This window comes from Photinus pyralis, unplaced genomic scaffold (genome assembly GCF_008802855.1).
Source record: "Photinus pyralis isolate 1611_PpyrPB1 unplaced genomic scaffold, Ppyr1.3 Ppyr1.4_LG5, whole genome shotgun sequence".
Taxonomy (NCBI): domain Eukaryota; kingdom Metazoa; phylum Arthropoda; class Insecta; order Coleoptera; family Lampyridae; genus Photinus; species Photinus pyralis.
Window position 1 is genome coordinate 6282961 of NW_022170596.1, and position 66138 is coordinate 6349098.

A 66138-nucleotide genomic window follows, 5' to 3' on the forward strand; every position below is an offset into this window, starting at 1 on the left:
GAAATGTTTACGGTTTAACCTTAATGAATGCAATCCGCGACCAACGATTACTCCTTCTTCATAAATTATTTATTACTTGCACATCGAGAAAGTGCTGGTTTCACAACGAAATTGCTTACCCGAACTTTACACCCAAACGACCGCTAATTATTTACTTTTTAAACTAACTCTGCATTAAAATCTCGCCCACTAGCTTTAAGTTTTTACAGCCGCTACTCGTCTTCTTTTTTCTTTGCGCATCACAATTTATATTAAGCCAAAACCGGAACCAACGGAATTTCTGCGACGCGCGTCCTCTTAATTTATATCAATAGTCCGGGCGCAAGCTTAACCGAAACTTTCGATTGGGTATTCGTAGACTCTAAGATCATATTGAATGTTAAGTGGTTTGCTTTCTCACCTCATAGTGGCCAAGTTCCTACTACACAAGGTATTTAAGATACAACATTAATCGAACAAATTTATGTTAGCCTTTATTAGATTTTGTATCAATCTTTCTTGTTTTCTGTGTGCAAACTGAAATCCATCAGACACACATTTTACCTCGCTTTTTTCTCAAGGTAGTCAAAGTATGATTTTTCCATCAAATTCCAATGTTCGAGAAATTCGAGAAACTCAATTTAATGTGGTACACTACTACAGACTTCGTATTGGTGTCATTCGATCAGAAATTAAAAATTATTTCATGTTTGTATTCTCGTTAAGGCATGTTCCATAAGGGCTATTAAAATCGAAAAAACAAATTTGAAAGTGTACTCTTCGCCTCTTGCTCACAAGCGGTTTAACGAATTTTTTCGATCGAGCGAAATCAAGGATGGCTGAAACGTAATGGCTTTGTTAACAAATCTGAAATCAATTAGTTCGATGCCTACTAATTTCTTTTTGAACTTTCTGTTTCGTGTTTGCTTATAACATAATCAAATTATAACTTTGAGAAGGTAAAACTAAATGTGATAAGTGCAAAGTTAGCGAAGCCGGAATTGTTGTTCCCTGTTAGTTATCAATCTAACCGAAAGGGACATTCATTTGTGACTTTGAGCGAGTGAATTTTTTAAAAGTTAAGCACGTCAAGACTGCCACGAGTTTTTCAACTTTTTTTTCGAACTTTTAGTACAACGTGTTCACATACATCTAAATTAATTGCGGTCCAATAACAAAACCGACAATGTGTTCGTCCTTACGTAATCACAAAAGCGTGGCTTCTTCCAAAAAGGAATCGCTAACTACTAAATACCGACCGCTTGAAAGTCAAAGCACGTTTCTTGTTTAATTGAAAGGGTCGTGGAATGCATAGTTACCTCGTCACAAAACGACTTTCAATTGTTGTACAAGTAAAGCCCTGTCATACGGGGCATATAATAATCCTCTACTAATGGGAAGCGTTGTAGTGCCGCTTTACATTTTGAATTTGTTGAATTTTATTTTGCTTTTTTTGTAAATTTTACAGACATAATGTGTATTTATTTCCTTTTGGCATTGCAATTTAAAAATGTGAAGCTCCTGCCAACAGGTAATCGTGATAGTAAATCTGTCATTTTAATTAGTTCGGTAATTTAGTCCGATTTGTGAAAGAAGGGATGATAAAGATTTTCCGAAACTTGTTTCTGGTCTACTTTTAAGAATTCGATTAATGCCACTCTGGTTCCCATGAGCATTCAGGAAAAACCAAGATGATATGGTAGGATTTTCCTTAGTTTGGGCGCTCGTCATCGCTGTATTATGACGTCATCACTAAGTATGTTTACATAACATCATGCAATCAATGGAAGAGAATACGTATGTAGGCAGTCATACAAATAGTGCTGCATTGCAAATAGGATACCCATTACATCAACGACTTCTATAATTGATTTATTTACTAAGAAATGTTTCGGTAGTTATTTGTATCAGGTCGTCTATGTCGTTCTAACAAGGTGGACATGCATTTGCACGCAAAGGAAAAATTACAAAAAATCATTTAAATTGTCTTTTCGTAATAACAACGCCCGCAGTATTTAGCAGCAGAAGTCAAGAAGCGACTGCAATCTTGACTTATCCCATCCATACTCACGAGCAGAGCCACTGTTACTTTCATATCAAAACGACGGACGTTTCGCGGTACTTTCGAATCCGGGTAGCAGTCGATGTTAAAACTGGCTGTTTTTATACTATACGCAAATGGGAAAGGAAATGGAATAATTTGGTACGTAAGAAAAGACGAGAGCATATAAAATCTATTACGCACACAACCAGGCGATGTCAGGGAAACCTTCTTTGGGAAAAAAAACCCTATCAGCCCAAATACACGAACTAAATTAACAAAGACAATAAAACATATTGTGTACAATAAAAATTCGGTTGCGAATTTCAACATTCTAGGAACATCCTATTTTTTCCCAAAAACGTCAACGTTCGTTACTCTCGGTGGGTGTTGAACGTTGCAAGGGTGATCAACTTTCGCCTAACTTGGTGGAAGATCTTCCTGTCTTCGGCCTGGCAAAAATCAAACCAGCCTTTTTTCCCGAAGACGCGTTCCTTTCGGATCTCTCCATGAATTTTAAAACACCGCAGGCGCCGTTTATTTTGTTGACTTAAAATCTTGAACATGAGAATAAACCGGAAAAAATTAACCTGAGTCATCAGTTCCAAAAATATCATCGTCCAAGTTACTTATTAGTGGGGTTACATGTTCTTGGTCAAACTTCACTCCCCTGTGCCCCCAATCTAAAATAATTTTGTTGGTATGCTCTATACAGTGTGTCGGTTATAATTTTCCAAAATCCCCAAATATTTTCAATGGGATTAAAAACACAATGTTAGGCGAGAGGGAGGCAACTGTATTACCTCATTTTTTTAATGTCATCTCCGCAGCAGTATCCGTTTTCAAGATTTATTTCTGAAACACATGCTGGATGAAATTTAAGGAACCAAACCTTGCAAAAATCTTCAGCAACTCCAATGATGCATCATTTGGAATTTCAACATTCCAAAAAATAAAAATTGAATTAAATTAAGTTAAATTAAATTTAAAAATAAATAAATAAAATAAAAATATAATAAATCTAAAAAAAATAATAAAATAATAAGATAAATCAAAGTAAAATAGAATAAAAAAAGAAAGATAAAATAAAAAAAAGATAAAATAAAATAATATCAGTATGTTTATGCTGTATATAGTAGTTCGAATCAAGTGTACAGCATAAGCATACTTCATTTAACTTTTTGGTCCATAGGTTGATTAATTTTCCACTTTCACGTGAAAATTACATTAACAAATTGCGAGCCATCAATGAAATTGCTATTTACAATGGTTTTTCCGAAGAATTAATTATGAACTTAATTATGAAACATAGATTATGAAAGCAGAGCAAAAATGTAACAACGTTAGGGGATTGTATTAGTAAATTGCAGTCGTAGTTCAATTACTCAATTGTCCCTCATACACTAGAGGTTCAACAATCTTTTCCAAATTAAATTTACAAACTGTTACAAACTTCAGATGGTAGTATACAAAAACCCTTAGGCAATCCTAATGACCGCGTAGATATGATGGAGGGAATATACAAAATAAGTTAATAATAATAATAATAATATACAACCGAAGCCCAACAACCTTAACAGCACTACAGGCTCACAAAATACTGTAATGTCTCCACCAATAACCCAAGCAACCACACAAATACAACCTCAAGAACAAAGAAACACCATAAATACAAGTAAGGCAACATGCACCACAAAGACAGGTCCACCCAATAAAATTACATGTCCTAGCACAGTTAAAAATCACAAAACTCCTTCTTCACAGAAACACACCACGTTATCACAACCCACTCGTATTCAACCCAAACGCAAAGCCAAAGAAACACTTACACAATAAACTCTATTTAATAAAACTACAGGAATTATTATAATGATATTTTTGTTTTGTTTTCTTCTTTCCTGATAGCGTTGACTATTGTGGCCATTAATAGCTATGTTGAACCCTACATAACTTCACCAGACACAGACACTAATCGTTACTTGATTTTAATCCGTGCGATTAGTTAACCAGGCTAGACCTGAGTTCTCACAAGAAACACCGACCATAATAATAGGCATTTATTGAGCTAAACATGATATTAACTACATATTCCAATGAATAAAAAAAAATAAAATAAAGCATGTTAGCTCAAAGGGGCGAAAGTTCAGACTGGTGGGCACCCAAGAGGGTACGATACTGTCTGTTCTACCACTTAACCCCATTCCATCGAGCTTTTAATACTCGACCACAAATGGCAGAATTGCATAATTTGGGTTTGTGCCAAACTTTAAGTGACTCAACAAGTAAGTTGTAAAAATTGTAGCCAAAAAGATCCCTAAATCCACATAGCTCATAGATCAAAAGATCGTTGTGATAAATTTACTGCTGCCGCACATATGTTTGAAAATAGTCATATACTTAATCAGGTAAATGGAAAAATGAATTAGATTGTTATGAAAGTTTAAAGATTCGTAGAAACAAACGCTCCCAAATGAATAATGTTGAAGGAGGTCCTTCAGACCTATGAGAGCTCGTAAACTCTCACGTGTAATTAGTATAAATCGAGTCCCATTTGTATTTTACTGTTCAGTTGTTCTTGTGGATAGTAGCCTTGCGGTCGACACGCGTTCGAGATTTTAATATATTATTGTGGTTTATTGGTGTTTTTATTTTACTTTTGCAAGTTCAACAGCCATACGTAGTTACAGTGCTTTCAAAATCAAATAAAACAAATCAAAATAAAATTAGACCAGTTCGTTCATTAGCGACACACAAATATGTTTATCAAGAACTTTCACATAGGCGGACATGTCCTATAGCCGGAAAAAAACTTATTGAACCATTACTGTCAGGTTATGGGAGCTTTCACTGTATTTTTTTTTAAATTTTATTTTACTTATTTGATTATTTTATCTTAATTAAATTAGATAATTATTTTATTGCATTTATTTCTTTCTTATGTTTTATTTTTTATTTTATAAAAGTGGCAGCGGTAATTGTACATAATTTTGCTCCTACATTTTTTCGATATCATAGTAAAGGAGTTATAATCTGAGGGGTCTTAGATGCGACAACCGATAGATACATTGTCATTTACCATGCTCAGAGAGTATGCGCGATATATCGTGTAAAAAGGTATGCAACGAATTTCGGTAAGAAATCAGCGCACAAATGGCATTGAAATTAAACAATATAAATAGCGAAATAAGGATCACAATTTAATTAAAAGAAAAATAAATAAATTTACAAATGATGGTAACTAAATCACACCGGGGGGCGAATCTGGATGCGGCAGGCAGGCGGCAATCTGGATGTGATTGCGGAACGAACGGACTCGAGCGCCACCAAGGAATGCGGCCCTGCCCCTGGTCAAGGTCGGTGGTAGGGGCGGTTGCCACGGATACACTCACTCAAGGAAAGCGGAGGCTCTAGAATTCGGCGAGCGGTTACGATCAGGGATGTAACTAAAATAGACGGCACAGGGACACTGTAGCGATTACCCTAACGGGAACGCAAGCAACAAAGCATAAATGAATTAGCGGTAGCTACGGGAAATCAAATTCCGGCTGGCCCGTGGGGCGCAGTTCTGTGAAGCTGGACTGCTGTAAGAAGGGTCCCTGGTTCGAATCCGGGTTGGGACATGAAAATTTGTAAATGTATAATGGGTTGAGTTCGTAGAGGATCCTGAGCTGAAACTCCGTTCACTCAAAAATAAAGGCAAAAATAAAAAAAAAGAGAATAAAAACAAAATAAAAAAATTACAAATTAATTAGAGCGTTTTTTTTTTCAGACCACTCACGACTTAATCGGATGCTGTGTACTTCAATTCTTTTAACTAGCAATGGTTAATTATATCCAGATCCAGATTCAGATGATACTGAACATAGCGTATCTTATAAGTTTTCTTGAGGGTCGTCACCTGTTGATCAAAATTGACGTTTTCGGTCAGTACTTTCTTGTTTATGTTCCAAGAGGGTGCAAGTGACTAATGTTACGACATTATGAAAAGTTCACTGTGGTTGTACGAAAAGAAAAATATTGTACACGATCTTTGTTGAATAGTTCATATTCACACGTTTAGAAAAATAAAATTGGCACAAAATAAAAATTTATTTACGCTCTCTCTCTCTATGTTTGCGCGCCATTAATATTTTATTTAAACTCAATTTAAAAAGAATTTTATGCTCCATATGAGCGGACACGTAGGTAGTATCTTGGTAAGACAACGTCGAATCCCCCTAGAATAGCTCGAGCATACAGCTTTCGCTACACGTTCGTCTAAAATACCCTGACACTTTATCTTAAAAAGTCAACTACACCATCAATCTACAATAAGAAGAGCAAAGGCCTTTTTCATTTCACCCCGCTTCGCTATCGCTGTCAGCTTTGAAATGAAATAGCGGGCGTCTCTGGTAAACAAATAATGGCTTCATAAGTCCTTTATGTTATTAACATTTTCCAGATTCAATTTGTATTAAATACAACAATTTTTTCTGTCGAATGTTTTATTTTAAAGGAAATGAGATGGTTAATGTAAATTAAATTCGACATAATTTATTTGGTTAATGTACTCCACTGCACTTAAGGTTTCCTGGTAAGTTCGACTAGGCCTACACTTTCTTAAAGGATTCTTCCGATGAATTCAAACAACCTCGTATTAAGAGCCAGTTAAATGTCTCAGCAACCACGGAAGACGCTGACAATTGTGTTCGCGTCAGGTCGACCGACCTAATGAGTAAACCTAAGAGATCGATGCAGTACTAGGTTTGATGAGAATAATAATAAATGAAGTAAACGGAAGTTAACTGGAATAACTAGGGAAACATTAATAATCTGGCGAGCAATAAATTTCTTTTCTGGATTAATCTCGGCAATCAATTTAAGATCGGTTAGTGATCTCAGGGAAGTGTTTGGTAGGGAACACAGATACAAGAATAAATTCTGGCCTGGCGTACACTCGAAGATATCCCTATGGTCTGGAGTTCTGGACTGCCTACAGGATTACACACCGGGTCCCGATTACATACATACATGGTGGTCGCCCCACCGACAAGATATCCAAATCGTCAGTTTAAAAGTTTTATACCTCCCTTGTAAGTATGCACAAGATATCGTATAGCAACGACAATTAATGTGTTAAGAACGTTTCGATAATAGGATTTGGGCAACAAATTAGTTTTGCATTGTAAATTACTTCCTTTTAAACTTGTTAATTAGTTTGTCTTTGATTTTCGAACTTCAAGGAGTATTGTTTGTTTAATACTTAATCGCCTAATGAAAGAGCTTAATTGATTGTTATATTCGTATATTTGCAAAATGTCAAAGTCCACGAACCGTACTCTTTAATCAATGCATTAATCTGTAATGTGAAACCGAACATTAACGATTTATTTATGGCGTTGTATTAGGTAAAAGTGAACGCGCTCGTGTAGCCGGATTAATTTTGTCACAAATTTTAGAAACAAAAATATCAACTTATACCTAATGGGGAAAGTTTTTCATTTTGTATGTATCAATGTGGCAATGTATCTACTTGTTACAACACATGGGTTGAAAACGTACTAAACAAAATTACCTTTCTACTATAATGATGAATTTTTTACAACACCAAATTAAAAACTTAGCGCTCCGAGTTGAGCTAACTTGACTGTCCACAATAATTACAAATTTAAGATGAACTGATTGACGATACTGATACAATAAAAATCCTCGAAGCCCTTTCTCTTACATTTTTCTTACTTAACTACCCTAACTAACTTACCCCTATTTAACTCTCAATATCAATAAGACATAGCAATTTTATAAAAAAAAAACTCGGGACTGATTTATAGGGATTTTCTGAGTTAAACTCGGACAATGCAATTTCAAAAATTTCATCTAAATAAGTTCAAACATAATTACATTGCGATATAATTTTGCTCCATTCACCCAATTTACAATAATCGATTACTTTCAAAAAAATTTAATACAATTTCCTAAAGAGAGTCGATCGTTATTTGAATACAAATCAAAAGGATTTCGTTGCCTTAATTATCGCGTTTTCTAGAATCGATGGTTTCCCTATGTTACAAATTTAGTACTGCTCCCCTCGAAAGGATGGTGCCGTGAAGAAAGACAATATAAAATGCGATCTGGATTTTCTAAATTTGTACGACTACCTCTTCGCATGCAAATGATCGAGCAATGAACTTTCTATTTATATCATCTGCTATCAAACAACTTTTTTTTTATTGATGGAAACGTCACTCTGATTTATACGCCGAACAAGTCCGCTCGCACCTTTATAATTTTCCGATAGTTCTGAATACGAATTTGCACCTACACTTATTTTACGAAAACAGTTTATGTCATGTTTCTTTTATGGTAATCTCTAGGTCACAAAACAGTCGGATAATTTACCTGTCCACAAAACTTCTGTGTTCTGTATCTTTCTCGTTGATTTATTTTACAATACTTCCTGAACTTTAATTCAATTCGCAACACTTTCTTACTAAGAATTCGTGCGGATATTCGAATTCGATTATTTATATAACAAACGAACCATTGGAACTCATGACGCCGTAAAGTGTAGCGTCGACATTATAACAAAATACGATTTTGAATTTGCTGGAATACGTAACCGTAAAATTAGTATATGTCTCCGTCCTTGAAAAATATTATCTAAACTTCAAATGCAAAAAAGATTGATTTATCGCCGGTATTACATACGACGGCTAAATGTCTCCCGGTCATAGATACATATCGGCTACATTACTGTTCGGACGGTAGAAACTTTTAACTTTTAGTAAGAAGAGAACCTCAACAAAAGGCCTCGCTGCGCATAACATCGGATTTCTTTTTCAACTCGACGAAACTTTTTCCGTAATCATAAAACACGCGTTAAACTTCTGACACAACTTTGGTTAACTTGCATGCATTATAAAAATGACGAATTGCGCCTTTAAGAAAACAAATAGGGGCGACTGAACGAGAATTTAGCTTAAAAAGAAGTACACGGTCTTCAACCGTGGCGAAACCAGCTTCGTTTTTAACTTGATTCCAGTATTTAAAGGGCCACAATTTCCACTACATAACAATCTCAAAATTTCAAAATTTCAAAAACCTCGCCAATTACCAATACCTTTCATAATGCCAGTTTCGAAGGAACACGTTAAAAACGTCTCCACTTTTAAACAAAAGACACGTACTTGTTCGTAAAATCTTAGTTATCAGCGCCAGATGTGTATTTCCTTGAAATTAGTTAACCTTCACCTGACAAACACTCTTTATCGCAAAAGCTTTTATAAAGTACACCAACTTGACTTGACCAGATGTGCCTAAATGAAAGCATTTTATCTACATTGAACAATTCAAAAGTGATAAAATTAAAACAAATAATTCGGAAAGGAAAAACCAACACTGAAATACAACTTCACATAAAACGAACTAACTGAGTTCGTATCCCACAACTTACCATTTTTACGATACAATACTTAATAAATTGAAATATTTTTATGTACAGGGTGTCCTGTCATTAGGAGAAATTCCTGCAGGTACATCATTGTAGATACATGTCAAAAGATAGCTGGGAAAATTTATTAAAATGTTTATAATAAGGATAACTTGTTTTTAAAAAATTCGAGATTTTTATTAGAAGTAGAGAGGTTCGACCCATTTTTTATGCAAAACCCATTGAACACTTTAATTTACAACAAACCAATGAGCTTTTAGAAGCTACTCTAACTGGAAAAAGTGAAACATCTGAATGCGATGGTGGATTGAGTATCACAAATGGAGGACACCTTATTTATGGTTTTTTAAAATGAAAGAGAAGAATTTAGGCAGTTATTAGAAGCAACATCCGCGTAACCTGGCCATTAGAAAAAAAAACAATTTTAAATCAACAAATCAGAACAATATTGCTGTGTAAACAATGTCAGTTGGGACGGTTAGTTTGGTTCTGAGACATTTGGAATGAATTCGCGTGCCTAATTGTTTAATTAATGTCATTAAAATTTGTCTCTAATTTATGTGGTGGGTCTATTTACGTTTGAACACAAAACGATTGCGCATCGGGCGTGTAGTCAAGGTCGTATTTGTTTATTTTCTTTATAAATGATACACTATTTCTTGTAATTGTTCGATTAAGACATTGTTGTACCCCATTTTTATTTGTTATCAAGGTGCTCATTAATGCGAATGTGACAGTTTCGATGTGATTTATGGAGCTTTTCGTTCATTTGAGTGAGATAAGGGTAATTGTTTTGAGATACCGTGACAAGTTTAATCTTAAAAAAATTTATATTAGATAAGGAAAATTCTAAGAATTTAAATACGAGAGACGGCTTTTGTTGAATTCCAAGGCCGAACTGCTGCCCGTCAGAAACAGTATTATTTTCGTCGTATAAAATTTTGGGCCCAAGTTACAGTTCGTTTATAGAAATCTTTCATCTAGTTTCGAGTGCCTTTATTTAGAAGGAGAAGTCAAGTTGCCCAGCTCGTGACCGATTACGTTTTACGTTATGGAGAAATAAAAAAAGTCATCGAGTTTGGATTATTTATTGTTGTGGTTTTCGTGCTCAAGGAAGTCGTTCATTGGGAGTCAATTGGTTGGGAGCGTCGGACGGCAATTTCAAGTTTTTGATAAGGGCTACGGTAACGAAGAATAAGGATAACTTTATCTACAACTGCATTGGGGAAAAGAAGTAGTAAGACAAAGTTTTAGGTGTGTCACGGTTCATAAGGCATTTTTGGTTTTTGTTAGTTTGATTAGCGATTTGTGTGTACGAACCTTATTCGGATATTTGGTCTCGAAGAAAAACTAAGTAATTTTAAGTTGTATTTGACAATTGATTGTACTGTTTGTGACGATATTTTTTTTTATTAATTCGAAAATCCATTTTTAAATCAATATTTTATGTTGGTTGCATTCCTTTACGTTTGACCGTTTGTACAGACAAGTGACGACACCTGCCGCTTTTGTGGAAATATCTGATTATTTTTAGTATAGATGTCCTGTATCGAAATTGTATTCTTCACTAGATGGCGTAGGCTTATTCTTTTCGCATTTTTTTTAACCACCTTTCTTTGTTTCCGATTCCGCGTAAGTAGAACCATTTCGTCTGTTGAAGTAACACGTCGCCATTGTTTCTGTTCGTTTGAACATTCCAGAAATGGGTTATTAATGGTTGTTCGTGCTGTTCTCTGAAGATTTTACTATATTTTGTCTTGCTGCTTCAGTGAAAACGTTTATACGGATTTATTCACAAAACGCCCTAAATAGCTAGGGGCTTCTTCCTTTGGACCCCTATCTACCTACTATTGTATTTGGATTAGTTTTATTGGAATATTATTTGGAATCTACGCTGGAATTAATTTGTCCACAACGTGGTCTAATAAACGATAACGACCCCGACGCCTTGCCGACCATTTTGGATCTTCATCACGTGATCGGTTAAGCAGATTTCTACCTGACCCACCGACATTTTCAAACCACATTTGACGACGTATCTTTATTTCGGATTTATAACCGCAAGTATTGACGCCCTTATTATCTACCATTGCTAGACGTTTGACTACCGAATTTATTTATCAACGATTGATTACCAAATTTTCGACGCTGGATATTTTTGGCCCGAATTACCTCGAAATACTTCAAAATTACTACATAACCTCCGACCTAACCTTAAATTATTTACGACCCCCTTTGTTTGTATTTAATTGACTTCATATTTACCTTGTTTACTGTGTTGTTTTGATATTATTTAAATTGTGCCTTGTGTGAAAATTGAATTATTTAGATTACTCGTGTAAATATTTTGCTGTTCATTTATGCTAACTGTTGTGAGTTGAAGAAGCTTTAGATCGACCCCAAAATTTTGTTTTTTCTGTAATGTAACTGATTTTTTTGTATTCGCTGAAGACGATTACAATTTCTTTGTGTGTGTATTATCAGCTATTTAGCTTCGAACGTTAAACCTTTTTGGGCACGTATTCGCCTAGTGCATCAATTAACCCTTATAGTATTTTTGTGTGTTTAACCTGATTTCAGGATTGGCGTAGCGCACTCCTTCGAGCTCGAATGGTTGCGACCCGAGTTTCAAGGTAAGTTTATTCTCCGTTTTCCCCGTGCATTAACGTTTGTGACTCATTTAGCGACCGATACCTTGTCGAAGTTGTAATTAAAATTTTTGTGTCATTTAACATTTTGATTCCGTGTTGTCTTGCGGAAACCCTTTTGGCCTTTTAACGACACCTTTTCGATCTCGAGTTTGTTTTGCCTAATTAAAGCTTTGTTTTATAAGATTTTATATTTGGGTTAGATTCGAATTTATATATTATTTTACCAGAATTGTGAGAATAAGATCTAGGTATTACAGTGTTCAAATTTGTAGTACTGTTGATCCATTTCATCATTTATTTTGACTCATTAAATTAATCCCCGATCGTGACATTTTTGTGTATTATTTGTATCCCTATTTCTTGTATTTCTTTTTCAGCTTACAAGGTTCTCTTAGTCTACATTGTCCCCTGATAGTAAGTATCTCTCATTCATTTTTCTACAAGACTAAGTGGCGCCTATATTTTGCTATATATTTTGCTTATATTTTTGCCTACCCTGATTTATGCTTATACTTTCTGATTACTCACCCTCCTTTTTATTACTAGCTTTTGAAATCGAACACCTCAGAACCCCACCCACACCCACCTCTACCTTGACCGAGCTTACCGTGTGCTTATCTAAGGTAATTTTGTTGCGTGTGCCAATCGTGCATGTAACATGTTGTTGTGAATAACCATGTCCATTTTCACAGGAATGTAATGATTGATTTATTTTTAGTATTTTATGTGTATGTAGAATAAAGTTTGTTTTTGTAATATCACTCAAGTTGTGTGTTCATTCGAACCCTTTTCTTCTTAACGACAAACAGAAAAGTTTCATGTTCAATTACAATTCATTTTATTGGTTCTCGCACAAAGTTCATTTTAAGTGTTAGCCAAAATTTGGTTACATGACGGTCTGGAATTAAAGGATTTTGATCTTACTCATTGTCTGCTGTGAATCAAAAGGTCGAAATTCACCAACTTTTCTGTATCGGGTTGAGGATCTGTACCGGGCAATATACTAATTTATGGAGTCCTTAATAATGTTTTGTCAGTGACAATATCGAATAATAATTCACATTGTGAAACTACGAACACATACGTATAAATAAATACTTGCCGCTTTATTTGATACAAATCGGGTGTGTTGTTTTTTAATATAAACTTCTAAAGTCAGCGGACTATACTCATAGTAGTTGTAAACTTCCAAACGTTCGGCTGATAGTTCCTCTCCAGTAGTGGTTCTGCATCATTTGCCAATATCACCCATGAAATATTTTCCATTAAATTTCCAATAAGATGCGTGCACATTTTTCACACCTATCAGAAAGCCATAAAACGCCAGCATCCTTAAATTTATCACATCGCTGTTTGTTAGCTACGTCTGGTGCTGGCGAGTAATAAAATAAAGGTAGCAGTTTTTCGATTCTCTTCAAATTAGATGCGCCCTTTTAGCATTAAATAAGAGCAATTATAAATGTTTCTCGGCGAGCTTTGACTCGCTCGTTCACTGACGATTGTCGGAATTAATTTTACGCGCGCCTGTTTTACGTGCATATAATTTGAAAGGCCCCAAAGAACGCGCTTTGGAGTCGGTATACAACAAAATAACCAAACCGCTTCAGTTGAAAGGAAATGAGGCCGGTATGATTACATACATTTAAATTCCGAGTTCGGGAATAAATTTGATCGAGTTTCTTAGACCAGAAAATCAATTGGCGTTGTGTGGTCCGGAATTTAAATGCGCTTCACAAGCGAAATTTTATTGTATCCTTTCCGCATTGCAAAAATGCGATAAGCCTAGGTTTTGGGGAATAATTAATGGCTTAATGTGTCTCTTCGGGCTGCTTCAAGACAATCGCATACTGTGAACTGAGTTTGTGTTTTGCATGCTAAAGCTCAACTTTGCACGGCGCACAGCCCCAACCCAGGCGAGCTTTCGCATCACGCAAACTTCCAGTCAATTCACACCGCCCGTGGTATTCGCTTCTTCCTACAGAGTCGCGCTACGATCGTCGTCCATGTGTTTCACTAAATCGCTCCTGAGTGTCTGATGTAAACAGGAACCTAAAACGAAAACAAATGCAACATCCCGGATCGTGGTATTTGCCTTGGGGTGTTCCCCTGCAAAAGATGGTAGCGGTGCCGATCCACCCCGGCGGTCCTCTTCATTTGCAGCATCCTGCCGTGCACGTGCAACCGATGCTGGCCGGCCTTCCCGCTCCCTTAGCCACGATACGAAGCTATGTCACTCAGCCTACGATAAGGCAACCGCAAAGAAAGGTACAAATACTTCCTCGATTTACATTTCTTTTGCGTAAACGTTCATGCCGATAACGAAAAAGAAATTTACTCGGGATTTGTTAAAGCCTCGAGAGATTGTTAAACATTTGAATAAATTTAGTATGAGCTTTTGAATTTACGTTAACCGCTGTTCTAGATTTTCTCTTTAACGTTTTCGACTACGTCTGTTTGCGGTTTTATAAGTAGACGTCTTTCCATTTTACTTTATTTATCATCTTTGTAAAGAAACTCGCTTCGCAATTAAGTGATTACCCTACGCATGAAGCGTGTCACTTTTCTTTGAGCACTATTACGTTTCGCGTTAAATTTCATTGTAGGTAAAATTTTGTTTTATAAAAGGGAAAGATAATCCTAAGTAATTACACTTGAAGGTTCTTCTTTCCTGCAAAAAACATGGAATGGGAGTTTCGCGTCTTGGAAACACTCTCTTTACTCGAGATCGAAAAATTCTCTGCGGTTTTTCTAAACGGTAGGATGAGCTTTATTACTGCCTGAATTACGTTAGCCTCTCGGAGCAGATTTGTGTTTCCTAATCCTAGTAGAAACAGTTAATGCCAGCACTTAGGTAGTAGAAGTTCATTCAACATTAGCAGAAGCGTTATAACAATTTTCTTTGTGTTGCATAATTCAGTAGACATTTACCATACTAGATCGTGAGCCACCCCACACCTGTGGAATTGGCCAAGCTCCATTTTAAAAGAGAAAAGTTCTTTGTTTGAATATGTACTTAATGCAAATGTTGGCACATAAATGCAGTGAAAGAAGCGAAGTTACGATTTATATTGTTGAGTTTTCAGTAATTCATATTCTCCCCAATACAAATTAGTTCAAACAAGTTCAAATAAACGTAAACATGTAGCGTACCGACACTCTCATGGGAGGCGGTGAAGTGAATATGAATGCAACGATCTAAATTCTCAGGTCTGTAAAATGACTTGCTTGCTTTGGAAAGATAGGACCCGAAGGGATGTTTAGACGTACGTAACGAAAGCATTTATGTTTGGATTAAATTTTTGAATTTTTTCCGCACAAATAAGTAAATTAGAATGTGTTTTCCCAAAGAAAAGAATTTATGTGGATGATTGCGGTCAACGAAATTATGTCATTTTTATTTATTCATTTTCAATGGCCTTTTCTGTTCCTTAATAACTCGAGGTGTCAAGATTAGGGATTACAGTTTGAATTACATCCTTCTTAGTAGAGCGATAGGATTACATTTCTTACTAAGCGTGATATAACTCACTAAGGAAAAGGATCAGAAGATGTGCGGAACGTGAAAGAATCTAACTAGTTTTTGATTTGAGGGGCTCATTTAAATTTTAAACGTGCCCAAATTGAGCAGCAATTCGCCATTTTGTTTTTGGGTCAAATTAGCGTCGTAATTACAGCCGCGAAGACAATTTTGAAGGAACGTTTTTATAGTGGTAATAAATAATCTGAGACAATCTGTTGTTGAAAGAAGATCCGAAGAAATTCTAGGGTGTGAAACAGGAAGATCGATTTAATCGCCGGCCCGTGTGGCGCAGTTCAGTTAAAGCTGGACTGTGGTGCTAAGGGTCCCCGGTTCGAATCCGGGTTCGGAAATGGATATTTGGAAATATATAGTGGGTTGGGTTGGCAGAACAGCCTTGGCTGAAACCGTGCCCACTCAAGGCAAAATAAAAATAAATAAATAAACATTCGAAAAGAACCTTTTATGTTCGTGTACTCAACTATAGCTCAAAGACGTTTTGTTTTTTAACAAGAACCCATGATCCTCCTGAACGCTCTTTTTATTAACATAAAGTAAAGTAAAATTTTATTTTTGTGCCCAGGATTTGTCTCAGTTCGTTTTACTGAAATCTTTGACTTTATTTACTCAAAGAAATGGATTTAATTTTATATATTATGATTGTTTAAATAACCACGATGTTTTTAGATAGACCTAAACATTTTTCGAAAATTCTTACCCTAATCTTGGTATCTGAGGATATTTGAACATATTGCTGTGTTTATTTCGTCTGGCAGGATGAAGTTTTCGGGCATCTTAATTAAGATGGACAAGGGCGGTCTCCTTTTTATATAATTAACATTCATAATTAAGTTTTATTATTTGTCGTTTGTCTATGTAACGGCACGGAGATTATTGTCATACGAGAAAGCGGTCAACGTTGTTTTTGTTTACCTTTGTATTTTATTTAACGTAGAAATTTTCGAGAATGTTTGTTAAAAGAGATGAATTTTTATTTTTCCTAGTATTTTAGTTAATTAATGTCTGATAAGAAATTGTTTAATAAAATTATTCGACCTCTATTGTTTTGGTCTATTAACGTAAGATGAGGGGATATTTTCTGTTGTCAACTGTACGATTGGTTGATATAATTTTGATTTTGAGAAGAGAGTTTTCGCTTTAAATAGGACGTGAACAGGAATAGCGTCGCTTTTTTGCCACGTTTAAGGCCATAGTGCGGCCAATTTAATTCAGCTTTTTGCCAAGTTGAGAGCTTTCTTTGAAGATTTTTAAAATCGGCTTTATGCCAAGTCGTGGGCCCGAGTGCGGTCAATTTAAAATTCGCTTTACGCAGAATTACGCTGTATTACGTATCGTTGGAGTTTGAAGTCAGTTTTTTGCTACGTGCCGCATCGAACTACGTTTCGTTGAGTGAAGTCCGAACGTATTGTATAATTAAGGTTTTAACTTAATTCGAAATTTATTGCTATTTTATTTTTAGAGCTCTAAGTAGCATATTGTAGGTACGAGCTACATAAAACTATTAAATACTGACTAGGACAACACTCCTAAGAGCGGTAGAATAAAATCTAATTAGTGCGTAATTAAGTGTCATTTATTATGTTAATTAATTATTGCTCTTTTACGCTTTTATTTATTGTATGTTTCACGCATCGCCTTAAGTTTGAATGTTGCTTATAAGAGCCCAAATTTGAAATTCAATTATAGCGCTTGGGCCCAAAATTCTCCAAAATTTTGATCTATATTCAAATTGGGTTTTAAGAACAGACAAACGCATTGCACCTATGGAAACAAAGTAACTTTGTTTATTGTAATTTCATTTTAGGTCATTACTTTGAACCGTTTTGTCTAGCGGCTTACTTACAAACGGATTGTAGTAGGTCTGCACGAGATGTTTTTTGTTTTACATGGAATTACGTTTGCGATTATCATTTTGCCTGTATGACATCGTTGCGTTTGTATTATGATCACAAAGGATAATTCGTCTTTTTGTACTCGAATAAATTGTAAAACAGCTGCGAACAGTTCAAGCATGAAGTAACAAATTCTAACATTTTTGGGTTACATAGTATATTTGAATTCGTACCAAAATTGGTTTCTGCCCAATCATCTTTTAGATTTGGAACGGTCTCTGCCAATATTCAGGTAGACAACGAAGTAACAGGAAGAAAAAGAGAATGCAGAGAGATAGATTTACACTTGTAAATATAAATCCGTTAAAGCGTATTCGATGAAGTAAGCTAAGAAAATAGTATAATACAATACGAATCCCTCTTCAGGTAGACATTAAGTCAAGTAAAGGCATATTAAACTTTACAAATGAACACCAGGAGAGTTTGCCCTTCTCTAAAGGAACAAGCAACGCGCACGCAAAAGACCAAGGAAAAATGAAGAGAGTGGGAAAAATACAGAAAGATATATTCAGGTGACCTCTGGCGGCAGAATACGAAACTATGAAATAACATCGATAAAATTTATCTAACCACAACAAGCTTGCGCTAGAAATACACATATGGTGCAACGGGTAGTAAACGGGATATAAATTTAAAACTGAACTGAACTGACGCTTCGTCGCGCGGTAAAGTTTGTATTGTTTCGTGACCGTGCTTTGTATATGTCGCGTACGTCGTCGGCCATCATCCAGCCAAAATCGGCACTAAGTGTACCGAGAAGAAAATTGTGAATTGTGAACAGGTAACAAAACAAGGTAACTGTACAGTAGGTGATTCATCTTTGTTCAAAGCAACATGGAAAGTGACATGGCCTGGGAAGGACGTTTAAATTATGAAATATGTGGAAATTACTCTCATATCGCACATACTTTCAAAACTAAAAAGATTTTTGTTAGTAGGGTCCCACCCCTGAGATTTGTAACGTCTCCCTTGTGCGGGAAATGCAATCCTACAGTCAAGATTCGAGATCAACCACAGATTTCGATATCGTAACCATTTTGGTCTCATCACGCTCTTAGTTTGCATACAAGTTCATCAATTCGATAATTTTCACAAATTTTATGGAATGACCAAATATATAAATTTAGCTTTTGGCCAAGAGTATGTTTTCAAAACCTAACCATGAATTGAGCAAACATTTACACCAAAAATGAGAACGGTTTCAAACAATAAATAACGGCATTTTTCATACACATGATCCAGCATTGAGGTTAAATCACGTTAGTTTAAAAAACATTGAAAATTGATTGAAAATTATTTTAAAAAAATACAATATATTCTACAACATAATTACACGATCCTCTTTTGCCAGTTTTTTTAAATTATTTTCACATTAAACAAATTCATAAAAGCATACGTTATGGGATGTTGGGGAAAATGTATCTAAGCAGCAAATAAAATTGAAAAAAGGCGATCCTTTCAATTTCTTTTTAAATATTTATCATTTTCATATTGCAAAATAAAGAAATCTGCTTTGAACTTAAAGCTCAATTATTTTTTTAACGTTGAAACGATTTTACTTTCAGACGTGAATGGAAATTTGCTTACCTACCTTATTTTCGGTACGTATTGTTAAGATAACAACATTTTTCCGACAAAGGCGGCCAATTTGTTTATGATAATTTTATTTTCCCGAATTACCTGCGTGCTATTGAAACATAAAGAGGGGAACAATATCAGAAAACCGATTAGTTATTTTCCTTTCCGACTCTTGTTTGACGTTAGGTTATTACCTGGGGGTATATTGTGAATAACGGTACTCGATGTAATAATCATCTTTCTTTGGCCAGAGTAAATTCGTCTTACTTAATTAGGATGGAAAATATACGAAAAGCAGACCGGTGCGCCTGTTAATATTACTTTTAGACGAGGTTGCGACTTCTTCGTTGTCTATTTTCGCTTCTCTAGTTCCTAAAGCATGTTAGTTTCAGGTTGAATAAACCGATACAACGAAATATCGAAGGATCCTCAGTATTACAATAACTTTTAACGATAATTTATTTTAATGTTACAAAATACATCAAATTCATGTCTGGCCATTGAGATAATGCTCTTAATCTTGTTTTGATCAAAATCCATGTGGTCGCCAAAAATAGATCAAATTCATGTTTTGATCATTGAGATAATGCTCTTGGTTTTTTTCCCAACGTTCTTGGTGCATAAATAACAATTTTGACATGTTTTGATCAAAATTCATGTGGTCGCCAAAAATAGATCAAATTCATGTTTTGGTCATTGAGATGATGCTCCTAGTCTTTTTCCCAACGATGTTGGTGCATAAATAACGATTTTGACATGTTTTGATCAAAATCCATGTGGTCGCCAGAAATGCATGAAATTTATGTCTTGAGCATTGAGATAATGCCCCTAGTCTTTTTCTCGACGATCTTGGTGCATAAATAACGATTTTGATTATTTTGATCAAAACCCATATGGCAATCATTTAACATTTTTGAATCACACACATGCGGTTATCAAATGTGCACGTGATGTACTCTTGCTGCATCAAGATAATGCGTTTGAAACCTTTTAAAACTCTCAATTCATGTATAAAGTGTAATTTTTGCTACATTTTGCTCTAAAACTTTCGACCTATACCACAGAGAAGAGTTATATTAAAGTATTACACATCTAAGAGTCATAGGGAATAATCTAGCGGAAGTCCCAACCCGATACATGACCTAGGGAATGAAATATGTTGATTTCTATTATATTTAGCCCGTAGTTTTTCCTGTTCCCGATTCACTCGAAGTCCTATAACTTTTGTTCCTATTGAACCACCTTCCTGAAAATAGCGTCCGTCCTTAATGTCCAAAGAACCCGTACACCAAATTTCAACTCAATCGGCCACTTTTAAAAAGAGTTAGAGCGCACACGGACGGACGGACGGACGGACGGACGAACGACAATACAAAACTATAAAGGATCTGAGGATCCTTAATAAACCGATACAACAAAATATCGAAGGATCCTCAGTATTACAATCACTTTTAACGACAATTTATTTTAATCTTACAAAATATATTTTATAGTTAATTAACAAAAATGCATCAAATTCATTTCTTGGGCATTGAGATAATGCTCCTAGTCTTTTTTCTTATCTACTAGGTCGTAATTTAGACTCGATTAAACAGACATTTACAGATGAAACAAATTTATTAGACAAAATCAATCAATAATAAAGCTGGTACTAAGGGTAGCCGACAAATGCCACGCACAAGTGATAGATTGAAATAAATTAAATTCTATTTCTACTCTATTTAACGGGTATTTGGACAACCTTATAGAAAGGCATCACTTAAGCGATAACGAAACTTCTTATCGTACTGACCGGAGATACATTGAAGTTGTACAAGTAGTTGATTAAGTAATAAGTATTCAGTCACAGTTACGAATTTGAAGATGCGCTAGAAATAAATTTTGAGACAAATTCGTTTAACGTTTATTTTAAAGTTAAAACATTACAATATTATTGATCACTGACATGTGCATAATCTAAAGACCTAAAGCATTATTATAGATGCTGCAATTCATGCATCTTACAAACTTTATATTTCAAGTGTTACATTTTTCCAATAATATCTTGCTCCAATAGAACTCCGTTTTCTGGAAGAAATTTACTTCTTGTGTTTATTCTCCTGTTGAAATAAACCAAGTAATTATATTGAACGTTCTCTCGGATTAAGTCAATTGAATTTCACTCCAATGTCACTATAAACCAACAGACTGAAGTAATGCGAATAAATAAAAGCTCGAAGAAGCTGTTGACAAAGTGAAGTTTAATGTGATCAAATGTAACTTCGGTTTGTATTTGGTTTTAATGAAAAACACGTATTATTACATCCCGCGATTTTCTTTAGCTGAATCCTAATTTGGTAAACGAATTGCAGCTCTAATGAACTCGGGTTGTAATCTAATCGCCTTCATCGAACGATAGATTTTTTATTCCCGTTTGACTATTAAATTATGCACTATATGCCCGCCTTGTTGTTTGTTCAACTTTCACACGCGATCTAGCGATTATCGACGACTACCATTTGATCTGCCTAATGCAATTAGTAATTTTGCTAAATAAAGTGATATAAATCAAATTGGGCCAGCACGAAACATTTAGCGAATTACTTTCGTAAGAAACTGTTGAAGTATCTGCAATGCAGAAGTCGAATATACATTTAAAAAAATAGGAAAACGATATTATAGCGTTTCGATGGTTTCCCATCACGAACTGCGCAAATTGCAACTGTCACATTATTATATTTTTTTGTGTTTCTATGAATTTGGCAGCGAGAAAACCACGTTCATAGATACAAGAACTTTCTTATATGGCACAAATAATAAACTATCCTTTATTTTTATTTAAGAAATACAAAATTATACAAACAAACAAATAATATATGCAAATTGAAGTGATTCTTTAATTCGTTTATGTTAGCGAAGCCGAATTCCAATTGCAGATCAGATTCACGAAGCTTATCATAAATGAGAGTAGGTTTTGCCAATCCTTTTGAAAATGCATCTGATCAACCGACTCGATACATACACCTTAATATCAAGTCTAAAATTATTGCTTGAATTGTGGAAAAGCTAACTACATTGTTCGAACATGCCCAAATTATTTTTATTCGGGAAACTAAAATAGATTGTGATCCACGACCGTATTTATAAATCTTTTTTTGATTATGCGTCGGGTTTGAGCTAACGCAGCGCCAAGTCTGTCTACTGTTATACGTTTCCATTGATTTGAAGAGTTATACACGTATCTGAATACCGCTGAATGTGGTAACAAAAAAAGACGCTTACCCATTACCATACGTATCGACACATCCTTAATCAAATTCGCGACGCACAATACTTTATCACGATATAAAATCTGTTTACTGACAGGTGCTCTTTGCTGAATCCTTTCGAAAGTGTGCAGCTTTGACCGTACATGGTAAAGGTTTGTATAGGTTTCGTAGGCTGCCTTTTGGTTTAACCAATGTACCCGTCATTGATAATGCAATAGGTGCCGATCTGTAACATTCCGCAATGGTGCGTTAGACGACATTATAACTGTTTCCTCTGAATTTAACCAACATCTTGAAACCCTAGAAAATGTTTTTCTTTACCACCGCCTTTTAAATGTAATAGGGAAGGGCCGCTTGTCGCACCTTCCATTTACAAATGGCTCCCTTTTTCACATTGACCACCGATTTAGTATCTTCATTTTTTATATAGCTTTAAAAATCCTGCACAAATTCTTACAAACTTAAATAAATATACAGGGTGTTTCATTTAACAAAAAAATTCGAGTTATTTCCATCCAAAGCAGAAATTTAAAAAAATTGTCATTATGCTTTTTTACTCTAGTTTGAAAAAATCGCGGCGATAGATAACCGAGATATTCGACCGTTCCGGACCCTATGGCGCGCTCTGTAATATAAAAATACTCACAACTAATGGAAGTGAATAAAGTCAATCAGTGTCAGGATTGTAGTTTCAATACGGTTGCATTCCATTAGGTATAGTGTAGATACATATTTTAGCAACTAAAATGAGTTGTCGGTTTCCCAATGACAAGGAACATTAGTACACGAATGTCGAGACGTAAGCGTTAACATCGGTAAATAATTAAGATGCGAGGTTTTGCCCTTCCAACCCGTCCGTTTTGATGATCCTCTTCTACTGTATACGTGTAAATGGGTTCGTAAATAAGCATTTATGTATTCTGTCACAAACAATGGAAACCGACTTGTTCGATGGTACTAACATTTTAGCAAACGTCCATTACTAAGGGCATTACACATAAGCTCGGGGTTCTCGTTTTAATGTGCGAGTGATAAAAATTGCGAGAAGCGGTTAATTACGAAATATATTGTAGCGCCTGATGACACGTTTCCCGATGTCGTTAGGCATTCGCGTTTATAGCTATCAAACTTTCGGGATACAAGTTACGCGTTATGTGGAAGTTGGTGACAATTTGCGGAAAATGAGACAGGGGTCGTGGTTTACGCATCACGCTTTACACCTCTGCGTATTTAATCACGTTTCAAATTGTTATCATCTCCCGGGATGAATACGAATCACGTAGTCAGAGATTTCTAGGAAACGATTGTTAATTACTGTGATCAGAATTTCGAGTGGAAATTAGTGTTTATCCATCTTTCTAGACATAAGAATCGATGTTACAACCATTACTGTTTGTATAAGCAAGAATTGAGTATGAGTATAGACATTTTTCTTTTTCGTGGACCATCAAAGTCGGTTACGATGGATCACACACGTTGAATCCATATGTTATTATTGACCGAGCGTTGTTTTTCGGACTAGTACGGAAAAGTAGAGGCCTTGAACTTCAATCAAGCAAAGAATTACTATGAATCCACTCGTACATCGTAAATTATGCCAGCAACTACATGTAAATTGTAATCATTTTGTATATTTACTACTTACAAGTTTTTAATCAAGATTACCTTTTAAAACAATGAGATTAGGTCATTTCAATTGAATTGTAATAAAAGTCAATTTCAGGATCAAATCAAACAAAGTTTGGGAAGTAACCTTGTTTTATGGTGTAAGGTCGTGGTCTGGGCCTTCCCCCACGAAAAAGTCAGGGGCCTTAGTTAAGGGGGTTTCTCGGTGATTATGGAGGGACCTTGTTTTATGGTGCAAGGTCGTGGTATGGGATTTCCGCGGCGAAAAACCCTGGTCACGTGTTAGGCCGTTATGCGCCATTCCGGATGGACTGTTGCTTTTCTGTAAAAAAATTCTAGTTTAATTTTATACAGTTCTCTCAAATACAAAACGAATAATAGAAAAAGGTAATTGATAGAGAGAGACAGATTCTAAGTTAGAATTGGATGATGATTTCTCTACCATTTCTTGACAACTCGTATAATTTAGAGGTTTCAATGAAATAAAATTGGCAGATTTTATTTTCGGTTTTTAATTTCATTAGCATTTTGATTGCTTTTAATCGGTAAAAATAATTTGCAGGCGTTCTTTGATTTATCGATTATTTGACGTATTCGCGAATTGAATTGAATTAATTTAATTATTTTTTTTTTTTTAATTGAACCTTGATTTTGTTCAATTAGAAGAGAGAAATGCCATAAGTATTGAAAACCTAGGTTGTTTTGAAAAATGATAAATTATGCATTTAAAATGTTGCAAAGAAGAAAAGTCAAGCAAAACAAAAGAGGTTCTTTACAACAAATATTCACCCACGAAAGGATGCACAGATATCATTACAATCGTGTAAACTTTAGGAGATGATGAGAGCCTGATAAAACTGATAATAATACGTTTGGTAATGTTAACGCATTCTGAGGACGACTCATTGAAGAATAACAGGAAATAGAAAGTATTTCTTTTTACGGAGGAACGTGATTCTGTAATGGCATCGCAATCGGAAACAAGTTAACCTTGGCCAAAGTAAAATGGGTTTTTACTCTAGCTAATGTGGGATTTTAGCGGCGAAAAACTAGGTTTTAAGCTCGGTTTTAAGTTTAGGAAGATATTTGAAATACTTTTCAGAAGTTGTAAAAATTTTCGAGTATCATTTTATATTTTGATAAAATAGATTAATTAAGATTTTAAAAGATTTTAATTATTTTTTTTATCGCGCCGCTGAAATCCCACGTTAGCTAGGACAACTGACAAGAATCCATTTTACCACATGTGAAGCACTCATTTTTCATACTAGAGTTTATGAATACACAGTACATATATGACAAATAATTGGGTGCTTCTTTACTAAGAAACCGTAGCTGCCATATTTATTTATTCCTTCTCGGAGTGAGAAATCTAGCGCCGTCTTAGCCGCTGATAATGAAACTAGTTGCCGTATATAATTGATCAGTTTTATCATTGTTCCCGTAGGGCGTAGACTGTAGAGATAGGTATGTAAATTATTTTTGTAGTATCCGACAGCCCTCGGCACGGAGAGGCAAGGAAAAAATAAATATTTTTGAATTTAAAAATTTTATTTAAACGAAATATTTAAAATTGTGTAACAAAGAAGAAAATAATAATTAACTATAACAAAAAAATTTCGTCGAACTTAATTAATTAACTTAATTGAGTTAATTTTAAGCCCAATTACAGATTTTTATGTTTATCGCAGGCCGCACTATTATAGTTATTTATGTATTAAGGGCATAATAGTGATGTTTATATTCTCGAGAGCCTATGGCCCGAGAGCTTTTTAGTCGCCCGAGAGTATAAACATCAGCTTATGCCCGTGGTACATACAAAATTTTATGTTTTACAAATTATGTTTGATTAAGTATGCGTGGTTCGAATTTGTTAATGTGATTGAAACCATCCAAAAGTCAAACGTAATTTTAAATAATGTAATTCATCGTGAATGAGCAAGAAGTTCCAGAAACTATACGAAATAAGGTCAATATTGTGATTTAGTAGGTATTGACAATTAATAATTGACGTTTCTAATTTTCAATGACCTGCAAATATTTGTTTGTTTTGTCATTAAGTAAGAATGAGTTACTATGGTGATAATTAATGCCCTAGGGCATAAAGTGGTACTTTATGACCGTGTATCACAGATATAAAATGTGCTATGATAGGTTAGTAAGACATAAAATAAAGAAGTTTTAATTTTCATAGTATTATCTGTACAGTGGCTAAATATTTTTTGTAAACCTCAGTTCAGAAATAACTAAATTAATTCAATTAAATCGGCGAAATTGCAAAAATAATCCATCAATCAGATCATTTTCACCTATTAAAGCCAAACCGCAATTAAAACGCTAATTAATTTAAAATCTTTCTGTCTTTCTATCGTTTTTTATAGTTCGTTTTGTGTACTTTTAATATGCCTGGACTGTATAAAATTAACCTCGAAAATGTTTACAAAAAAACGGCCGAGCACGTGACACGAATTTTTTCGCCGGGGAAATCCCAGAGCATGACTTTGCACCATAAAACAAGGTCACTCCTTAGTTAATTCACTAGGGGAAAAAGGCGGGAGAGGTACTTAGTTATTTCAAAAACAAAAATGGCGTGGGGCGTTCAATTGTTTTTGCAATAACCTGCTTTAACTTCTTTTGAAAATCTCGTTCCTAACCTCAAATATTGGGAAAATGGGATTAATTAATTAATTAATAGAAATGCTTAAATTGTATCTTATTTGACGTATTTCCGGTATTTGTCGATGGCGCGAAAGATTGGAAAACCACCCTACACTATCGTATTTCACATAAAGAATGAGTCACATTCGGTTTTATTCCTTATCGCTGATATCTAATCATTTACCGACTTGACGCCCTGATAACGTCATCGCTACTACGTTGCAAAAAAGTTTAAAGACATAATAGTGCTAATATTTTAATTGTTTAGTAAACAATTTTCTACGAGCGTCTTAAGACCTTCTGCAGGGGCACCTCTAAAAAGCATTATGCGGGTCACTCTGTAATTGGGCGTAAGCCTGTTGAGGGCCTAGAACAAGAGGGACAATAAATAAATAAATAAATGATCCTTTTTTCCATCTTTCTTAGCACTTGATCTTGAAATTGAAAGGACTTGATCCACACGATCTCCATTTGAGGCGATTGCTAAAGTTTACATTGTAATGATTTAGTTTGTTTTATTTTATGTAGACAAGTAATTTATTAGAATTTTAACATTGCAAATGATTATGTTTTCTTATATGGGTATAAAATTACGAGCCAAAAGACAACGGTGTCGCGGATACTGTCGATATGGTACTTCATAGTACTCAATCGTTTTGTTAATTCCAATGTAAAATTCTCGCACATCTCCTTTGATAGTACCTATTACGAGCATGTTACACGTTTATTATTCAGAAGAAAAGAATTTTACGGTGGTCGTTTAATTAGCAAGACTACCCCCCGGGCAACGTTAGAATGATTATTTGAAAACATGAATCGGAGCGCGCAACTGTGATTGATAAATTATCTTTAATTAATTAATTGTGATTATTGTTTAGTGATCCATTAAATTGATCCACAACTGCTTTTAAATAAGTCACATATTTGGCATGTTACCAACTTTATGCATGTTCAGTTCTGCGGCAGTCATTTTAGATCACTCGGTACTCGCATTTGCGACGGTCTAACATTCAAAATAGTTGGTTACGTTAATGAATCTTTTACAGCAATCTAGATACAAAGTTTATACTGGTCTTTTACTCTGCATATAGTAATAAACGAATGTATACAGTTAATCGTTTCGTCACCTTAACTAAGATTGTTAATACCCCGACATAAAAGACGTGAAATATAAATTTCAGTGTAAAATCCCACACATTGTGGGAAAAGAACGTAATATTGTTCATGAATGTGCAATAAAACTCCATATAAAATGTTTATTAATGCGATAATATATGTATTTTATGTTTTTATGCATATTATTAGCATTGAAGTGATTGGCTATTAGCCACACAACGCGGTTCTTGATGTATATAAAACACGGTGTAATAAAAATTGTATGCACCCCTATGAGTCTTCAATATTTATTTATAACTCTGAAATTGCAGGATTGCTTTTCAAGACTGTGTTCAACGTCCTCGACCAAAGAAGATTTCCTACTTTTCTTACAAGATACCTTTATAAATAAGCGTTCCACTTTCTTCTGTGGGATACAAAGTTTCGTCGTACTTTAATAAAACACTTATTACGTACACAAACTATTATCAATTATTTCCTTTTCTAAACCCATTTCCCTTAGATACAGATATTCCTTTTACCCAAAAATAAAATGTTCGACTTCCTAAGGATAACTATACAGAGCAACACCTGCGCCTTTATCATTTTACAATGTCTCATCAATCTAAATAAAAACTATAATTTCGCATTGTTTACGAATAATGGTACAGATTCACTTTAAATTAAAGACGAACCATCCATAGCTTAATCCTCGGCTTAATCAGTTTTTCTGCTAAAAATAAAATAATTACACAAACTAAATCATGCGTCTGAAAACACTACAGATATCAACTGGTGTACCTGCATCCTTAATGCCGAGGTTTCGCGATAAAGCATGAACTTAATAAATCCTTTCATTGAAGATGTTATAAAATAAAGCCTAAACATAAAAAGAAAAGGTTCGTAATAAGACGCCCGATGCATTCTATGCTTATTTATTACCCTACTACACTAAATTAGGGAGATGCTTTTGTTCCTCCATACCTGTTATAAAGTAGCAAATAACGCAACAACGCACTTCGTAGTGGTTCCTGCTAACAAAATGTTTCTGTCCGTCGGTTTTCTTTTTGCAAAATCAATTACTAATAATTCAGTTGCCAGTGGTTCTACACATGACGTCTGTTTAGAATATTATAGTGAAAATTTACAATATCCTGTAAACAGCTTTCCTGTTTGTAATTGGAGTATTAACACATAATCAAGCTTTAACATGAAGTGAATAGGAATGTGATTGCATAGTTGTACACCTAATATACGCATTTAACTCGAATTGAAAAGGTGCTACGAAGTTTCTCACTGAATTACAGTCTATGCAATCAACACGTTTACAAATTGCAATTGGCTTCACACTTCAGTACATTGTTAATAAGTAGGTTCAGCGAGACGGTGACAATAGATCGCAATTAACTGTGTTATTTTGTTGCAGGTAACGTTGCATCACCTCGAAAAATAACGACATTCTGGAGCGGGGCCGTAAGTTTTGACTTGCCACGTATATCATTTGGCTTTATATTTTACTTGATATTTATGAGATGATTGATCTACTACTTGCTCAAGTAAAATGTGGGTACAGTGCAAGCTTCTCGCAAATGAAATGGACAAAAATATACAAATAGACCTTATGTCCACGTACCGTTGCGAGTGATATGAAAAATATACAAGCCAAAACCTGGAGCAGTTTCAAGGTCGCTCGCCATCAGCGTGACCTTGGACAATAGGTCAAGGTGAATGTCAAGGTAAAACTCAACAGACACTTGCCTGCGCTCTCTCATTTTCGAGGTCATGCATGGTCCACGACCCCATTTTTGAGGTGTCATTTAATTTTCATGGTCGACTACCTTATTTTTTGATGCCATACTTTATTTTCAAGGTCATCTAAAGTCAACAACCGCATTTTTAAGGGGTCGTTTGATTTTCATTGTCGACTACCCTATTTCTTGTGATGTCATACTGCATTTTCAAGGTCATCCAAGGTGTCATTTAACTTTCATGGTTAATACCCCTTTTTTTGAGGTGTCATTTTAAGGTCATCGAAGGTTAATCAACCCATTTTTTTTGGTGTTATATTTTTGCAACGCCATCTGTTGCCTTTGTACGTGTCATTTATTTCCCAAGGTTATGCAAGGTCAATGGCCCCCTTTTTGTGATATTTCATTTTTCAGGTCATCCAAGTACACAAGTTGACATTGAGAAGTAGACCTCGGTGAAGGTCAAAGGCTTCATCTTCAGTCATGCCTTTGCTTGCTAGGCCTTTCATGTTGAAAATACACTCTTGGCCTGTTCCTGTTTTCTAAAACAAAACACCTTGTGCAATCGTGAATCTTTCTCGTGACCATTTTCAAATTTCCCCATTTATTCAGTCCTAACCGAGGCCCTATCTCTTCTTGTAAGAAACTCTGCAAATAAAAACTTACGAAATTAGCGCAAATTCTTCTATCCTCTTTTCTACTCGTCGCCGGAAAAGATACGTATCGTTTGTGCAACATTGTTCATTTTCATCACAAGGTTCATGTTCAGTGTGCGACATTGTGTCCTTTGTCGATATCTCCATAAGAGAGTACAAAATTTTTAAAATGATCTCGTCCGTATCATAATCATCATCCATACACAATACGTTGTAGAACATTATATCTTTAAGTGTCTCAGAATTTCTTAACAGAATCGATTTTAATTGTGCTCTTATATAGCTCCGTGTACAGTAAGATAAGAACAGTAAACCCCGAATCGATAAAATGCCAACGCTTATAAATAGCTTGCCCCGTCTGATTCGAGTTTTTTTCAATTCAATATTGGGATAAGAATGAACTAGGTATCAAACGTTTCCGACAAACCTAGTAATTCATAAGATAACTTTTTATTAAAAATCCATCATTCTCCTGTCTTCTTTGCGTAAAAATGCTAATGCTCACATAAAATCCTTGTTTATTTGGGTTGTGAAGAAAAATGAGTTATAAAGGGTACTGGACCTTTCGGAAAAGTTCGTATCATTCGCGTGTAAAGTGGTACTATAACAATGAGACGTGTAATAAATGACCTTATATTTATGTATCGTGTAGTAACCGCGCTATAAATCCATAAAAGTTTATAATCTACTGCTGAAGGGTTAAAAGGATGACATTTTTTAATTAATTGTCGTGTATTTTATTTTACAGTTGTGACAAATGTGCGCGTCGCGTTTCTAAGGCACCCTGTTCATTTTCGATTATAATTTTTTCAACTTTGTTGTATTTATATTATCTATAATTTAAAAATGCTTTTAAGTTTAAATTGCGACCTCGTTTTGCGTGCTCTGTGAAGGTTTTAGTGTATTTCACTTTTATCACTACGTCACACGCAATGCATCAGATATCAAAGCTACTCCCTTAACACGAGGCAATTTGTGTTGAAGTTGTTTACTTCACAATTTTAATTTATTCCTTTGCAGTATTTTTCACCCCCGTCGTAAACACATTAGGTGGATGTCCGTCGCAGAACGATATGACGTAGGCTCTTGTGTATATTTCTGGAGGCACTACGGCTATTGATCCTCAGGTCAAAAAAGAAGGAAAATACATAACATTCGTGAACAATTTCTCACAGAAATACCTTACAGTGTAACTAGGGAGATGCCCAAAACGCATTCAAGACAAAAGGAATAGTCCGTCCTGGATATGACCGAGATGACATACTTATTTCACATTTCTACACGGTTTTTCTGCAATTACAAGTATTTGAACGCAAGTCTAACTAACCTCACAATGAAAACTGCTACTTATTTTCAATGAGTGATTTATTATCGATTAGTACCACAATAATTACGATAGGGGGCCAGTTAAAACCCTTTCATTTTAGAGTAAGGAAGGAAAACTTCGTAAAAAAAGGAGTGCAAGTTAGTCGATTCCAGTTAGGAGAGGTGCAAGATTGTTAACACTAATTGACTAGTATGCGGTTTAGAAGATTTTGCTAATTATATTCAGTGCGAACCACTACCTGTTGGAATACTGCACTACAAGGGAAATTCTTTTCAATTAAGATTAATTAATTGAAATAGAGATAATATTTGCAAGTAGCTATAACCCTATATAATCTGAGTGTGGCCTGCTATGAATAAATCCAACAGTCACCAAAGGTCAAGGACGGACTTATTAAATTAAAGTTAGGAGTTATAGATTTGTGTATGTGCTTTATTAATAATGAAAATTAAGCCGCGCGAAACTATACGTTCGGCTGTTCCCATCGTATAATTGACTCATATTTTAATTTTATCACTTCATGAATATGCCTTGAAGTGTTCTACACTGGTCTTAGTTTCGTTTTAAATTGTTTGTACGGCTGCCTGTAAGGTCAAATAGTAACTTATATGTAGGTCCTGTAAAAAAAACAGACCTAGGCTGAACTACGCCTATTATAATAAAGACATTATTATTCTGTTAGTGGGGCCAATAGAGCCTCCAGCTTGGTTCAATGAACGACTGTCTTTTCAACCCCTAATACCAGTCCGCGTTCTCGTAGTTAGTGGCCCCTGAGTACTGTCATGTATCTGAATTAAGGAATAAACCCCGATAATTCTTATTATGTCTATAATTTACCTTGCGTAACGATTTATATTCTCTATTACAAAGTATTATAATTATTGTTTACTGTGTAATACTTGTTGAAAGATCCCCGTAACATTTAAAGTAATTTAGTAAATGACTCTATTGTTGGAATTTAATAACGCAATTTTGTCACGCATACGGTAGTGCTTTGATTCGTGCGTGTCGATTTTCATCTTCCTTCCTTCATACGCCGTATCAAAGTACACGTCGTTTAAATAAGTTAGAACGCATGGAATTTTAATTGCCATCGTCCATATATATTGATCTCTGGCAATTGGATTCGTACTTTGGGGATTCCGAAGTAATTAATTGAACCAATTTCACCTAGTGAGGTGTAGTCTTGCTTGCTTTGATGTGGTGTATTGAGGTGTACCTTTCTGTAGATTGAGTTATAATTGGTCATAGTGCAATTTTCATCGACCATTGTTACATTTATCTACGATGTAAATTCTATTATCAAGTTATTCACCTTGCACCTGACAAAAGATATTAACAAGTTTTTAAACTTAGATATCTGCTGCAGGTATGAATTCAGTGTTGATATACATTTTTTTCTCTTTTATTTTTAATGTGCAATGTACTCATGTTTGTGTGAATGAAACTCCGTAGATTTTATACATTTATTTGTAGTATAATAATTTTTAAGTTTAAAGTGAAAAATATTTTGTTGTTTTTTATGTACAAATAAATGGGATATTATTATTATTATCAGCCTGTTTATTTAAGAGACATGTAAATTTTAGCATATCATGGAAGACAGGTTACCTTTGATTTATTTTAGCGTTTTAAGTACCGGTATAAGTTCCTGATACTTTTACTGTACCTACAATTCTTGTTCGACATACGAGTTTGGTAACCTTGGATTAAGCCCAGATTTGTCTGCGAATGCCAAGACCCTTGATTTTACCGGTTTTCTTTGAAGGCGTTGAAATAAATTTTGTGTTTGAGTAATAAGAAAAAAACCATTAAAGGAATCTATCAATAGTCAGTAGTAGTAGTATGTGTAAAACTCCTCCGTTAGATGTCACCTGCTGTCGTCCCTATCCTTTGTACTTAAATACTTTCTTAGTACCACACTTGTTTGTGCTTTTCTTTGTCCCTATAAAGGATTTTGTATTATTTCACCGGAGACTTTACCATGGGTGATATGGAAATTCTCATAACAGATTTAGATCATCCTAAAAAAAGTGCTCATAGAAGGTGCTAACAGGAACTGTTCCGACCGTTTAAAAGCTAGCGAAAATGAACACGAAATTTGACATTTTCAGTTTTTCGGTGATATCTCAGTTATTTTCAAAGATTTTTCAAAAATGTTTAGTCACAAAAAGAGGTAACTTTGCCCCCCCCCCCCTCCCCTATTTAACCTACGCTGTATTTCTAAAGCCCACATTACATCTATCAACTAATTCACGAATTTGCCCATGGACAAATTCAAGGTTAAATTGTCAAGTGTAAAGTACTATAATTCATCAATTTTCTGAATAATTTCTTCATGGATTTGTTGGTGGATTCCTTGATGAATTAAGAACTTGCTCTAATTTTCGTCAATTTTCTGGTGATATTTTAGTAATTTTGTTGTTATTCCATGTATACCAATAGACGGCGGCATTTGTAGGATGTAACAGCAACCATCATAGCAACTAAAGTCACTAGATATTATATTATTATATTTAGTGACTTTAATAGCAACCACTGCTGCTTTAACTTTGGCTGCATTATTATGCCTTAACTTTGTTTTTCTGTTCATTAATCTTGATAATAAGAATAGGTAACCTATGTAAACAGAGGGTTGTTTGTTTTGTTTAGGCGTTTGGTAATTTTTCTCAAAGTTGGCAATCCTTAACATAGACTAGAAAATTCATGGTTTTATTGACAAGTGTAAAGTGTTCTTTTCTAAACAATAAATCCATGAAATAATTCATCAATAAATCCATGGGCAAATTCATGAATTAGTTGATAGATGTAATGTGGGCTTAATCGTTATGTAAACCCCAATGATAAGCCACGAATATGAACCACCCTGTACAGGGTTTAAACAATTAAGATTTCAAAAATACTTTGTTTAGGAGCAACACACCTCTCCATAAATCCCAAAATTTGCGTTTCTCATTTAATTCCTATTCCAGGATGAAAATAACAAATCCAAAATTAATTCTCTGAATTTGCAATTCAAATTGAATTGTGTATTTATTCATTGCTAAAGATGTTCCCAAAAACCTGTTCATGTGTACCAATTTCAGTGTGAAAATGCTCATTAAAAAGGAAGCCTATTCCAAAGTGCATGGTCAGTCCTAGTACAGCTGTTAACTTGTATATTTTCATATGCAGGAACAAAGTTTAATTACATGCGAAGGTAAGTAAGAATTTGTACTTGATCTGAGGTACATTGTGTAAGTAACATCATGTTGACACCCGCAAGTGTTATTCTAATCCTTTACGCTGTAGCCACTTTGAATTACATAGGCACGGTAAATAGTGCGTTTACTTATCAAGGAAAAATTGCATTGGTAACTGGTGGATCGCAAGGGATCGGCTATGAAATTATACGGGAGCTACTGCGCAATGGACTAAAGGTAGGTACTTTGATAGTAAAAATTTGCGAAAATAGTCAAGATTGTAGGGTGTTACATTGGTCGACGTTAATGAAAAGACTGGGAGAAAAACGGCCAAGGAATTCAATCAGCTGTATGCCCCTGGCAAGGTCATTTTTATACCAGCCGATGTTAGTAATGGAGAGCAATTCGAAAGTAAGTGTGAATAATATCGTTGGATTAATTATTTGATTATAATCGTAACGTAAGGACGTACTCACTAACCTCGAGAAAGTAAATTGGGGACGGGATGTCATTTACCAAAACGGACACTAGTTTTATTTCGTCATGTTATTTTCTCGACAATGAAGACTACTTTGCGAAGTAAAGTTTCAAGATATTAAAAAGTCAAGATCTCCAAGATTTCATAAATCAAAGCTCTCGAAATTCTTCAGTTTCTGACAATTTATTCTCCAAGATCAAGATAATAAAATAAATATGTATAATAAAGATAATCCCATCAGATATCAAAATTGTAAGGGTTTTCAAGATCGAAAAAATTCCCAATACAATGTTCCAAAAATTTACAAGTGTCATAGGATTTCAAGATTCTTCACGATTTTTTAAGATTTTCCAAGACTGTCAATATTCTTAGGATTCTAAAAATTCCCTATATTTCAGATCTTCAAGATTTTTAATATTTTACAACACTCTTTTCCCCTAAGACTTGAAGGTTCAGATTGTTAAGAGTTCCAGAAAAGGTTTTTAAGACTGTTCACCAGTTTTAAAATCACCAAGAATATCACTATTTAAGATTTACAAGATTCAAGATTTACGAGATTCACAAGATTCAAGATTCACAATATTCAGGATTCACAAGATTCAAGATTACAAGATTCAAGATGCACAAGATTCAAGATTTACAAGATTCAAGATTCACAAGATTCAACATTCACACGATTCCATATTTACAAGATTCAAGATTCACAAAATTCAAGATTTGCCAGACCCAAGATTCACAAGATTCAAGGTTCACAAAATTCACAGGATTTGAGATTCACAAGATTAACCACATTCGAGATTTACAAGATTCAAGATTCACAAAATTAAAACTTCACAATATTCAAGATTTGCAAGGTTCAAGATTCACAATATTCAAGTTTCACAGGATTCAACATTTACAAGAATTACAAAATTCACAACTCACAAGATTCAAGATTTACAAGATTCACAGGATTTAAAATTTGCAGATTAACCACATTCAAGATTTAAGATTCACAAGATTCAAGAGTCACAAGATTCACAAGATTCAAGATTCACAAGATTCAAGATTCACAAGATTCAACATTCACAAGATTCAACATTCACAAGATTCAAGATTCACAAGATTCAAGATTCACAAGATTAGAGATTGACAAGATTCACAAGATTCAAGATTCACAAGATTTAAGATTAATAAGATTCAAGATTCAGAGGATTTAAGGTTCAGAAGATTCAAGATTCACCAGATTCAACATTCATATGATTCAGGATTTACAAGATTCACAACATTCAAGATTCAAGATTCGCAAGATGCAAGATTTACAAGAATCAAGATCCACAAAATTAAAAATTCACAATATTCAAGATTCGTAAGGTTCAAAATTCACAATATTCAAGAGTCACAGGATTCAACATTCACACGATTCAAGATTGATTCGAAATTTACAAGATTTAAAATTCACAGATTAACCAGATTCAAGATTCACAGGATCCAAGATTCACGATTCACAAGGTTCAATATTCACAAGATTCAAGATTCATAAGATTCACAAGATTCAAGGTTCAGAAGATTCAAGATTCGCACGATTCAACATTCACATGATTCAGGATTTACAAGATTTACAACATTCAAGATTCTAGATTTTCCAGATACAAGATTCACAAGATTCAAGATTTATAAGATTCAAGATTCACAAAATTAAAAATTCACAATATTCAAGATTCGCAAGGTTCAAGGTTCACAATATTCAAGAGTCACAGGTTTCAACATTCACACGATTCAATATTCACAAGATTTACAAGATTCACAACATTCAAGATTCACAAGATTCAAGATTTACAAATTTCAAGATTCACAAGATTCAAGATTTACAAGATTTCAAAATTCACAGGATTTAAGAGTCACAAGATTCGAAATTCACAAGATTCAAAATTCACAGATTAACCAGATTCAAGATCCAAGATTCACAAGATTCACAAGATTCAAGTTTCACATGATTAAAGACTAACAAGATTCAAGATGCACAAAATTGTGAATATTGCAAAGATTTCCAAAATTCAACGTTACCAACGCGGGCTGCATATTATAAAGATGGTCATGTATCCAGAATTTTATAGGTATTAGGATTCACTAGATCCACAAGATGCACAAAATTCACAAGATTCAAAATTCACAGGATTAACCAGATTCAAGATTCACGAGATTCACGATTCAAAATTGTCGATTAATGATTTTTAAGATTTTCAAAGATCTTGGTCCAGGATTAAAGACCTTCAAGATTCTTACGATTCCAACGAATCCATGCCCTCAAAATTCAAGATTTAAGATTCAAGTTATAACATTCTCATGAGGCAACGGATTTTTAAGGTTATGGAGATTGTCAAGATTCACAAAATTCAAGACTTCCTACATTTCTAAAGATTCGTTATATTTACCAGATTTTTATGATTCTTCAAAGTTTTTTAACGGTACCAAAGTCCTCTCCATTTTCATTTACGTAGTGGTGTTTGTAAATACACTTCACCCAACCCTTCACGTTAGTCGGTAGATGGTTAAGGTTATTTTTCAGTTTATTGTTACTGTAAGTGTAAGTTAGTACACGACTATGCAGACAAACATTCACAAATTTGCTCATTGGGATAGAGCTTTCTTAATTAACTAGAATCCGCAATTTGTATTTTAGACGCCTTCAAAATCGCACTCTACCATTGGAAGCGATTGGATATCGTGGTCAACAACGCGGCAGTCTTCAACGAGAATACCTGGAAAATGCAAGTTGACGTCAACGTCGTAAGTATACCATTCATTGGAAAATCATAGTCGGTCTCATTACTTTGTTAGGTTGGAACGCTGCAAGGAACTCTTTTAGGTTTCGAATACATGAGCAAAGCGAAGGGAGGAAGCGGCGGAACGATAATCAATATCGGGTCAATTGCCGCAATCGATCCAATTTTTTTCCTTCCGTTCAACTCGGCTACGAAGAGTTTTGTTGTCGGTCTTGGTCGCGCCTTGGGTCATAAGATATACTATGATTACAACGAAGTGCGCGTCATTACGCTTTGTCCCGGGACCACTAACACTTCTTCTCCCAATAAGGTGGGATTTCGGGAGTCGCTTTCGAACGAACTGAGTCCATATGTGGTAGATGCGGCGCTGTTATCTTCAAAAGCGTATCCGACGCAAGCGTGAGTATAATAAGGCACCGTTTTGAATGGACTAAATTGAACACTTACAGATCCAGTAACGTTGCTAAGGGAGTCGTGACTGTTCTAAACGAAGGAGGCAGTGGAAGCGTTTGGGTGGTTGAAAATGATGAACCTGCGTATGAGATCGATTTTCCGGAGAGGGAATCAATGCGTAAAGAGGGATGACACGAGCTTCCTTCTCTAGTTAGCAAACTTGTCTTTTGTGGTTAATATTTTATGTAGTTAATAGTAGTAAACGTTGCTTTTGTAAGGTTACATAAAAGGCCCTTCTCAAAATCGATCCACGTTATTTCTGAGCTGAGATCAAAATCATAACGCTCACCGTTCAAGAGCTTAATTGGGAACTTTTTATGGATTAAAAATCCCAACTGTTTCTAGGTTTAGAAGGCTCTTTGTGCCCTTTCCTTTCACTCCCTTTTGTCTTTTGCATCCATAATCCATGATACAGTTCGTTCACTTCCTCTTTGATCTTCTGCTCGGTCTTTTTCGTTCAACCATCAGGCTGATCAGTATTCCTCCAGAGTAGCTCTTCTGCTCAACTTTTCTTGCCGATGAAACCATTCCAATCATCTCTTTCATTCCCGATCCTATGCTTCTGTGTGCATGGCAGAAATTATTACGCTAATAAGCTGATTTAATTTTAAATTACTGTTAAAAGTTGCTGAATTAGCAATATAACGTGACATAAAAATGACGGCCTACATGACTTCATTTTGAAATTGTATGTTCCCATTTGGGAACAATTGGCTTGTAAGATTGAGCGAACTCAGGGGATAACATTCAAACATTAAAACTTCTTTAATTAATTACTCGGTTTCTTGTCATACTATCTCAATAATAAGTTGACGGTCGACCAACTATTAGAATACCACCAATCGGTAACAGTTTGTGATAAGAACATAAAAATACGCCGACTTATTACTCCGACGAAAAAAATATTGCTATCAAATGTTTCTCCCTGCATTCCAAATTTAATTATCGAAAACCAACTAAAAGAGGTTGGACTGAAACTATCGTCACCTATCCAGTTAATTAAAGCGGGATTTGTGGAACCCGAATATGCCCATATAGTTAGCTACAGAAGATACGTCTTTATTAACGTTGAAGAAAATACAAGTATCCCCTCTTCGTTGTTAATCCACTATGAAGAAGACAATTATCGCATCTTCCTACAAGAGGACGAAATCAAATGTTTTCTTTGTAAGGAAACAGGACACACTTCATACAAATGCCCAAATCCCAACCCCTCTACCAACCCCCTGTTACCTCCGATACCACCAAACATGCCAACTCAATCCTCACAAATAGAACTTAATCGAACTTCAGCACCAGATATGAATACTCAACAAATTTCAAATAAACGAACTCGATCTATTACCGACACAAATACAACTCACTCTACCATTCCAATACCGGCTAAGCGATTTCACCCAGTACAGCTTCCGGTAGGTGAAGAAGTACCGATCCAAATGCAAGCTCTCTCAAGCCAATTTCTGGTACAAACTTGTAGTGAAGGTAGCACCAGTTCTGGAAAAATAACAAACAAATTCTCTCACTCTAAGAATTATGCTCAAGAAAAGGAAGCCCTAGACAAACAACTAGAATCACTGAAACAAACGCTAATCGATAAAGCTGATACTTTCCCTTTCCGGTTCTCAGTCGAGACGCTCTCTGAATTCCTGATGAAGGTCAAATATACCAAGGATACTTTGGGAGTACTCAAGAACTATGAAGCAGAGCCCTCTGCTATAATTAACACCCTATTTGATATTTACCCTCTTCTACCAGACAAAAAACTTAAAAGCAGGTTCACTCGCATCAAGAACACGATAAGTAAGGCTATAGAGTATCAATCAGACTACAATACTGATAGATCTGTACAATCCGAATATTAAATTTAAAATCAAAGTTGCCCCCCCCCCCCCCCAATATAATGAAACATATACGATGCCTACAGCTCAACTGCAACGGATATTTTTCCCACTTGGAAAGCATTAAAATACTAACCACAAACCATCAACCGGATATTATATGCCTCCAAGAAACCCACTTCAAAGACAACCACCACCCATTACTTAGGGGATTCTCCTCAATCCATAAAAATAGACAGACGGATCATGCTAGTGGAGGTGTCAGTATCTTTTACAAAGACAATCTGTACTGTGAGAATGTTACACTAACAACCAACCTTGAAATAGTGGCAGTCAAGTTCTATCTACCTCAAGAGCTGACAATATGCAATATCTACACTCCTCCTAACCACATGCTTAGTACAGAGGAAATAGAAGACGTTATAAAACAGCTACCGGCCCCATTTATCCTTCTGGGTGATTACAATGCCCATCATACGCTGTGGGGCTGCAGTAAAACAAATGCCAAAGGAAATATCATTGAAAAACTCATCAATGAAAAAGACATTGTACTCCTCAACACCGGAGAGGCTACACACTTCGATGCCAGAACAAATAGCTTCTCAGCCATTGATTTAGCTGTCTCAAGTACGAAACTTGCCGCACATCTCTGCTGGACTGTGCTTGAAGATCCCTCAGATAGTGACCACTTTCCTATAATGATCACCCTCAACTCTAAACTACATACTAACATGACGACACGTCAGAAATGGCAATTTGAAAATGCCAACTGGAGTTGTTTTAGAGATGAATTAACCAAACAACCGTTTAAGTGTTCTGTTCCCAATAACATAGATAATGACGTTCAAATGTTAAACCATGTAGTAATTAAAGCAGCTACGGTATCGATTCCAACATCAACCATAGGAACAGGGACTCGATCGTACAAAGTCCCTTGGTGGAATGAGCAATGTAAAAGGGCTATTAAGCAAAAGAATAACGCATTTAATAAATATAGGAGGAACCCATCCACAGAAAACCTCATAGAATACAAGAAACTCAGAGCAAAATCGCGGCAAATAATAAAAACTAGCAAAAAGATCTCATGGAATACCTACGTTAAATCTATCAACATAAATACGTCGCCTAAAGAAATGTGGACAAAAGTACGCAGGATGAAGGGCATCAATACATCATTTCGTATAACAGGAATAGTCCTAGGTCAAGTAACATTTACAACCCATGAAGATATAGGTAGCCAACGTATTCGCACATCACTTTCAGACGAACTCTAGCAACAATAACTATGATCCCGAATTTCTTAACATGAAAATAGCTACTGAGGAAACTGCCAAACATATGACCAGTACAGCACACGATAATAACAACGAAATTTTCAATAAGGATATCCAATTACACGAATTAGACTATGCGTTAGCACAATGTAAAGGTTCTAGTCCAGGCCTGGACGATATCCATTACTTGATGGTCAAGAATGCTCCACTTCTGTTCAAAATCGAACTCATCAAGTTGTACAATAACGTCTGGAATTCCGGTACGTTTCCAATAGCATGGAGAACAGCAGTGGTCGTACCAATTCACAAACATGGGCAACCTATGAATGATCCTAACAGCTACCGCCCAATATCGATGACCTCAGTAATCTGCAAAATCCTAGAAAGAATAATCAATAATAGATTAATGGCATACCTAGAAACATCCAAATTCTTCTCCTCCAATCAAAATGGTTTTCGAAAAGAAAGATCAACAATCGACTGCATCAGCAAATTAGAAATATCCATTAAAAATGCCTTGGTTAAAAAAAAACAGCTCTCAGCGGTGTTCTTTGACCTTCGGAAAGCTTATGATACGACATGGAGACACCAAATTATTAGTGTTCTTAAGAATTGGGGCATCACCGGCCAGATACTTAATTTCATCAAACATTTTGTTACTGACAGGAAATTCATAGTCCGTATTGGAAATACTTTTTCGGAAAAAGTTACCCAAGATAATGGTGTTCCCCAAGGATCTGTTTTGAGCCCTACCCTTTTCTTGATTGCCATTAATGATATATTAGATGAACTACCCAAAGAAGTGCAGGGGACGCTATATGCGGATGATCTCGTGATCTTTTCGTCTAGTAATAATCCAAGGACAACTGAACGATTGCTTCAGCGCTCCCTTAAACGCCTTGAACACTGGTCAAAGAATAACGGTATTATTTTCTCAGAGCAAAAAACGAAAAGCTTGACATTCACAAATAAAAGAAGACCACTGCTCCCACGATTAAGGCTTTATGGAACCACATTGGAAAACGTTTCGGAAGTCAAATACCTGGGACTAATTTTCGACCGAAAAATGTCTTGGAAATCCCACGTTAATTCGGTAACTGACAGTTGTAAGTCCTCACTTAACGTTATCAAAATGATTGCTCACCAAGACTGGGGCTCAAGCACTCAAACGTTACTTACTATCATCAATGCCCTTATAAGATCAAAAATTGAATACAGCCTAAGTATTTACAACTCCACTACTAACAGAATGACTAAAAAACTGTTCTCGGTATTTCATTATGGATTAAGGATCGCCACGGGAGCCCACCGTACCACCCCAATAATGAGCCTATATGCTGTCAGCGGACAAATTCCATTAGAATACAGAATCTCCAAGCAGCTACTGAATTATACTGTGAGGGTATTAGGGAACCGAAATCATCCCAACCATGCAGACTTCAGTCAACCATTATTTCAGAATAGCTACCAACTCGCTCCAAGAATATCTCCACCCTGTAATGTATGGTCCAAAATACTTCTACAAGAACTTCACTGCAAACCCACATTAATCCCACAATTCTCACTACCCTATCCGTGGGCTATTCCTCCACCGCACATTAACATCGCATTGTCTCAATACCGTAAAGCAGAAACAAATCCCAATTGGTATCAGATCCTGCTCCGAGATATACTCACAAACCACGAAAAATCTAAGCTGATTTTTACTGACGGATCTAAAGATGCTACAGGTACAGGAGCTGCCTTCAGTTCTGAGAAGCAAAAAGGCCTTTTTAAATTACCTCCGGAGTCCTCCATTTATAGTGCAGAATTGTATGCTATAAAACAAGCACTAAAGTACGTCCTAAACAGTGAACATGATACCTACTGCATACTGACCGATTCTCTGAGTGGCATACAGAGCATGGCCGATATTTATTCGCGCAATGAATATATGAAGGAAATACACGATCTCCGACGGCAGATTCATGACCGCAGTAAACACCTACAGTTTGTATGGATTCCGTCGCACACGAACATTACAGGAAATGACACAGTGGACCAGCTCGCCAAAGAAGCTACTCACAAAACCACACAAGATGAACAAGTGCATGCTGAGAAATGACTGTAAATCATTACTACAGGGTACAATCCATCGGAAATGGTTAGACCACTGGACAGCCCTGGCAGAACGAAAACAATACTTCCTTCCCCCTCGTCCTCTGAAATGGACCGGTTCCGCTACAGGCTACACTAACGAGAAAAGAAGAAACGGTGCTGAACAGGGTAAAAATGGGCCACACTAGAATGACTCACGATTTTCTACTACAGAACAGCGTTCAACCTATGTGTGAACAGTGTAATGTGATATTGACCGTTAGACATATATTGCAGGACTGTCCCAAATATCAACAATCGAGATTAGACCATGATGTTACTAACGATTCCTGTACTAAATTGTTTACCTGTCCTATCGATATTGTTAAATTTTTAAAAGCTACAGATCTATTTATGTTACTGTAAGACTTATTGTAACAGTGCTGTAAGACCTCTGTGTTAAAAAGCACTCATCAAACTCTTAATAAAAAAAAAAAAATCTGGAACATGCCTTAAACATTTTGTTAATTTAGCGCGCTTCTAGTGATACTAAACACAACCTAATCCGACGCTTATTTTCTAATTAGCTAAGTACTGCTAAGATAGGTCCGTTTGAAATACCAAAATTCTGTAGTCCAGTTAACACCCATTGTTACTTGGAATTTTCGAGTCGAGTCTTTATTATTAGGTCGTTTTCTCACTCGTCTTCCAAATGACGGAGGGTGCAAGAATAATTAAAATATCCACGGAAGCAATTAGATATGGTATGTTGTTTTCCTTATCGGCGGCTAAAACGACGCTACAAATTAAAGCACTTAACTTTACCTTCTATTGCCGATTCCTAGAAGAGAAATAAATAGGTCCGGAAGCGACAGTTCCTCTTAAGAAGCGCCGGATTAATTTCGTCCGTGTACCGGGTGTTCATTAAAGTTGATAGATGTACCAAAACGGTGCTTCCTTACAGAATTCTCAGAACATGTTCGTATTTTATTTCAAGGCTGTCTAGATCCCTTGCGATCCCTCCACGCCTAATATTATCAAATTCTTATAATCCATGATTCTAATGTGATTCTCAAGGTTCTCAATATTCAAGATTTATGACCGTTAAGCTTCTTTTAAAAGCACTTAAACATCCTTGTCAAGATTTTTTATCTTCAAAAACAGATTATTGTAGACTCATGGGGAATCTACATTTCCAAAATCATGTAGTTCTCTAAATTCACAGGATAGGATTGTCTATGTATATCAATAATATTTTCAAGATTCTGGAAGATTTTCCATTGTCTTTGAAATTAATACTATGGTAGATATTGTAATTTCTCGATTCCCAAGATTTGTAAGGTTCTTATTCTTCAAGGTTTTTAAAAATCTTTCGAGATTCTTTATTACTAGCTCAATATAGTCAAGATTCAAGACCGTCACGATTAACCTCAAATATTCAAAATTCGACATTGACGATTGTTTAAGATTCTTAATATTCCAAACCCTGAAAAAGATTCATAATTCTCAAGGTACTTAAGGATCTCCCTACTTTAAGTGCTTTTTGAGTCGAGGGAAGGGGCAAGCACATGCGCTTAACGCTTATCTGTCAAATAACGTTTGGATGTAATATATATTCTTCATAATTATTCCCATTTGTCGAACTTTCCCTAAACATCTGTAGCTGTAGTCAAGTGTTTGGAGTATCGCTTGAACGGACCTGCATAATCACGCGGCGATAACTGTTTCATTATAAATGATTGCAGGTAATCCATTTCCTCGCTTTTTAAATTACTTGCACTCCGCGTAATTAAATCGGTCGATTAATACTAATAATGGGGGGACGAATAAGAACCACCAACTCGAAACCTTTCCCATGTAGTATAATTAAAAGTTCAAAAGTTGATAATCGCCGCATATTAGACTTGACAGTAAGTAATATCATCTGTTCAAAATCGATCTTCTTGTAAGAAAGGGCCGTTGATAATCTATTTACATAGATACACATTTACCTAGGAATACCCTTAATTAGTTTAATCAAAAAAACAATTACAGCTAACATTAGAGTGCATGTTTGAATTGAATTATTATACACCAAAGAAAGATGGTGTTTGAAATTATAACACTCGTAAATTCTAATAGGCTTCCTTTTTTTAGTCCACATTTTAGCATTTTATAGCTTGTCATAAAATGTGTATAAATATCCCATTAGGTTGTCATTTTGTAAATAAGATGAGTCGGTCTATTTTATAGGACTCACCTTAATAGTCTGGTACTACCAACTCAGGTTGTTTTCGACGCTATAAGAGTGTTTTATTGGTTACCATTATTGCACATTAATAAGTTTATGTTCGTATAGAGCGATTGATAATGAATTAAAAATGAACGTTCGTTTTGAAAGTCGCAAACGCAACGTTCCACAATGGTATGTGTGTAAAGCCGCTTGTAAGGGACAGGATTATTAATTATTCAACAATAACTTGAAGCATGCAAAGGATAATGAGACTTTCATGCGTCGTTTACAACTTGAACTAGAAAAGCAACAAGAGTAATTTAAAATTTAATAACTAGGTTAGTTTTTATGTTGATTTCTAAATTCTTAATTTCGTGCTCTTAGTGCCCTTAGTTCGAGTAACTGCCTTTTAGTGTTAGGAGTATGGTTGGTACAAATGGGAATGGGGAAATATCACCTTTACTTTTGTCGTTGAAATGACAGGTACTGGAAAGTATAACTTTAATAACTTAAAATTGTCTAAATTATTTATCTAAACGTATTTACGCGAATGCGGAATTATTGATATCTTTGCGAGGTAAAGTTACTGTCGTAGGATTCCTTATTTGGCTAACGACGTTGCTTTTTAGGTTTTGCATGTCATATGTTTACCTATCTTTCTTTTATATATGTCGCAATCCGAAACCCATTTATGCTGATTGTTTGCAGGTAATTGTGAATTGCATTTGTCATTAGTTTATCTGCCGTTTATTTGTGCCATTGTTGTGACTAATAGCTCTACAATTGAGTACTTGAATACAGAAGTTGCGGAGGTATAATAACCTTTAAAGGTTCTTTTCATTTATCGTTCGTTGCCTTTGTCGTTAATGTTAACGCGACGTAATTAAGTTCGATAGTTAATTTATTTATCTTTCTGTCAACTAAGAGGATTAGATTAGGTTATAGTTTGTAAATAACAGCTAGCCTAAGACTTCGCGTTTATAACCTTGAATTGCAAATTTATTTATTATTTTACTTTTATGCAATTAAATATGATGTGTGTATAAATATCGTTCTTTGCGAAGACAAGAGTATTATACCCGTTAGTTCCTGAGGGAACAAGTCAAATCTTACCTACTGTTTTTTGTACATCAAATACATTCTATTTTCGAGTCAGAAAAGACGTTAATGACCTAGTTAATTACTTCGGGATAGACTTGACGAACTTCTTTTCTACGAATAGGTCCGCGAATGCGTCCAATCGTGTCTCAAGCGTGTAGGAGCAGAACGTTGTACCTAATCTAAGTTGGGCTATTTTATTAAGCATTGTCGTTGAAAAAACTGCAAATGTTCAATGAAAATTTTTTACTTTTTTATTGCGCGACGCCGCTGGTTTAATAATTAAATTACATTAATGCGCATAACAAAAATCTGATACAACTGAATACCGAACGATCCTCGAGATCTTCGCATATACATTATTTTTACAACACACCATAAGGGATTGGTTCTGTACCACCCGATCAGCATAGCTTGTAAAACAAATTTTTGTTCCGATTTCTTTTGCATGTCATAGACAGTCATCTGGTGGTTAAGAATCTAAGTTTTCGACCTCCCACCCCTTGTGCTTCCCCCGTACCACTCCCAAAACCCCTGAAATTTGGTTGGTTTCTTAGTTTTTCAATCATATCTTTTTAATGGTTCACTTAACAAAAAAATATTTAGCGCGCTTCCAGTGATACTAAACACAACCTAATCCGACGCCTGTTTTCTAATTAGCAACTGCTAATGATAGGTCCGTTTGAAATACAAAAAATTCTGTAGTTCAGTTGACACCCATTGTCACTTGGAATTTTCGAGTAGAGTCCTTCAAATGACGGGGGGTGCAAGAATAATTAAAATACCCACGGAAACAATTAAAAAACTGAACAATTAGATATGGTATCTTGTTTTCCTTATCGGCGGCTAAAACGATGCTACAAATTAAAGCACTTAACTTTACCTTCTATTGCCCCCTCCTAGAAGTTAAATAAATAGCTCCGGAAGCGACAGTTCCCCTTTAGAAGCGCCGCGTTAATTTCGTCCGTATACCGGGTGTTCATTAAAGTTGACAGATGTACCAAAACGGTGCTTCCTTACACAATTCTCAGAACACGTTCTTATTTTATTTCTTAAGGTTTCAAGGCTGCCCAGATTCTTATGCTTTTCAAGATCCTTTGGACAGAACTCTCAAGGTTGTTCAGATTCTTTGCGATCCCTCCTAATATTATCAAAATTTTTATAAACCATGATTCTAAAGTGATTTTCAAGGTTCTCAATATTCAAGATTCATACCTGCTAAGCTTCTATTAAAAGCACATAAATATCCTTACCAATACTAAGTAAATTATTTGAAAAATTCACTTTTTAGTCTATAAATCCTTGCCAAGATTTTTTTTATCTTCATAAACAGATTATTGTAGACTCATGGGGAATCTACATTTCCAAAATCATTAAATTTTCTTAATTCACAGGATTATCTATAATACTCCATTCAGATTAATGTGAATCGTAAAATATCCACCCCCAAAACCCCTGAAATTTGGTTGGTTTTTTAGTTTTTCAATCATATCTTTTTAATGGTTCACTTTACAAAAAAATATTGTTATAAGAAATTGTAGACCATACAATTCTACACAACTTTGATATACACTACTTTTTTGTGAAATGTTTATTAAAAAAGATTTAGAGCTTGAGAGTTGGTTATATTTTTAAGAATTCTGAAATTTCTGTGTAGATGTTTTAACCCAATGTTATACTTTATCTCTATAATTTATGTTTTATGAGTTTTAAGAGAAAACATTTTGAATGTATGTACCCTGCACCCTTACGAAAGGGGATGCATAATAATGAAACTTGCAACTTTTGCTAGTGAAGATATTTAAATCACTGTGAGATTGTAGCGCTTTCTAATATACATTTGAAAGTAAAAAATTGCCTCACTTCAGTTCAGGAGGGGTGGGGGGAACTGAAGTGTCTGTAATGACTCCTGTCATCACTGACAGATTGATGGTATCAAAAGGTCTAAATAAAAACTAAAATTTTATATTAAAATACGATTTCGAGTAAAATTTAATACAAAACTCCTCAGAAAAGGAAATTAAAATACTCGGCCTCAAAGCGGGCTCGTACTTCAATATTTATGTAAATAACTATTGTAGCATCCGACAGTCCTTGGCATGCGGAAGCAGGGGAAAAGTAAGATTTGATCATTTCAGTACCCTTCATTCATTAGTACCCCATTTTAGTTTCCTAATGTTAAGCAAAACCGAGAATTATAACTGCAAGACCGTGCAGTTTATTTCGTTATCGCAGACTTTTTGCGATTGACCCGAAAATCCATGTAACAATGGGCATTATTGGACTACCGAATTTTAGAATTTCAGTCCGGCCATTTAGTTAAGTGTAATTAACCGTAGTTAATTAATTTTGTTACAGACACCTCATCTGATTACAGTGTATCTAGTGTCATTAGAAGCGCGCTTAATTAATATAGATTTTGAGACATGTCCCAGATTTTTTAGACGCCCGGAAGCCCAGGAATTAATGAAAGAAGTTTCAGTTTTTGCACGTTATCACCCTCGAATGCTGGCCGGCTGGAAAATTCGAGTTCCATTTCCATATTCTTTGGGAATTCTATATAAGATAACAAATCCGCTAACTAACTTGTACTTCCGTTACTCCTTGAGAGATCGCACTAAGACGACTCGCATCATCGCCGACCCTTGCCCAGAAGAAGTCTTCTGGTGGCGCCTGAGTAAATCCGTACTGATTGCCGACTATTACCGTTTTTTGTTTTTGTAAAGTAGTATTACCGTTCATAAATTAGATACCGTTATAATTTATATTGATAATTAAATTATAATTTTGGATTTTACTAATTTTTATTTATTCATTTACATGCAACTGATTGTGCGCGAGCTATCGAAGTTCATAACAAGAAATGCTGCCAAGAATTCGGCGCAACTCTGCAGAATCTTCAAGATCTTGAAAATTTTGTTTTAACAATTGCTTTATGTTTTCTAGAAAGATGTGTCCTTGATTAGAATAATGTAGACCAGATGGACACACAAGATTGATAGTTTTATTTAATTTTATAAAACGTTAAAATTGTGTGAAATTTGTAGGTGTGTCGTTATACCATTGGTAATGGAAACTAGATCTGTATTTGACGTTTTATAATTTGAATTGTTTCAAGTCACCTTTGATTGACATTTTTAAAATTGTGGGGGTGATTTCTTTAAACACATAAAAAAAGTTTAACTTTGACCGTTTGGCCTACAATGGGTCTAGTCAACTTTGCACGCAGTTTCCGATCTTGAGCATTCTCTGTTCGAAATCCACTAAACGTGGGGTTTGCTCAGAAGAATCGTGTTTTGTGAGACGCTCTCGAAGTCATCCGTTAAAAAATGATATAAGGACATTGCACTCTGCATATTGTGTTATATATCATCACACAACTTTCGACTGTGGTAGGCAATATACATAAATTATACTGAGAAACGAGCCACAAACACAATATTGACTTTGCGATATTCTAAATTAAGTTGCTGGAAGGAAAATTATCGGAAAAGTCGATACGTAGTTTTTGGGTTTCTGTTGAGACGAACGATTTATTGCTAGGGTTTTATAAAATTTTTATGACATCTTGATTTATTTATTTTGAGACGCAGAAACCAATTTCTGTGTTATTTATTTTATTAACTATATAAAAAATGGAAGTGTATTTGGCAGGTACAAGGGGGCACATTTAAAATTTATATGACAGTTTTAACGCTCGAATGTTGGAACTAATCTAATCTCTCCAGCGAAAATAATTCATTACATACACGGTCAAATATTTTGCTATGAATTTTAGCGAGGACAATGAATGAATTATAGAGCATTGTTACCTTTGTTATCTAATTCGAATTGATCGAACAGAGAGCGTTAGTTATGTTGATTTAGAATTTGCATCTGTTGACCGTTTTCATTGTTTTATTGTACTCCCATTACCTATGGTTACTGCTACTGCTTGGAGTCAAATCAATTTACGTAATTGAAGGAGGTCGGAGGTGATTGAATGGTAGGCGTTAGTGCCACCTGGTTCTCTGGATTATCGAACAATTGAATACCTACGTAATATCAGCATTGAAATTGCTTAATGTACTACGCAAACGTGTCTGCAATATCTAAAATTTGCTTCAATCAAAGCAAACTGGTCGTAGAAGTTGTTTAAACTTTTTGTAACAATTAGGTCTAGTGTTTCACTCTTATTGCATTTTGCTTACTGTTGTTTGGTTCTCTATGCAAGAGTAAAAGAACAACGCAAAAAACCGAGATATTATAGTTAGCAAGAATTCTTGCAAGACAAGTACCATGTGCAAAGGATTTTGCATTACAATAAAGCTAATGATGTAGGGTAAAAGATGTTATTTTGAAAATTAATTACAAACAACAAACACAAAAGTATGCGTTTTTCATATCCCGGTGTAACAAAATGATTTAAATTTTACAATTTTTCTCCCGCGCAAAAAAACGCGAAGTAAAAGCTTTGACCTGTATACAGATGTCAAGGTTCTAGAACATTCTCCCAGACAAATATTGCCCGTGTTAGTCCAGAGGTTTTAATGTGGATGATTGGGGTCAATATAATCTGCGTAATTTCCACACGTTCATTACCACTGGGCTTCTTGATGATACTTTGATATGTTCCTTTAATTACTTCTGACTCCTTCCAGTCGGGCTTAAGGATTCGATTACAGCCGATTTAATGAGGATCTAACATTACATAGACCAGCATAACGTAAATCCAACGTAGAAATTTTGGAATCACCAGTGTTTACGGAAACGTTAGATTTTTGCCCACGGCTAGCGCAACTTTGCTTCAACTTACTCAGACAAATGGACTTATTTCTTTGGAAACCTGTCTCATCTCCGATTGACATCACCTCGTTTCAAAGAAATAAGAAGTATTGCATAGATTCTTTTTTGTCATTAACCCATCTCAATCTATGATTGTAGTTTCAATTGCAGATTTGTTAAAGTTAAGCTGACACAAGTTTCCACAGAACGAATTTGAAAATAAGGGTTGACACAAAATGAACTTTTGTGGAGCAGTTGGCCAAGTGTAGGAGTAGATCGGTGTATGATTTTTGGTCATAGTATAGATTTTGGTCATTGTTTGTCGTTCGGTTTCGGGACTGCTTCGTTAAACATCCCCGTGTAGATGGGAAGATGGCGACGCGATTGTAAGTTGAGCTCGTTCGAAAATTGTGTGCTGATGAAGAATTCGTTTTTATAGAGGCGCCCGTTTGGTTTTGGTTTGCGGAAAATAATTGAACCGTGGACCGTTTGGCGAAGAGATTGCATATTATTCGTGTTCATCTGCCTTTATTTGACCAATCCCCCTTTTAAAAGACGAGTCCCTTTCCAATACTGCTGTTGTTTGTGTTGTTGGGGTATATTTTAGAGGAAAAATCGTTGGAGTGGAAAAAATTCGTTGGGACAGAAAAACCGCCCCGCGGAAAAAATTGTTGGGGCGGAGAAAAGCCGTTGGGAGTTAGTGGAACGTTTCCGCAGTCGCATCAACTCTTGGTGTTGTCTGTGTATGTATAGCTGCATTTGGGGAAGAGCCAAGGGAGCGGTCCAATAATCAGTAGCGAAACCGTTGTGAGGCGAGGAGTTGGTGACTCAGGAAATTGGGTGAGGGCCCCGCCAGAGCTAAGTGTTGTATTTAACTTTCTTGTATTGTTTGCAATGAGCTCCTAAATCGAAATATTTACTTAGACAATTTGCCTAATCAAAACGATACGTACATTTTTACCGCAAAGAATTGAAAAAAGATGGACGTTATACTCCGGAAGCCCGATGCGCATCGTCTAAGAGAGTATTTAACTAAAAAAAATAGGGAAACATTTATATGACTTTCACTAGTGTCAGGAATGGTACACAAGCTGCAGTAATTGAAAAAAGCAAATGAAAATTAATTAGAGACGAGAAATTAAGTTTTGTTTGCAATCATGAAATTTGTTAGAGGTTCGATTACAAAAGGGAAAATTGCGCACTCTTGATGAAGCTGTAGTAACAGGCACAACGCAGGTTTTTCCGATACAGAAAGTGGCTCTTGTCGCCATATTAGAGTAATCCAGAATTTTATCGGCATGATATTAATAAAAAGTGGAACATTCATGGCGAGTTTCATCATTTATTTCCGGATCTGATGAATAATTAAACGCGATAGCCACAATGACATTGATCTGTTGCTATACGACTTGCTCAATGGTCGCAGAACTGACCGCAGTGTTTGCTCCTTAGAGAATAAGGAGCGATAGATTCGATGGGCGCTTGATCAATTGTTTATGTGCAGGGTCGCTGATAAGTCTGGAAAAGGTCGAATATCCGAGAAAATATACAAGGTATCAAAAAATACAAAAGATTTGAGGTTCTTTAATGTCTACTAGGTAGCAGTAATTTTAATTATACAGGGTTGGTCATAAAGGCGCGGCACACCAATATCACATTTTTTAGATGGAACACACTGTATATTTCAATTTTTCTCTCAATTTTGAGTATACGAGAAATTTGTAAGAAGCATAATGTATCCAAATGCAAATGCAACACTTCTTTGCACTCTCCTATGTACATGAAATTTCTGTTAGAAACTTTTACCTACAGTAATTGAATTGCGTGACATAAATACCTTAAAGATTTTTTAGTTTTCATTTTTTACCAGATAAAATCAGCATTGAACCCTTGAATTTAGGAAATTGTATGAAATTGTAGAAAAATTCCTTAAAGCAAAATTGAAATTCAAACCAAATTCAATAGGCTCTTAACTTCTAGGTACAGCTGGATAGTAGTTATAATAATACATATGTTATCAGATGTTTTTTTTTCCGGAAAATGCATTTGAAAACTCGGGTATATTCTTCAAGTGGGATTTTTTTTTACAATAGGTTTATATAGTATGCTGAGAAAATGCTCAGTAAGCGCAGCTTGTACCAAATTGCGGTTATAATGACGTCTCTAACAATCGAGCTGATTGAATTACGTTTTTCGTTGAAAATGTTGACAGTTTTTTAGTCACAATTTCGCCACTGCAGACGATTTAAATATACGTATCCCTCGATTTCTTTACTGCGTCCCGAATACAACGAAAAGTGTTTTTATCTCTTTTTAATCAACTGACTTGCGATGTTTTCCTACTCTTTGAAAGACTTCATCTGTTAATTTTTTAAAAGTTGAATCCTCTTCCCCCTTCTTTAATTACTGAGTACATTTTTCACACCTACAAGGCGAATTATCTTCAAAATGGCGATGTCTAAATTGGTTAGTGGTAGTGACTGGAGTTTGTAACCCCCCCCCCCCCCACCAACTGTGTAAAATTCATAATCATCCTACAACTATCAAAATGATTAGTAAATGTTACACCCAGAACAATATTTGTCTGGAACTTGATAATTCTACGACAAGACAAAATTCTACTTTACCTACTTTTGCGAAAATCTAACCTAAATTTAAAATAAAAAGCAACCTTTACATCTTCCGCCTCTATGGTTTTTTCCTATCCATTTCGCTCTGGAAAATCTATCTATCTATCATCATTGAATCACTTTGCTTCACAGATTCTTGTTTAACTAATCGCGACACAACATGCACCTTATCAAAAATGGCAACATATGCGGATACGATTCCCTATTTACCACGTACAGTTCCCTTCAGACAATGCGATGACCTTCGCACTCTCGAATGGGCTTCTCGAACGAGCTCGTGGCCCAAACGTCCAGCACAGTGTTAGACTAGAGGACCAGACAGTGTTGCCTAGCCTCTGATTTTAGATCTACGCGTCAACCCTTGGTTGTTCGACGAGGGCGAGCGAGGGTAAAATTGTTTGAGCTATTTAACCAGGAGAGCTCTCAAATTGAACTGTGGAAAAATTGCTCTGATTCGATTTTTTTTGCGATCGAATGATTTGAACACCCGCAGAGGTAATTCAGTAGATACGTGAACTTATTTATTAAACCCGTTGAAACCAAACTTTTAATGAAGCTTCAACCAAATAACGGCGTAATCATTACGTGTAATACCTATGTACAGCTTTACACCTAACAGAAAATGAGGGAGAACGAGGATTCACGGTGAATAAAGATAATTGAAGTGCGGTTTAGTACCTTTGAATCGCAGCCGATTGGAAATATAAGAGATAAACTACTCTCAGCCTAAAGCAAGAGGTAGAAATTTCCTCTTGTCACTGCAAAACGTTGACTAAATCCACACGTAGCTACGTCCAGGAAAATGCTGTTTGAGCACACACTTCGTCCATGAAATCCTTTGATCGTATTCGTCTTATTCATCCCTATTAAAAATCTTATAACAAAACCTTACGCCTTGCGATTTCTAGCGAAATGAACAAAGAATATCGCCGTTGTGCAATAAAATAAAGGGAAGCCGATTACGTCCTCTGTAAAAAGGAAATTTGTTTTTGAAGTGGTTTGTATTTAAAAAGTCACATGTTTGACAAGAAGCTTTCGACTCGGTGCACTCGACCATAATGCAAGCGCTAAGGAGCTTAACTCTAAATACCACACGAGCAGCATTCTGGTTTTTGCACCGCACTTAATCCCCGCATTCAGTCAAATCACAACACGAAAAAAATTGAACTGACTAAATTCTCTTCACAATTGTAACCTAACTTTGTTAGTCCAATTTTCCGTATGCGCACCAAGAATTTCCAACCGCCTCGTTATTTCTGTTTTACTTCATAATTATGCACTATATTACAAAACTTTTGAAATATATCAAGTGGCAATTTGCCTCCGCAAGTTTTGCAACTTCGCCCGGGAGTTAAAATTTTAATATGTTAAATTTGACTAAATTTTAAGCGTTTAATGGAAGCTGTACGTGTAGTAATTAGCAGGGATTTTGCGAACTCCTACGTCTTTGTCGCTTCACTTCACAATTGCTCATTTGGTCAGAATTGAAAAACAATAACGAAATGTAATTATAATTGCCGCTCTGGTTTTGATGGTTTATTAGTGGTGACTACCCCTTACAAGCGCAATCACCGGGGTTAGTAAGTGCAAACCAAACACTTAATTAAACTGAAATTAATTTATCTCTGTGCTATTACAAGTTATGATAACTTTGCTTCAATTCATCATCAACGTTAATTGATACCTTTAATGGATTGCTGCTCTATTCCATTCGCGAACTATATTCGTGCACGTAAAGCCGTAAGATTTATGTTATATTATCTTTTTTAGATTACTTACCGCCTCCCGTACGACACAAGTGTAAATTGTGCAGATAAAGCGCATTTTTTTCAATTTGCTATATTTATCGATATTTACTTTCTTGGTAGATGATTAATGGTGAGGGGGCTCTTTACACATACGAGATATTCACAATAAAGTTTTTACATCGCCAGTAGATGTGTCTCGTCTAGGTCTAGACGATCTTTCCCTTTGAGAGTACCCTCATTCGATACTCCGTTCTGCACTGCAAGTTTTAACATCACCAATAGATATGTCTCGTTCTGACGTTCCACTTGCCCTTTAAGAGTACCTACCGTCTTCCGCCACTGCTTTCAAGATATTCGCTTCGACTTCACCAGTAGATACGTCAAGCCTAGACGATTCATTTTATTTTTGTGAGTACTCTCTTCCGACAAACCGTTTTCGAGATATTCGCTCTTAAACTTGTGAAATCACCAATCGACATACATATTTCTTCCAGACATCCTAATCGTAATTTGTGAGTACCCTCCTCCTACAGTCAAGAAATTATATCCGATCACGATAAGGGGTGGAGGAGAAGGACTATAGGTGGTAGAAATTAATTTCCTTCCTTGAGACCTTTCATTAGAGTGCCATGAAGGATAAAACCTGCTCCACTCCCTAACCCCCACCTCCTCGTTTAATAAGGGGCAACGGTAGTTGGTAGAAAACAGTTTCTTCTGTTGAGACCTTTAATTAGAATACCATGAAAGATAATTTGATTTGGTTAAAAAGCGTATCTGCGATCAATTGGAGGGGGTTGACGGTTTTTTTTCCGAACCTGTACACGCTGTTTTCTGAGCAATTGTGGGGGATTGGTTTTGGGAGTAGTTCATTTATTTTACTTTAATTTTTAGCTGGCTGTAACATTTCAATTTTATTCTCTCTTCTATGTTACTCTTCTTTGTCCTGTGTGACTTCACATTTGCACTGTTCACATTTAAAATCGTATCATTCTTGGTCTCTTTCTACGTATCTTTTCCCTCTTTCCTAAAATTCAAATTTGGGAACCTTCAATTTTATTGCTTGTTTTACCTGAGACTGATAAGGGGAAACACTGAAATTCTACATTTCCACGAAGACATTCTTCCTAAGGTAGCTTTTGAGAAAGACCTACTGTACGTGGTTAATTGGGTTTTATCCAGCTCATCTTGTGAGAATTAATAAAATTGAAGCTTTAAATAATAAATGAATGATCACGAAATTCCGAAGACAACCCGAAAGATTCTATTCTATTCTATTCATAAAGGGAACTCGAGCAGGAATCACGTAGGCACACCGAAGAGGTCTATATACTTAAAACATATTGGAACGTAAATTTAATTGCATGATTTATTTATTTACAATTAATTAACAATACATTTATAACAATGTTGAAATGAATTGATTTATAACACCCAAATATTATTTATGACTCACATTAACACAATTTATAACAGTGGGAACTATTTATTACTTCGGTGTTGAAATTGGAACTTTCCTGAAACACAATTAGATTTGCTTATATAGCCAACTCGAATATTCTCGAGTGCTCCCGAATGATCTTGAACATTCTAGAACAAAACACATCACATTTCGCGGAAAGATTTAATCACATCCGCTTTTGTTCTTTATCGCCGATTACTATTCTTTTATGGCGCCTCGATGTCTATCGGGATTTCTGGAATATTCGCTACATAATTACTATATTAGGTATTTTTTCAATTTATGTTATATCGTTATATCGTGATCTTAAAAATCGAAACGCCGTGGGTGTTTTCCATCCGTAATTCGGCAGTCATTAAATTTGAGTAATGTTGCGCCGTAAGCGGAGGTCTACACCGCTTTCGCCTAAAGCCGGCCCTGTCCCTTTAATTTCAGCACCTGCTCCTTTCGTTAAAGGACGGGACCCTGTTTAGCTTAAGTTGCTTTGCCCACCCCCCCTCCCAGTTCTAGATAACTGTCGCCAAGGAGCTGATGTATGTCTCTGATCAAGGCGTCACAGTGACAGACCACATGCTCGGTATTTTCATCTCCCTCGCCACAAAACCTGCACGTGGGCTCTTCTACAAGCCCAATATTGTGCAGGTGATGCTTAACCCTCCATCTGCATCACCTGACTGTCACTGCATATGTATATATGCTTATTACGGTAATTATCGGCTATTTCCTGGAGGAATCGACGGTTTCCCAGCCGACACAGCGTATTCGATTGTTTACATCCAAAAATTAATACCTATTTACATAAGAGTCTGGGAAATGACACATTACTGGCGAGGAAATATTGAAGTACGGGGACCCTTTGGGGCAGAGTCATAAAACTTTTCATTAATGTCAATCTGTCAGTGATCGCAGGAGTCAATATAGACATTTAGCAAATGTCACAGATGCGGCCGGTAAAGTGACAGGTGCGGCCAGTAAAGTGTCAAGCGGCAGGATACAATGCCTCTGTCATGGAAAATTTCCTGACAGAAAGTAGGCATGAAAATGAAGGTTTCAGGACGATTTTGGGTAAAATTTGTTTATTTAATTGCGCGTCCTGCGTTAAACATACAAATTTCTAATTGGTCTTACAATTGAGCTCAATTAAGTGCGCTTCTAATGAAACCACTCACGACTGGTTCGGATGCGATTTACTGCAACTCATTTAATTATCTACTGTTAATTATACATACTTAATTGGCCGGGTTAAAATTTCCAAATTAGGTACCCCGATAATTTCCATTGTTACCTGGAATTTCGGGTCAATCGCAATAGGTCTCCGATAATGAAATAAGCTGCACAACCTTGCAGCTTTAATGTCAAATGCAAAAATAATTTACATAGGTATCACTCATTTGATCTGGCAGGTTATGAGTTAGGCTTTTTGTATCTCATACACTGACATATTCGCAATCTTCAAAAGATGACTCAAACACTGTTTTACGCAAATATAATAGCTCACGTAATGTTTCACAAAAAAAAACTTAAAGCATTAAATCATTTAGAAATAGTGAGCATTAAAGTGAATTGCGATAATGCGGAAAAACATGCACATATTTAATTGGTTATTATAGTTAAACACCTTAAGATATACAGGGTGACAATTTGAAAACTTACCACCTCCCATATCTTAGTAAACAAACGAGATATTAAAAAAAATCAAAATCCGTTTCGGTAATTCGGAGAGGAATCACAATGACATAGTTGGCGACGCGCCCCCTCCAACCCCCTGCGCCCCAGCCACCCCAACTTTTAAAACTTAAATAGTGACCCCCCATGTGTGATACGTCGTTGGAAAGCTCTGAAAAAATGCTTTCCCACCATACCCAATAGCATTACATTTAGGTTAGTAATTATCGTGAAAATCAAAAAATAAACTAATATGATACTTACATTTGAAATCTGTCGTATTTAAAACGCAACCGGCGAACATAGACGAACTAAGATAAAGAATAATTCAAGAATGTCGAAATATTGCAAAACCAACATTTGAAAAGGTTCGACAATTAGAGTTTGAGAATAGATTATAACTGGCGATCAAAAATGAGTTGCTGTCGAGTCGGCTTTGGAAGTTCAAGTTAAATACGATTTTCCATGTAAACAAAAATTTCAAAGAGCGACTCGACAGCAACTCATTTTTGATCGCATAGTAATACTGTCTTACCAATAACGGAAAACATTTTGAACATTTATTGAAATAAAAGCCAACTTTAGAAAATGTATCATATTAGTTTATTTTTTGATTTGCACGATAATTACTAACCTAAATGTAATGCTATTGGTATGGTTGGAAAGCATTTTTTCAGAGCTTTCCAACGACGTATCACACATGGGGGGTCACTATTTAAGATTTAAAAGTTGGGGTGGCTGGGGCGCAGGTGGTGGGAGGGGGTGCGTCGCCAACCATGTAATTGTGATTCCCCCTCCGAATTACCGAAACGGATTTTGATTTTTTTTAAATATCTCGTTTATTTACTAAGATATGGGGGGTGGTAAGTTTTCAACTTGTCACCCTGTATACTGCTGTATGCAATGGTATACGATCACTACCCACATAACACTTGTGCAGGTAGCTCAAACCAATCAAAATTGAAATTTAGAATTTTATAATCTCTCCTCGAACACTTACGACATCTGCTATGCTATGAAGAAAAGTTCCAATGTTGACTCACTTCCGAAAATTCCAAAGAATTAACTACACAAATTTTGATACCACCTGAAATAAAAATCTGGCATGAACACTATCCGGGTCGCACAAAGGATTCGAACAAACACACAATTAATTATTTGATAATTACAATAATTTATTTCGAGGCACATGAAATAATTAAAACAACATCTCAGATTGGACATAATATCCCGCACGCAAACAGCGATACTTAAAAATTTAAAAAATCTTAAATTGCTTACAGTTTTTTTTAAGAATCCAAACTATCTAGTGAACGGTTTGCGAGATTCAGGTGTACTTATCAAAGAAACAAAAACACTCTCTGCCAACTTCAAGACTCTTTACTTCTTCTTTAATAAACTGAACCCTGTGACTTGAGCTGGCTTGATAGATAAGATGAAACAATTCTCGGTGGCTGCTCATATTGTTGAAACTGTTAAATTTCACTAAGAAGACAACTGCTTTGTTTACCCCTACTCGTACTAACTTTTAAATAATTATGGAACGCACTTTTACCTAATAATAAATAAAATACCTGCACCTCTTCGAACAGCCATAAAAACACGTACTTTAATTATTAAATAAGTACTCCTTATCGCAACAACCAGATGTGTCTTACTTCTAACACGCAATTTCACGTTTCTCTCTTATTTCGTTTTAATATGGCGTCCATAAGAAATAAGAAAGTAGTCGCTTCTACGTCTAGCGTGTTATGGAAATTTTGACAACAGAATCAGATTATTTTCAGTTTTTCGGTGATCTCAGTTACTTTCAAAGATTTTTCAAAAAAATGTTTAGTTATTATAAAAAGGGTCAACTTTGCTCCCATTTACTCTACACCTGTCCTACACCAATTTGAATCGTCCTGTACGTATTATGTAAAATTTCTTCTGATAGAGACTTATTTATGAGGCGTGCCTAGTCCTATAATTGAATAATTACAAAGTTTAGTACTGTTCACGGCTTAATTCTATATCGGAGAGCAATAAAGCTAAAATCAAGTGGTTAAGGAATTTATAGCTCTAATCCGCCGAGAATAATTCCCTTGAATCGAAAGCTGCGCGAAGCTCTAACGGTGTCAAAGGCGTAAAGTACGTTCTAAATTATTTCAAAACGGAAACGGTTACCTTCTGAATTTGACGTTCACGACCATTAAATTCATTTGCGAACTTCCTACGCAAAATATATTTAAATATATAAACGATCCCTGTTGCTGCACGTGAAGTACCTACGTTTCGAAATTGAAGTTTCTTCTAGATAGTTCGCGAACTAACATATTTTATGTAATGTTTCCCTTAGGAAAGAACCATTTTAATCTGCATATATATTTTCAGAAACACGAACAAAGACCGTAACTCACTTTTATAATATTCTTGATAGTCGTCTGAGCTAGTCCTTTACTGCTATCGCCCCTTAAACTTTTTTCTTGTTTGACGTTCTATTTGTTTAGGTTGTTTTACAATGTCGACTGTAGCGAAAATATTTCGTGTCGACATTTCAACATCGATTTATGATTCAAGAGGCACCTATACGTTGAGTAGGCCAAAATTCATGTCGTATACTTGAACAAAAGATTTTCATAAGAACTCTTCAGTACGATTTTTCAACAGAGATCCAATGCTAAACTAATTTGCTTCCATGATAAGTACCTAGAAGATAAATTGACTTTTGAAGTGGCACATATAAATCTAATCATATCCGGCGTGTTGGATGTATGTAAAAAAACCTTCTCCATATTGACATTAATATTTCCGTGCTTTCTAGGTTTATTTCAGAATTTATAACAAGCAATGAGCGGAGTTGATTGTCTAAATAATTTACTAATATCCAAATATAGAAAAAAGGATGATGTTCAAATTTGTTCGCATTAGTTTAATTTAAGATAACTTACAGATATCTGCAGGTTAAATAAGAAACGTTTACGTAGAAATCGGTCTAGTAAATCCTTTGTTTTAAATAGACGTTTGCGTTTAATGAAGTTGGAAATGAGAAAAAACGGTCTATATAATGAATGCAGCCAGATTAGCCAGGATTAAAGAAGAAGCTTATATTTCATTTTGAAATTTCTTAGTCTGTGGTGATAATAAAGTATTTAATTTTAAACTGATATTCAGTGGGTTAATTGCTTCTTTTTTTAATTCAGCGGGGGATAAAATGCAGTGCTTTTAGGTTTTTATTAAAATTATTAAATGATTCTTTTTTGCTTTTGTTGCAACGGTTTATTTTCTTCATTACAAAGCAGCCAATATTTACGTATTGAAAGATCCAAGTAACAGAGATGACTCCATCCATTGTTGTTAGAATTTGCACCAAGCAGATTTAGCGCGCATTTTGCCCGCTAAATCTGCTTGGTGCAAATTCGTTTTTTTTTGCTTCTTCGTAAGCCGCCATTTGCAATTAATGTATTAAGATCATATTAAGATATGATCGAGTATGCGTGTGTTATGGTTGGCCACCACATCCTTCTGGAGAGGTTGGTCGATTTCGGTATCGTGTTTGTGAAAGAAGCTTATTGCGAGTAAAGCGAGGCCCTTCAAGCATTCGTCAATTAATTATATATCGAGGTTTGTTGTTTGGGAGATGTGCAGCTAGTGGATCCGAGAACTGAGCTCACTTCTTGTCGTTAGTAATATTTTATGCAAGGTCAGAGTTGCCTTTTTATGTTTTACTTGCGTTTGGTCTACACGTGCGAATTGTTTCCCTGAAGATTAATTTCTTTGTGGAAAGAAAAAAAGTTCAGAAATCAATTTATAAATTCAATTCAACAAGAGTATTGTTTCCACAGTGACCCCAGATCCCCGTGGCGAAAGAAGACATCCCGAAGACCGCAATCATCACACCCTGCGGTTTGTACGAATTCCCGTACATGACCATTACCTTCTGCAGGGGTTTATGGACTATATACTAAGAGACCTATACTTCTTCTATGCATATATCGACGACATCCTGGTTGCCTCGGAAAACAGCGAAGAATTTCCACGACCTGAAACCGCCAGAAACCTTCGACAAGTACGGGGGATGATCAACTATTATCGAGGTTTCATCAAGGGAGCCGCAGAAACCCAAGCGCCACTCCACGGAGTTCGACGCCCTAGGAGCAGACCAGGAAACTGATCCAGAGCTGAGAACGACGCTGCAATCAAACACGAGCCTTCAACTCGAGCGAGTCCAAACACACCACGCATGACAAGCGATTTACTGCGGCCGAGGACGTCAGTTCTAGGCCAACCTATTTCATAACCTAGCCCAACTTTTTGGATTCAAACGCATCCAAACGATAGCGTACTGCGTACCACCCACAGACAAACGGAATGGTAGAGCGTTTTCACAGACAACTCTACTGGACCTAACCTAATTTTTCTAAATGGAACACCCCGTATATTTTAATATAAAAAATAGTATATTTAGTTATTTTTTTCAAAAATATAACACCAGGGATGATATTTAAAGTATAAAAAAGATTTTTTTAAAACTTTTAAAATAGTTGAAAAAATTTGAATTTTTTTAATTTTTTTAAAATCTTTCGAGTCAGTATTCATTTTTCTTCAGTTTTGTAGGGTTATATACCCGATTCTATCAATTCAATTCCGATGGGTTCATAAATAATAAGATTCATGTAATACAAACGGCTTTAATTTACCCATACATTGATATCTTTAAGATGCGGGCGCTTAGAACAATTTTACCATTACGAATTCTAACGACAAGGTTAATATCTTTTGTATCTTCGGCGCGAAATAACTTGACACCGAAAGTGAATTAGTCCTTTGTAGCGAAAAATACTGCACCTGGCCGTTTAATTGATTTATCTTTGACAGCGTGTGGTCGTAATTTATGGGAATGCGTTTAATCTGCTTTACATTTTTTCTTTACCCCATAAGTTCTTCTTGGTTGTAAGTTTCAAAACAAACACGCTTAATTAATTCAATTAGAGGGGTTAGCTTTTTGTACAAAAAAACTCGCGTCTTTGGTAAGTTTTTACAGAATCTCTCGAAAAATTACTATACTTCGAGCTGCACGGTTCATGCTCCGTAGCCCAAAACCGAATGAATCTTAAATCTTCCCAGAATACTCCCTACCTGTTCTTTGCTAATTAATCAACGCCCTTTTCAAGATGGCGTTAATTAGGTGAACCATTTTTTTAAAAGAGCAAATCAGAATCCCTGTGTCCTCTGAAATGCCCGAGATCTACGCTATTCTTCAAGAAAATCACGCACGGAGATGGCGTTCTTACAAACGTAGGTGATGACCTCAGAAGTCAGTAATGTTATGTCAGCGGTTGCTGTCACACAAAATCTCATCCACATAAGATTACCTCCTGCTATCTCCGTCACACTGGAGCCAACGATTTCCAAAAGTTATTAAAAGGTCAATACGCTACAGAATTTAAATACGTAGAAAGAAAATATGATCGCTAACTTTAAAATGGAAATACGATTTCCACACAGATCGACATTCATTAAACTTTTGAAATTATCAAGTCTATACAATCACCCTGTACTGTCAACTCATAACCGGGCGCACTCCGAAAAAATCTCCAAAATTCAAACTTCATAATTTAAAGAAGAATAAAAAAAAAATGGTCAACTAATTAATCAGATTGAATACAATCCATTATTCGCAAAAACTCGGTAAGCAGGTAGTCGTTCAGTTAGCATTTTTGATTCTGAATTTGGACAATACGGTTTTGTGTCCTTTCAGGTACTATTTTGTTCTTCCTAAATTAAAATAAGTATCTGAGTGTTTATGGATTGTTTAGAACGGTGATGAAAAACGGCCACGTCATATTACAGGCGAACGATTATTGCAAAAAGCCAAACCAGGAAAGAACAAAAGAGGATGGTACCAAAAAAGGACAGTTGGCATTAATGAAATGACTGCTCAGAAGGCAGATCTTTATGTTGTAAGAAAACTTTGTAACGTAGAAATTTTATTTGTAAATCTTTGCTATAAGTGTTGTAAAATCCCAACACCAAATCACCAAATAGATTTTTTCCGTTTACATAATTCATTATGAACTCTTCACCAGACCTGTTAATTTTTATTTAGTTTTGGTTCCGTTGCCCATCTTATCCGTATTATTTGTGCGAACTTCATGTTACATAATATTGCATTGATACTTTGGGTTTGTGCATTAGGTCGATAGATCTGACTCAAAAACAATTGTCACCGTCTGGGAGATTGTCAAAAGATTCAACTGGTTTTTCATAAGCGGTTGTTTGATTCGCTTGGAAGATTCCTTTTTATTTTATTTTTACCGACACTACATTCGGCCTTTGATAGCGATAGCAAAGACGTCGACGGCGTCTCTTTAACCGGTCGCCCGATCTTGGCCGGTGGTTCAACGGAAGTAACGCATGTAAAAGTATCAAAAGTAATAAATCATTCAGCTCGACCAAGAATTAACCAGGAATTAATAAAACCTACGGAGGACAGGTCACCTTCATCGATAAAACCTTATCGCCAAATGGGAACGACTGCGAAAATCTAGGTGTATCTAGCTCTGGAGGAATATTGTCACAAGTATCTTCGATGTCTTCGTCGGGCACCCTTAATTATCATAACTGCAATTTCTATAATGTTAAACCATACATACGGTATACATAAAACATTTACGTTAGGTACATGTCTATAAAGCTTTTGTTGAAATCTTTAACTAGCGTGCCAAAAAACATTCTGTATACGAAAATATCCAACGTGCCACTTATAATCTCCTTTTTAGCGCATTTCCACAAAAATAAAAAAAAAATGCGCTATTGTGGCCACTTTGTCCGTCCGTCCGTCCGCTAATTTTGCGACGCTACTAGTTCTTTATCTTAAGAGCTATTGTTCTACTTTTTTCGCTATTTGGTTCGTTATGGTGTCGAGTCTTGTACCAAGGAAGGAATTTTTTCTGCACCGCTTACAAAAAAAGTTATTGCAAAAAAAACAAAAAAACCGTTTTTTACATGTTCCATAATTTTACACTTTTGCCGTTTATTAACGATCCTA

The 66138-nt window shown here is 35.6% G+C and overlaps 1 protein-coding gene and 1 long non-coding RNA gene across 2 annotated transcripts; both read left to right on the top strand.

The window, feature by feature from the left end:
* Positions 1 to 11073: 11073 nt before the first annotated feature.
* LOC116170393 lies at positions 11074 to 33917 on the top strand. The gene is made up of 3 exons (XR_004145229.1): positions 11074 to 12082; positions 12478 to 12514; positions 29162 to 33917. It is a non-coding gene; the product is annotated as an uncharacterized LOC116170393 (long non-coding RNA).
* An 83-nt stretch (positions 33918 to 34000) lies between these two features.
* Positions 34001 to 38591, top strand: LOC116170392 (15-hydroxyprostaglandin dehydrogenase [NAD(+)]-like). Its single transcript, XM_031486757.1, has 5 exons — positions 34001 to 34885; positions 34933 to 35059; positions 37789 to 37895; positions 37947 to 38290; positions 38341 to 38591. Exons 1-5 carry the CDS (start codon positions 34715 to 34717, stop codon positions 38474 to 38476), a joined length of 885 nt encoding a protein of 294 aa, XP_031342617.1. The 5' UTR covers positions 34001 to 34714; the 3' UTR covers positions 38477 to 38591.
* The last annotated feature ends 27547 nt before the right edge of the window (positions 38592 to 66138 follow it).

What these genes read in the sequence shown, in the direction of transcription:
- LOC116170392 (XM_031486757.1), top strand. Translation starts at nt 34,715, where the DNA reads ATGTTGACACCCGCAAGTGTTATTCTAATCCTTTACGCTGTAGCCACT. An exon ending in TAATGGAGAGCAATTCGAAA is followed by an intron (nt 35,060 to 37,788) that starts GTAAGTGTGAAT and finishes TTTGTATTTTAG; the next exon opens with ACGCCTTCAAAATCGCACTC. An exon ending in AAAGCGTATCCGACGCAAGC is followed by an intron (nt 38,291 to 38,340) that starts GTGAGTATAATA and finishes GAACACTTACAG; the next exon opens with ATCCAGTAACGTTGCTAAGG.